We start from the raw sequence: 71,072 nt of genomic DNA on the forward strand, positions 1-71,072 counted from the left end.
TTATCTAAATACTAATCTTTATATTTGGCCAATAAACACATGAAATACAGCAAATAATTCTAAGGAAACCTACTCAGGAAGAGCCGCTACAGAGAGATAGCATTGTTTAGGAGCCTAAATGGCTGCTGGTGGTTACTTTCATGCATTAATCTTTTTGAAAAGGAGGCGATCCTGTTCATGAAAAACGTGTCTCCAGTTACTTCATAAGATCAGAATGAAAAATCAGTTTGGTTTTGGCTGTGCTTTCTCAGAACTGTGAAAATGTAATAAAGACACATGAGCTATCTGTCAGAATGCCTGTTTCCCATAGAACTTCTTCTGTCTTTCAAATCTCTCAGACAGTTCTCCTCAGGTATTATGAGAATAATGTAGCACTTGGGGAAAAAGATGCAGCCCAGGAGGCCAGCACTGGAGGCCAGGATGGAGAAGACCTCCACGACCACCATGACCTTGCCCTTGGTGCTGTGGTGCACAGGGAGGAAGGTCAGCCAGACACTGCAGAACACCAGCATGCTGAAGGTCAGGAACTTGGCTTCATTGAAGTGTCAGGCAGATTCCTGGCCAGGAAGGCCACCGAGAAGGTCCCCAGGGGCCAGGGAGGCCAGGTATCCCAGGCCACAGTAGAAGGCAGTGACCGAGCCCTTGTTGCAGGTGATGATGATGTGGCCATGTTCAGAGTGTGTGTCTGAGTCCACAAAGGGAGGAGAGGTGCCCAGCCAGACTCCACAGAGAGTCAGCTGGATCAGGGAGCAGCTGGGAATGATGAAGTTAGGTGCCCCTGACACCAGCAACCGCCTCATCCTTCTCCCTGGGGCAGTGACCTTGAAGGCCAGGATCACAGTGAGAGTTTTGGCCAAGACAGTGGAAACAGCCACAGTGAACACCAGTCCAAATGCTATTGGCTGCAGGGTGCAGGTGGCTGTGTTGGGAGGGCCAATGAAGAGCAGGGAGCAGAGGAAACAGAAGGTGAGGGAGATGAGTAGGATGTAGCTCAGAGCCTGGCTTTTGGCCTTGATTACTGGAGTGTCCCTGTGCCTCACAAATACCCCAAGAACAGCACCTGTGAGTGCAGAGTAGCACAGGGCAGTGCAGACCAGAGTCTTCCCCATTGGATCCTCATAGGCCAGAAAGATCACAGCCTTTTTGAGACAGGTAGTTCACTCAGTGTTGGCATCCTGGTGACCTGGACACTTCACACAGTGGTGCATTTTTGCTGAGAAATGCAGAATGTCATCAGTCTGGGTGAGTAATTATCAGTATTCACAAATCCACTCGAAGGAGTGCATTGGACAAACTTATTTGAATTTCCATTTTTTCTGTGGACAGTGACTTAATGAGTGCTTGTAGGAAATGATGGCAAACCAGCACTTCTTACCTTCTTCATGGTCATGGAGACTAAAATATTATTTCTTCCTACATTTCTTGCATATTCATAAGATCACCTTTTTCTTTCATGCATTATTGAATTTAGGGTACAAAAATATAATCACTTAAACTGTGTGATTCATAAAAGCACAGATATAACCCTCACAGCTCTGGAGCCCAGGAAGTCAAGATGAAGGTGCAGTCACTCCCTGTCTGTGAAGGCTGTCTTTGTGCCTCAGATAGGGAGCCCTGCTGCTGTGTCTCCCAACACAATGGGAGCAAATCCTCTAAACATTTTTTTAATAATGACATTAACTCTGCTAATGAACATGGAGTCATGATGACCTATTGCCCTATGAGTTCATACCATCAAACTGAGGGCCAAGTTTAAACACAGGAATTTTGGAAGGAACCTAAACACCTGCATAGCTAAACTGTACCTCTGAAAGCTGTGACCTGGTTAATCTAAGCAAGGGGCAAGTATTTACAGAGAAACCACCATGAGTAAGATAATTCGCCAAGTCCCAAGGTTACAGAGATGACAAGAAGTCTTCAAGGCCATAGGGAGCTCATCCTCCCACCCCATAAGTAACAACCCCACCAGGGATCATGTGTGAATTTTTGCTATAACTGAATTGAATCCGCACATTAATTTGGATAGCATCCTTTCCAGTTTTGAGTCTTCCCACCTGTGAGCATGCCTTGCTGGCCCAGTCATTCCAGACTTACTTACTTTTTCAAAAGATGATCTATAAATCTGTGAGTGGAAATCTTTCACATGTTTTCATCAAATTCATATCTGGATCCCACATAATTTTCAGGTATTTTCAACATCATCTCCTTAAATTCATTTTCCAAAAACTATGTTACTCCTAAGTAGCAATTATAATTGTGAATGCTAACCCAGCATTGGGCCACCACTGGCCTTTTCCCAGGGTACTGAGTTGTGTGGGTTTCACATTCATGCAGGGACATGCTCTGACGATGTGCCTCCATCACTTATTCCCAGGCCCGGTCCGTCTGACTCCTTTGCCTGGCAGTGCTCCTGGGGCAGGGCCTACTGTGGTTAGCGAGCTGTGCACTGGTGGATCCATGTCCTCTGGCCCCAGACCTCACCTCTGCACAGCATCTGCTCTAGTGTTGTGTGAAGGCCCGGCAGAGATGGAAGAAGCCTCCTCCTCCATGGGCAGCAAGTGTCCTTGTTTGCATGAGATGAATGAGTGTTGAATTTCATCATGTTTGCAGGTATTGAAACCATAATCTCTCTCTCTCTCTCCCTCTCTCTCTCTCTCTCTCTTTTCTTTGTATAAACCATTTGGGATTGTGATGCAGCATCTTTATAAAATACAGCTGCATTTAGTTTTTTATGTAAATTCTTTCTCTTGTCATGATCTTGTCAGTCCAGGGACCGCAGTCAAGCTATTAGGAGGAGTAGATGGAACTTTCCCATGTTTCCCAGCCTTTGACTGTAGGGAACATTCCTGAAGCTAATTTGTCAGTGGTTGCTGACACCATGGTCTAAATAAATTGATCTGGATAGAGAAACTGAAGGAATGGTGAAGACTCGCCATGGATTGAGGCCTTTGCAGTGACTGAGGCTGAGCTAGGAGCTGAGGGGAAACCTCGCTCAGCAGGCATCACAGCAAGCTGTGGTGTGACCTCATCCTGCTGCTCACCTCACGCTGTGTGCTGGAGCTTGCCTTCCCCCAGTCCTTTGTCTCAGACTGGGCCAAATCACGTAGGGATACTTGGATTGTTTACATTAGTATGACGTATAGCTTACCTATAGGTTGGTTGTGTTGTGTTTTAACAAGCATCTTAACCTGACTGGATAACGTGCCTATGTATGTCTTGTACTATCCTAAATAAAATTAGTACTGTGCCTTCTGAGCCTGGTCTCCAATGTCTGTTTACTGGTATGCATTGTTCATCCTCACTCTCAGTGGGACACCGTCTCCAATAACAACATTTGATTTTAACAATAACAACATCTATTTTACTAACACTTTCTAACCGTAATTACAAACGGGATTCACTGTGATGTTTCCAGAGAAGCATGGAGGGTGTGGATGATGCCCACCCACCCATCTCATCTTCCAGCCCCCACCCAGCACCCTTTCCTGTAGTTAAACTCTGTCCCACTTTGGGAACAGGTCTTCTTTTATTTTCCACACATAAGAGTCAACCCATGGTACTTGTCTTTCTGTGTCTGGCTTATTTTGCTTGATTCCATCCTCCAGTTCCATCCATTTCCCTGAAAATGATGAGACTTGACTTTGCTCTGGTTGAGCGATGACCGTGTGGTGGTGGGTGCTGTAGTTGGGTCCATTCTCTTGATGGGCACATTGGCTGGCTCCACATCATGGGTATTGTGAGCAGGCCAGAGCACAGTGTGCAGTTCCCACCTAACATACTAACTTTATCTTCTCAGTCCTGGATTCTTGGTATTTCTGTTGTTATTCTTTGGTGGAACCTCTTTACTGCTCCCATGGAGGCTGTACTCATTTATATTCCCACCAGTGGTGTAGAGTTCCTTCTCCTCCATGACCTCCTCCACATTTGTTGTGATTGGGTTTCATTAGTTTGTGTTCATTAGTGCATTTCAATGATACACAGCAGGCTGGTTCACTGTGACAATTCAGGATGCACCCAGAGATCAGAGTGTTCACTCATTCCCAGTCCTCCCCTTCCCACTCCTCCCTTGCTCTGGCAGCATATACACTAAAATGTGTTGTTTTGATAACAGGCCTTCTACCTGGGCATGATGGCATCTTGTTAAATTTGTGAATTGCAGTTACCTGTGGAGTCTGACCAAAGAGGTATCATGTCCTTCTGAATGTCTGTTGAAACACACTGATCAATCTGTAGGTCAAACTTAAAATTTGTGGGAATATCAAATCTATGGATTTGATTTCTTTAACAAATATGGGTAACTCAGAATTTTTAGTTCATCTTGGGACCTTTTAATAATTATTATTTGCCTGGGAATCTCTGCATTGTATCTGATATTTCAGAGGTATTAACATGAACTTATTTAGAACTTATTTTCATCATATAACAATTTTTGTAGCTCAGTATAAATAACCCTCTTTCAGTTTGCATTTTTCTCTTCTATCTCAGTAGTGATTTGTCCATTTTCTTTTGCTAAAATTGACTTTGGATTTGTTGGTCTTTTATTTTCTTAAATTGATCATTTCCTCTCTTCTGTTCTCTTAGTGTTTAGTTTGCTGCCCTTTCTCTAAGTTTGCAATGTACTCTGAGGATATAAAACTGTCACTCTTTTTCATGTAAATGTGCATAATAAATCTTATCTCTATTATCTATCTATCTACCTACTTATCATCTGAATACCTACCTGCAGGATATTTCTTTGTAAGAATACCTTTAGTTGAACCCCACCAGATATAAGAGGTAGCACTGTAAATTTGAGATATTTGTATTTCTGTATGATATTTTCTGCAACCCATGGGGATGGTTTTGATGTGTATTTTTAAATCTTGAAGCATGTAGGAGTTGCAGTTGGAGGGAGATGTTCTTGTCATTGGTTTTATTGGGATTCTGTTGTTGTTTCTTAGATGAGGTCTCAACAGTTGCTAAGTTGCTGAGGCTGGCCCTGAGATTGCAGTCCTTCTTACACAGCTTCCTGAGACACTGAGGTTATATTTATGCACCACTGCACCCAGCTGCAGCTGTGTTCTTTATATGTGCACCTAGAACATACACCGGAACCTACTGTATATCCAGTATGAACAAATATAGATCCTTTATTAAAATCATCCTTATGCTGGACTATATTGTTAGATTCAGTGTATTTTAAATAAATTGAATTCAACCTACTATGTTGTGAAGCCAAACTACATTACAATCACAAAAAGAAAATGACAAAATCCCAAATCTAGATGTGATTTACTACCACAAATAGGAGTGACTCCAAGATAATAGCTGTTGTATACAAAAACCTTCAATCGTGGTCTACCAGGGCTGGGGATATAGCTCAGTTGGTGGAGTGCATGTCTTGGAAGCACAAGGCCCTGGGTTCAATCCTGAGCACCACAAAACAAAGAAACAAAAATTAGTGGTCGGAACTCGGACAGCTGGGAGCACCGTAAAGGAGGCCGCTCGGCACAGCGCTGGGACTCGGAGCAACCACTGAGGCTCAGGCGGCTGCCCAGGGGAGGAGTGGCGAGGAGAGCTGTGTGGACTCAGGACACCGGAGCCTGCCCTGAGGAGGAGGAGGAGGAGCATGGCCACTTGGATTTGGAGTGACTACACCAGAGCTACAGGCGGTTGCCAGAGGAGAAGCCGTGCGGCGAGCTGTTTGAACTCAGAACGACGCTTCTGAACCCTGGGGCCTGCCCTGAGGATGAGGAGAAAGAAAAGGAGCACGGCCGCTTGGATTCGGGGTGACTACACCAGAGCTACAGGCGGTTGCCAGAGAAGGGGCTGCGTGGCGAGCTGTTTGGACTCTGACCACTTCTGAACCCCGGGACCTGCCCGGAGGAGTAGGAGGAGGAGGAGGAGGAGCTCGGCAGGTCCTTTGGACTCGCAGTGACTGCATTAGCGCTCCAGGCGGCTGCTCAGAGGAGAAGGCGAGTGGTGAGTTGTTTGGTCTTGAAGTGACAGCTCCTGAACACAGGGGGGCTGCCTGGAGGAGAAGCGTGGTGGGACGCTTGGTCTTGAGTGGCCGCACCAGAGCTCCGGGCGGTTGCCCAGAGGACACGTGCAGCGGGTCACGTGGATTCAGAGCCACTCAGAGGGACCGCTCCTGAACACCCGGGGGGTTGTCTGGAGAAGGAGGAGGAACGGGGAGGGTCACTTCGACTCGGAGTGATTGATTGCCCAGGGCTACGGGTGGTTGGTGGGAGGAGGAGGCACGAAGTGAGTTTCTTGGACTCCTAGTGACCGCACCGGAATACTGGGCGGCTGTCTGGAGGAAGAGGCCTGTGGCGGGTGTCTGGGACTCAGAGCGATTGTTCGGGGCCACAGGTGGCTGCTCAGAGGAGGGGCCACATAGCCAGGCGATTAGGTGCAGAGCAGGGTCCCAGGATCTAGGAGGCTTATGGGTGGTAGAGCCGCACAGAGACAGGCTTAGGGCGGAGCGAAGGTTCCAGGCCTGTGGGAAAATTCTCTGAGGAGGGGCAGTCTAAGGAGATTCATCTGCGAAGGGTGAGGCTCCCAGGCCCAGGAGGTAGGGCCGGGCCCCTGGGAACTTTGCAGAGGAAGGCAGCCCAGCCCAGGCGGTAGCTGTAAATTGAGGGGAACCTCTAGGAGGGAACTGACCAGCGAGACCTCCCCACCGGGTGAGTCTTCCCTGCTGGGTGAGGTTTCCCCACAAGGACGGTAAAACCAGAGACACAGGCCCAAACAGGCCTTGCCTCAGCCCACAGCCTAGGTCCCCTTTGGATGACCATTGGTCAACAAGTGGAGGCACCTCTGCCCACTAGCAGGGATTATACCCCACCTGAAGGCCACCACTCCTAGAGAGGCAGCTTCCTTGTGGAGCACCGCATTATCAACTTCCTCCAAGACTTCAGCCTACTGAAGGCTAAGGGGGGATATATATAGAAATCTTCAGGGACATTGTAAGTCAATAGAGGAAATCTGCAATATCTCAGCGGTCCACTGATACCTGAACAATATGAGAAAACAAGGAAAGAAAATGCTGCAAACAAATCTAGATGTTACATCAATAAAACCCAATGACAGCATGGCAGAAGAAATGACAGAAAAGGAGTTCAGAATGTACATAATTAAAATGATCAGAGAAGCAAACGATGAGATGAAAGAGCAAATGCAAGCATTGAATGATCGCACCAATCGACAGTTAAAAGAGCAAATACAGGAAGCAAAAGATCATTTCAATAAAGAGTTAGAGATATTGAAAAAAAACCAAACAGAAATCCTTGCCATGAAGGAAACAATAAACCAAATTAAGAACTCCATAGAAAGCATATCCAATAGGATAGAACACCTGGAAGACAGAACCTCAGACATTGAAGACAAAATATTTAACCTTGAAAACAAAGTTGAACAAACAGAGAAGATGGTAAGAAATCATGAACAGAATCTACAAGAATTATGGGATATCATGAAAAGGCCAAATTTAAGAATTATTGGGATTGAGAAAGGCCTAGAGAAACAAGGCAAAGGAATGAACAATCTATTCAATGAAATAATATCAGAAAATTTCCCAAATCTGAAGAATGAAATGGAAAATCAAGTTCAAGAGGCTTATAGGACTCCAAATACACAAAATGACAACAGACCCACACCAAGGCACATTATAATGAAAATACCTAACATACAAAATAAAGACAGAATTTTAAAGGCTGTGAGAGAAAAGAACCAAATTACATTCAGGGGGAAACCAATACGCATATCAGCAGATTTTTCAATCCAGACCCTAAAAGCTAGAAGGTCCTGGAACAACATTGTTCAAGCCCTGAAAGAAAATGGATGCCAACCAAGAATCTTATACCCAGCAAAACTTACCTTCAAATTTGACGATGAAATAAAATCCTTCCATGATAAACAAAAGCTAAAAGAATTTACAAAAAGAAAGCCAGCATTACAGAACATTCTCAACAAAATATTCCATGAGGAAGAGATGAAAAACAAAGAAGCAAATCAGCAAAGGGAGGAATTATCCTAAAGGAATTGTCAAATAAAGGAGGAAACAAGTTGTGTCAAACAAATAAATAAACAAAATTTTAAAAATGAACGAAATGACCGGGAAACCAAATCATTTCTCTATAATAACCCTGAATGTTAATGGCCTGAATTCATCAATCAAAAGACATAGACTGGCAGACTGGATTAAAAAGAAAGATCCAACAATATGTTGCCTGCAAGAGACTCACCTCATAGAAAGAGATACCCATAGACTAAAGGTGAAAGGATGGGGAAAAACATACCATGCACATGGACTCAGCAAAAAAGCTGGAGTATCCATCCTCATTTCCGATAATGCGGACTTCAAGCCAAAGTTAGTCAGAAGGGATAAAGAAGGTCATTTCATACTGCTTAAGGGAAACATAAATCAGCAAGATATAACAATCATAAACATCTATGCCCCAAACAGTGGCTCATCTATGTATGTCAAACAAATCCTTCTCAATTTCAGAAACCAAATAGACCACAACACAATAATACTAGGTGATTTTAACACGCCTCTCTCACCACTGGACAGATCTTCCAGACAAAAATTGAACAAAGAAACCATAGATCTCAATAACACAATCAATAATTTAGACTTAACGGACATTTACAGAATATACCATCCAACCAAGAGCGAATACACTTTCTTCTCAGCAGCACATGGATCCTTCTCTAAAATAGACCATATATTATGCCACAAAGCTAATGTTTGCAAATACAAGAAGATAGAGACACTACCATGTATTCTATCAGATCATAATGGATTGAAGTTAGATATAAATGAAAGAGTAAAACACAGAAACTATTCCAACATCTGGAGATTAAACAATATGCTATTATATGATGAATGGATAACAGAAGATATTAGGAAGGAAATTCAAAAATTCTTAGAGGTAAATGAGAACAAAGAAACATCATATCAAAATCTCTGGGACACTATGAAAGCAGTACTTAGAGGGAAATTGATTTCATGGAGCGCATTTAATAAAAGAAGTAAAACTCAACAAATAAACAACCTAACACTACAGCTCAAAGCCCTAGAAAAAGAAGAACAGAAGAGCACCAAAAGTAGTAGAAGACAGGAAATAGTTAAACTCAGAGCTGAAATCAATGAAATTGAAACAAAAGAAACAATACAAAAAATTGACAAAATAAATAGTTGGTTCTTTGAAAAAATAAACAAAATTGATAAACCTTTAGCCACACTAACAAAGAGAAGACGAGAGAAAACCCAAATCACTAAAATTCGGAATGAACAAGGAAATATCACAACAGACAGGATTGAAATACAAAACATAATTAGAAGCTATTTTGAAAATCTATACTCCAACAAAATAGAAAATTTCGAAGACATCAACAGGTTTCTAGAGTCATATGAATTGCCTAAACTGAACGAGGAGGACATAAACAATTTAAATAGACCAATTTCAAGTACTGAAATAGAAGAAGTCATCAAAAGCCTACCAACAAAGAAATATCCGGGACCAGATGGGTTCTCAGCCGAGTTCTACAAAACCTTTAAAGAAGAGCTCATTCCAATACTTCTCAAAGTATTCCATAAAATAGAAGAGGAGGGAACCCTCCCAAACTCATTCTATGAAACCAATATCACACTGATACCTAAACCAGACAGAGACTCAGCAAGGAAAGAAAATTTCAGACCAGTATCCTTAATGAACATCGACGCAAAAATTCTCAACAAAATTTTAGCAAATCGCATACAAAAACATATTGAAAAGATAGTGCACCATGATCAAGTGGGTTTCATCCCAGGGATGCAAGGTTGGTTCAACATCAGGAAATCAATAAACGTAATTCACCATATTAATAGACTTAAAGTCAAGAATCACATGATTATTTCAATAGATGCAGAAAAAGCATTTGATAAAATACAGCACCCCTTCATGCTCAAAACACTAGAAAAAATAGGGATAGTGGGAACATTCCTTAACATTGTAAAGGCCATTTATGCTAAGCCCATGGCTAATATCATTCTAAATGGTGAAAAACTGAAAGCATTCCCCCTAAAAACTGGAACAAGGCAGGGATGCCCTCTTTCACCACTTCTATTCAACATCGTTCTTGAGACTCTGGCCAGAGCAATTAGACAAACCAAAGAAATTAAAGGGATACGAATTGGAAAAGAAGAACTCAAACTATCCCTGTTCGCTGATGACATGATTATATATTTAGAGGAACCCGAAAATTCCACCAGAAAACTCTTAGAACTCATAAGTGATTTCAGTAAAGTAGCAGGTTACAGGATCAATGCCCATAAATCCAACGCATTTTTATACATAAGTGATGAATCTTCAGAAAGAGAAATTAGGAAAACTACCCCATTCACAATAGCCTCAAAAAAAATAAAATACTTGGGAATCAATCTCACAAAAGAGGTGAAAGACCTTTACAATGAGAACTATATAACACTAAAGAAAGAAATTAAAGAACACCTTAGAAGATGGAAAGATCTTCCATGTTCTTGGATAGGAAGAATTAATATTGTCAAAATGGCCATACTACCTAAAGTGCTATACAAATTCAATGCAATTCCAATTAAAATCCCAATGACGTACCTTACAGAAATAGAGCAAGCAATTATGAAATTCATCTGGAAGAATAAGAAACCCAGAATAGCTAAAGCAATCCTTAGCAGGAAGAGTGAAACAGGGGGTATTGCAATACCAGATCTTCAACTCTACTACAAAGCAATAGTAACAAAAACGGCATGGTATTGGTACCAAAATAGAAAGGTAGATCAATGGTACAGAATAGAGGACATGGACACAAACCCAAATAAATACAATTTTCTCATACTAGACAAAGGGGCCAAAAATATGCAATGGAGAAAAGATAGCCTCTTCAACAAATGGTGCTGGGAGAATTGGAAATCCATATGCAACAGAATGAAACTAAACCCATATCTCTCACCATGCACGAAACTAAACTCAAAATGGATTAAGGACCTCGGAATCAGACCAGAGACCCTGTAGATTATAGAAGAAAAAGTAGGTCCAAATCTTCACCTTGTTGGTCTAGGACCAGACTTCCTTAACAGGACTCCCATAGCACAAGAAATAAAAGCTAGAATCAACCACTGGGATAGATTCAAACTAAAAAGCTTTCTCTCAGCAAAGGAAACTATCAGCAATGCGAAGAAAGAGCCTACAGAGTGGGAGAATATCTTTGCCAATCATACTTCAGATAGAGCACTAATCTCCAGAATCTATAAAGAACTCAAAAAACTCTACTCCAAGAATTCAAATAATCCAGTCAACAAATGGGCTAAGGAAATGAATAGACACTTCACAGAAGAAGATCTACAAGCAATCAACAAACATATGGAAAAATGTTCAACATCTCTAGTAATAAGAGAAATGCAAATCAAAACCACCCTAAGATTCCATCTGACCCCAATTAGAATGGCGATTATCAAGAATACGAGCAACAACAGGTGTTGGCGAGGATGTGGGGAGAAAGGTACACTCATACACTGCTGGTGGGGCTTCAAATTAGTGCAGCCACTCTGGAAAGCAGTGTGGAGATTCTTAGAAAACTTGGAATGGACCCTCCATTTGACCCAGCTATCCCACTCCTTGGCCTATACCCAAAGGACTTAAAATCAGCATACTACAGAGATACAGCCACATCAATGTTCATAGCTGCTCAATTCACAATAGCCAGACTGTGGAACCAACCTAGATGCCCTTCAATTGATGAGTGGATAAAGAAACTGTGGTATATATATACAATGGAATATTACTCAGCCATAAAGAATGATAAAATTATGGCATTTGCAGGCAAATGGATGAAATTGGAGAATATCATGCTAAGTGAGATAAGCCAATCTCAAAAAGCCAAAGGACGAATGATATCACTAATAAGTGGAGGATGACACATAATGGGGGGGAGGGACGGGTTAGTGTTAGGGTTAGAGTTAGGGTTAGGGAGGGGGGCAAGTATGGAGGAAGGAAGTACTGTATAGAGGGTAAAGAGGGGTGGGAGGGGTGGGGGGAAGGGAAAAAATAACAGAATGAATCAAACAACATTACTCTATGTAAATTTATGATTACACAAATGGTATGCCTTTACGCCATGTACAAACAGAGAAACAACATGTATCCCATTTGTTTACAATAAAAAAAAATTAGTGGTCTACCAACCCTTTTTATATCACCTCTGAACACCTACACCCACCTTCTTTGTTTACAAATAACACTGAACATTTTTGGTTAGGTTCCCTGAACAGTACATGAAGTGGTAATTGTCCAGATTTAGCCATTACTAGAAATTCTACTAATAATCAAAACCACCATTTGGCCATCTGATACACTGATTATACTACCACATTCAAAGTTTCCCTGCACCTTCCTAGAGCATGTAGATGGCACTACTGAATTCATCCTGGGAGTCTCTATGCAGACTGATCCACTAGGTTGGATTCTCATTCTTATATGTCATTTTTCCTACTCATTGCAAACTAGAGAACAGGAAATCCCTGAGGGAGTGCATGCATCACAGCATGGTACGCACTGCAGAAATACACATTCCTCATTCAGAAGCAGGCTTCCTGAGCATCTGCTTTGCATAAGAACCGTGGTAGGCACAGGGTAATTAAGGAGGGCTCCTCTATGCCTTCAAAGTGCTAGTTGGAAACCTCATGTAGTTTGAAGGAAGATGAAAAGTAGACACATAGATTATAATTGGTTACACATCGAGATGGAGAGGAAGCTGAGGTTACTTTAAGGCTGTCAACGGGACTTCCAGTGACAGTACTGTCTGTAGTGGGCCTAGAATAAGGAATCAAAGAGTGTAGTTCAAGGCACAAGGAGTGCTATTGCAAAGAGCATTATTAACGATTAGCACACTGAATCATCAACTTAAGAAAGAAAGAATTCTTTCTCTGCTATTATGCCCCAGAACCTTTCCACTCCCCTGCATGGGTGGGGGATACAGGAGAACTCAGAAATTTCTCCCTAAGACATGCACTCACTTGTCTGGTTGGAAATCTCATCCTCTGGGCAGGGGGTACAGTCAAAACAACAGGCAGCCTTTCCCTCCTGGGGGCACTTCCTGAACCCAGGTCTACAACTGGCCTTGCAGACTGAGTAGGGGGTCTAGGAAAATCAGATATGTGTTGGCAACAGTGGACTTTGACCCCATCCCACAATAACTGTAATGCTTTTGAGTATTGGACCACTAAAGAACAAATTTCACATATACCTACACAAAGTTAATTGATGAGATGCCAACTACACTGCAAATGTGATACTTATGAACACTTAGATACCTATGGTTGAATGCACCTGTTTGCTTACCACCCATCAGAAATTCACTATGAAAATCAGAGGAGCATGCCAGTGGGTTGTTAAATAGCCAAAGCTCATTTTTCAGTAAGCTCTGCAGAGCCACAAACCTCACCACCACAACATGTTTATTCATGCAATGCAAAGAATTATGATGGGTCCAACACACCTGTCTATTTCCTGTGGCTCACTCTATTCCATCCTCAGATAGAGACAGCTGTTGACCGTGTAGTAAATATGGGTGAAACGTTCCTACTTTCACCTTAAGTCCCAGGCCTTCTGGAAAATTCCAAAGGTTGAGAATGTCATACTCAGTGTCCAATTGCCCTTTCTGATTCACACTCACTTGGTCTCCTATAGGAGTGTTAAATTTGATGTTCTTCAGGAAGGGGTACAACTGAAAGAGAAGCATGAAGTTATGATGATGTTTAGAACAGAAAAATCTGAATTAGTGAAAACTCCAAGTTTACTTTAATCCCTTTTTGAAGTAAAAGTTTCTTATAGGCACATGATGGAGTGAAAGCATATAAAGAATTGATATATTATAAAATTATGAAACATGAATCAACCTTAGGAGAAAATATCCAACTTCATGGACACATGATCAGTCTGTTGGCAAGCTCTCCAGATAAACCTCAACACCCATTTCCTCTCCTTGTTCTCTGAGCACCTGTCACTCAGGTCAGACCACAGTGTCTACCATGGCTGCAAAATTGCATGAGATGACTCAAACAAACCATCTATTGTGCTCAACATCCCTCAGGCAGTTCAAGAGCTAGTTCTCTGCTTTTCAGTTAAGGACTTCCTGGAAGGAGTGGTTTCTCCTGTTGAGAGCAGAGGGAGTGTGGGATCCTGAGGTGCTCTCTCCCTGCACACTGATGATCTTCATTCCTGGTTCCTTTCCCCCTTCCCACTGACATCGGGTTCTTGATTGACACCCAGGCAAAGATTAAGCAGCTGGCAGTGAAAACAGTGCAGAAGAGCTTGTGTTTGGGGAGAGGATCCTGCACTGCTTGGCTTGAGGCACTGTGGAACCCTTCAAGTCAGGAAGCCACCTTGGTGAAGTTCACACCACCCAATGGGAGACATTACCTGCCAGGGGGAGAACACTGGTCTTTCCCACTCTTTACCGGTTGCACATCCTCTTGTTGAAGAAGCATCTCATGGAGGGTGTGGGTCACCTAATACACAGCATTGTATATATTGTAACTGCCTTCCTTCACGGCCATGTTAAAATGGTAGAGAGGTAACCATGCCAAGGAACCTTCGGAAGAACAGTTCCTCAATGATTTACAGTCAGACTTTGAGACTGAGCAGTTAAAATGCATCCATCACTGTTGGGGGCGCTTGCCAGCAACCCCCCCAACATTACTCTCTCCAAGATGGCGCCTGGCATGGTGCCACAATGAGGCTGCAGCACAATGCTAATAAACAGGAAGCGCATCTGATTGGCAGTTGATTCCTTTCCTGGTCCGTGCTGAGCTCGTGACCAGTGCATGCACACATCTCCTTAGCCTGGAGCCCACACATCTTTCACATGAACACTCACGTGCACTTACTCTGATTGGCTTATGCTTTGCTTCTGCTTATCAGTTTGTTTTACTAAAAAGATATATATGAAAGTGAACAAAGAATAGAGAGGCCCTTACTACGTGTGTGTGTGTGTGTGTGTGTGTGTGTGTGTGTGTGTGTGTCTGTATGTGTGTGTGTTTCTTTTTTGCTGCTGGACGACGAATAGTGGTGCCAAAACCCAGAAACTCAGAGAAACAAAGCAGGAGATAAATCAGGTAAAATTATAAAAGAAAAATTCTGGCCAGGTTAAGTTCACAGGATTTGCGACGAGATTTAAGTTCGCAGGAATTTGTGACGAGATAAAGTTCGCAGAATTTGCGATGAGATTAAGTTTACAGGAGTTGCGACTAGATAAAGTTCACAGAAATTTGTGACTGAGACTTGTGTTTATTGTAAAGTTAATGTGTGTGCTTTCACTTTTGCTATTGCTATTAAGGTGATTTATTTTTGTGTGCTGATAGATTTACGTAGCTGTATTTTAAAATGGGTACTGAAATGTCATGGGCACAAATGGAGGGGCTTTTGAGGGATCTCCTTAAAGCTAATGGGATGCCCCTAAAAACAAAAACAGCAAGACTCTTTTTAAAAACAATAGAAGAAATAGCAGCATGGTTTTTACATGAAGGGCTGTTAAACATTCCTCAGTGGGATCATTTGGGAGAAGATTTAAAGGCGGCTGATAAGTCCATTACCACCGGGAACATTAGCCATCTGGACTTTAATTAGAGGGTGCTTAACAACTCTACAGCCGCACTGTAGAGAGGCCCTTAGAGAAGGGGAGGAGGCTCTGGAGGAAATAAAAGAGAAACAATCCAAGGCATCAGAAAGAGGAACTATAGAGAAAGAGGAAGAATCAGAGAAAGGGGAGGATTCAGATGAGGATGAGGACCTTAAAGAATTAACAAAAAACCTTGCTATCAAGGAATCAATGGGGAAAGATTTAGTAGAAAAAAGAAAAACTCTTATTAAACCCACACCTCATGCTCCCCCGCCTTACAATCCTCAATATTGTGGGTGTATGCCAGTGTGTCATTATGCAAAAACTATATCAAATGAATGGGATACTCTGTGACAAGGGGCAGTTTTCCCAGTTTTTGAAGACCAAAATACCCATAGATATCATCAACCACTGGGTTTTTAAATTATAAAACAACTTAAGGAGGCCATTATGTTATATGGCCCCCAAGCAGCTTTTACTCTCTCATTGGTAGAATCTGTAGGAGGAATGAATCTTACCCCAGATGACTGGGGCAATGTAGCAAGAGCTACACTGTCAGGAGGACAATACTTAGTATGGGAAACAGCATGGCAAGAATATTCCACTGACACTGCCCGTCGTAATGTTGCGGCAGGTAATCCAGCATGGAATTTAGAAATGCTTATGGGAACAGGACAGTTTACAGGACAGCAGGCACAGCTTAATTATGATCCTGCAGTATATATGCAAATTGCTGCAGCAGCTACTAAAGCATGGAGAACTATTCAAGGAAGTGGGGATTTACAGGGGCAGCTTTCAAAAGTCCTACAAGGAACAAATGAGCCGTATGCTGATTTTGTAGTGCGACTGCTGCAAAGAGCAGGTCGCATATTTGGGGATGTGGACCAAGCCATGCCTTTAATAAAACAATTGGCCTATGAACAAGCTAACAGGTGGTGTAAGGAGGCTATTCGCCCCTGGAAAAGTAAGGATTTGAGTACTTATATTAAAGTATGTAGAGATATTAATGAAAATGTTATACAGGGCCAAGTTATGGCAGCAGCTATAACTCAGGGATTACAATCTACATTTAAAGGGGGAGGACCTATGGGGCCTTGCTTTTATTGTAAACGGCAAGGACATTTTAAAAAGGATTGTCCCCAATTAAGATATTCCAGTCGGCCCCCTATGAGGCAAAAACCACAACTATGCCCTAGATGTAAAAAAGGTAACCACTGAGCATCTGAGTATAGATCCATAATAGATGTAGATGGACATCCCCTTCCCCAACAAGGCCAGACAAAAAACGGAAATCAGGGCCCATCTCCCGGGGGCCCAACACAAATGTACGGGGTGATTCAAAAATTGGCCAGGACTCATTATCCTCTAACAAGCCAAGAAGGGCCACAAAAGGAAGCGCAGGATTGGACCTCTGTGCCACCACCAGAGCAATATTAACTCCTGAGATGGGAGTACAACCTATTCCTACAGATTTAAAAGGCCCTCTACCCCCTAAGACAGTGGGAATTCTATTGGGAAGAAGCTCTAGTGCACTTAAAGGACTTATAGTTGTCCCTGGAGTTATTGATCCAGATTTTACAGGAGAAATTAAAGTTCTTGCATCCTCCCCACAAGGAATAATTTCTGTAACACCTGGGGACTGCATTGCCCAACTCCTGATTGTCCCCAGCTGCCATAATAATTATCCGTCTGCCACGACAATTAGTGGAGACACAGGCCTAGGATCCACTGGGGTCGATTCAGCTTGTCTTACTATGGATGTAAAACAAAGACCTATGATGAATCTGTCAATTAAAAACAAAAAATTCTCTGGACTCCTTGATACAGGAGCTGATACCAGTGTTATTACTTTTAAAGATTGCCCAAAAGACTGGCCTCTAGATGAAACAGAACAAATATTAAGGGGACTAGGCATTGCTACAAGTCCAAAAAGAAGTAGTGCCCTATTATCCTGGAAAAATTCAGAAGGCCAACAGGGAACATTTCAACCTTATGTTTTAAAACACCTGCTTGTCAATTTATGGGGCAGGGATGTTCTTACACAAATGGAATTAAAACTTACGACAGAAGGTCATTATGGATCTGAAGTTCAGGCTATTATGCTAAAACAGGAACATATATGGGGTAAGGGGCTTGGTCGCCATAATCAGAGAATTATTCAACCCATTAACATCCAAAGTAATCAAGGTCACAAGGGCCTGGGTTTTTCTTAGGGGCCACTGAACAACAAAAGATTAAAATAACTTGGAAATCTGATTCACCAGTTTGGGCCCCTCAGTGGCCCCTTACTCAGGAAAAGCTCAAAGCGGCCCAAGAATTGGTGCAGGAACAATTAGCAGCAGGACACATTAAATCCTCTACCTCTCCATGGAATACTCCTATTTTTGTTATCAAAAAGAAATCAGGGAAATGGCGACTTCTACATGATCTTAAAGCTATTAATGCTACAATGCAGCCCATGGGTCCAGTTCAGTTGGGCCTTCCAGTTCTCACAGCCTTACCTAAAGACTGGCCTACTTTAATTGTAGATATCAAAGATTGTTTTTTCTCTATTCCATTACATCCTACTGATCGTGAGAGGTTTGCATTTACTCTTCCATCCTTAAACCATCGTGGACCTGATCAATGGTTTGAATGGGTAGTATTGCCACAGGGTATGGCTAATAGTCCTACTATGTGTCAGATCTATGTTGACCAAGCTTTAAAACCAATTCATCAATTGTATTCTAAATTAATTATTTATCATTACATGGATGATATATTGGTATGTCATCCTGAAGAAAATGAATTAAAGAATGTCTATTCTCAGATGGTGAACAATTTAAATCCTGGGGGCTTATTATTGCTCCAGAAAAAGTACAATTTGGAAATACTCAGGAATTTTTGGAAACTTTGTTAAATAGAACTATAGTTAAACCCCTAAAAACTGTCATTAGAATAGATCATCTAAAAACTTTAAATGACTTTCAAAAACTGTTAGGAGATATAAATTGGATCCGACCTTACCTACATCTCTCTACTGGGGAGTTACTTCCTCTACTTAATATCCTTCAAGGAGATCCTCATCCGACATCTCCCAGGATACTTACTCCTGAGGCATGCCAAGTTCTTAAGCTAGTACAACAAAAACTTGACCTAGCACAGGTAGACAGGATTGATCCAAAAAAGCCATTATAATTTATTGTTATTCCAGATAGAAAATCACCTACTGGAGTATTCTGGCAAGAAGGGCCTTTATTTGGGGTTCATTTAGTTTGCTCCCCTACTAAAACATTGTTACCTTATCCTGAAGCCATAGCTCAACTAATATTAAAGGCACTAAAATCTTCTATTAATGTATTTGGATTTCATCCAATTACCATTATAACTCCTTATAACAAAAACCAGCTTTCATGGCTTTATAATTCCTCAGATTCATGGACTATTATTAAATGTTCCACCCAAGCTATATTTGATAACCATTTTCCAAAGCATCCCTGTCTTCAATTTTGTATCAATAATCATGTAATTTTTCCAAAAGTTACTAGAAATCAGCCTATTCCGATGGCTCCTGTGGTATTCACTGATGGCTCTAAGACAGGGACCGGAGCTATTAGTTACCAGGGTAAAGTTCAAACTTTTATTTTCCCAGTCACCTCTGCTCAACATACTGAAATTCTCGTTGTTATCAAGGCTTTTATATTGTTCTCTGACACCCCAATTAACATATATTCAGACAGTCTTTATGTGGTTCAAGCTCTTTCTAATCTGGAATGTGCAGGACTTATTACTCTCACCTCTGCGGTCTCTGGTCCTTTACGGACTTTACAACATTTGATATGGGATCACAGAGACCCCTTCTTTATTGGACATCTCAGAGCCCATACTAATCTGCCTGGACCCTTAACTGAGGGAAATAGATTAGCAGATACGGCTACTAGAGATATACATATTTTTTTCTGCGCTGGAATTTGCTCAAAAGTTCCATCAACAGTTTCATGTTAATTCCACCACTCTAAAACTCAAGTTCAACATTATTAAAGATGCTGCCCATGCTATTGTTAAATCTTGTGGCCAATGTGCAGTCCTCCATCATCCACCCTCTATAGGCGTTAATCCAAAAAGATTACCTAATCATTTCTGGCAAATGGATGTTACTCGTATCCCAGAATTTGGTCATCTTAAATTTGTTCATGTGTCTGTGGACACTCACTCAGGAATTATATTTGCATCTCTCCATAAAGGAGAAAAAACTAGAGATGTGATCACCCATTCTCCTCAGGCCTTCTCTAATTGGGGTGTACCTAAACAAATCAAAACTGATAATGGCCCAGTGTATACCTCAACTTCTTTTAAACTATTCCTTACAAAATTTGACATCACCCTTACTACAGGAATACCTTATAATCCTCAAGATCAAGGCATTGTTGAACATGCCCATCTCACCCTCAAAAATACACTTTATAAACAAAAGGGGGTAATTGGGGACACCATCCAGTCACCAAAGGACAAACTTTCTGTTTCCCTCTTTATTATAAAATTTTTTTTGTTTGGGTCGTTCTTTTATTTTTTCTGTTCCCCCCTACCCCTCCCACACCTCTTTTCCCTCTATTCAGTCCTTCCTTCCTCCATTCTTGCCCCCCTTCCTAACCCTAACTCAAACCCTAACCCTAACCCCTCCCTCCCCCATTATGTGTCCTCATCCACTTATTAGCGATATCATTCGACCTTTGCTTTTTTGAGATTGGCTTATCTCACTTAGCGTGATATTCTCCAATTTCATCCATTTGCCTGCAAATGCCATAATTTTATCATTCTTTATGGCTGAATAATATTCCATTGTATATATATACCACAGTTTCTTTATCCATTCATCAATTGAAGGACATCTAGGTTGGTTCCACAATCTGGCTATTGTGAATTGAGCAGCTATGAACATTGATGTGGCTGTATCTCTGTAGTATGCTGATTTTAAGTCCTTTGGGTATAGGCCAAGGAGTGGAATAGCTGGGTCAAATGGTGGTTTCATTCCAAGTTTTCTAAGGAATCTCCACACTGCTTTCCAGAGTGGCTGCACTAATTTGCAGCCCCACCAGCAATGTATGAGTGTACCTTTTTCCCCACATCCTCGCCAACACCTGTTGTTGCTTGTATTCTTGATAATCACCATTCTAATTGGGGTAAGAAGGAATCTTAGGGTGGTTTTGATTTGCATTTCTCTTATTACTACAGATGTGGAACATATTTCCATATGATTGTTGACTGCTTGTAGATCTTCTTCTGTGAAGTGTCTATTCATTTCCTTAGCCCATTTGTCGACTGGATTATTTGTATTCTTGGTGTAGAGTTTTTTGAGTTCTTTATAGATTCTGGAGATTAGTGTTCTATCTGAAGTATGATTGGCAAAGATATTCTCCCACTCTGAAGGCTCTTTCTTCGCATTGCTGATAGTTTCCTTTGCTGAGAGAAAGCTTTTTAGTTTGAATCTATCCCAGTTATTGATTCTTGCTTTTATTTCTTGTGCTATGGGAGTCCTGTTGAGGAAGTCTGGTCCTAAGCTGACATGTTGAAGATCTGGACCTACTTTTTCTTATATAATTTGCAGGGTCTCTGGTCTGATTCCAAGGTCCTTAATCCATTTTGAATTTAGTTTTGTGCATGGTGAGAGATATGGGTTTAGTTTCATTCTGTTGCATATGGATTTCCAAGTCTCCCAGCACCATTTGTTGAAGAGGCTATCTTTTCTCCATTGCATATTTTGGGCCCCTTTGTCTAGTATGAGAAAATTGTATTTATGTGGGTTTGTGTCCGTGTCCTCTATTCTGTACCATTGATCTACCTTTCTATTTTGGTACCAAAACCATGCCCTTTTTGTTACTATTGCTTTGTAGTACAGTTGAAGATCTGGTATTGCAATACCCCCTGTTTCACTCTTCCTGCTAAGGATTGCTTTAGCTAATCTGGGTTTCTTATTCTTACAGATGAATTTCATAATTGATTGCTCTATTTCTGTAAGGTATGTCATTGGGATTTTAATTGGAATTGTATTGAATCTGTATAGCACTTTAGGTAGTATGGCCATTTTGACAATATTAATTGTGGCTATCCAAGAACATGGGAGATCTTTCCATCTTCTAAGGTTTTCTTTAATTTCTTTCTTTAGTGTACTGTAGTTCTCATTGTAGAGGTTTTCACCTCTTTGGTGAGATTGATTCCCAAGTATTTTATTTTTTTCAAGGCTATTGTGAATGGGGCAGTTTTCCTAATTATTCTTTCCAAAGATTCATCACTTATGTATAAAAATGCATTCGATTTATGTGCATTGATTTTACATCCTGCTACTTTACTGAATTCACTTATGAGTTCTAAAAGTTTTCTGGTGGAATTTCCTGGTTTCTCTAAATATATAATCATATCATCAGGAAATAGGGATAGTTTGAGTTCTTCTTTTCCTATTCATATCCCTTTAATTTCTTTGGTATGTCTAATTGCTCTGGCTAGAATTTCAAGGACGATATTGAATAAAAGTGGTGAAAGAGGGCATCCCTGCCTTGTTCCAGATTTTAGGGGGAATGCTTTCAGTTTTTCACCATTTAGAATGATATTAGCCATGGGCTTAGCATAAATGGCCTTTACAATGTTAAGGAATGTTCCCACTATCCCTATTTTTTCTAGTGTTTTGAGCATGAAGGGGTGCTGTATTTTATCAAGTGCTTTTTCTGCATCTATTGAAATAATCATGTGATTCTTGACTTTAAGTCTATTGATATGGTGAACGACATTTATTGATTTCCTGATGTTGAAACAACCTTGCATCCCTGGAATGAAACCCACTTCATCATGGTGCACTATCTTTTTAATATGTTTTTGTATGCGATTTGCTAAAATTTTGTTGAGAATTTTTGCGTTGATGTTCATTGAGGATATTGGTCTGAAATTTTCTTTCCTCGATGTGTCTCTGTCTGGTTTAGGTATCAGTGTGATATTGGCTTCTTAGAATGAGTTTGGGAGGGTTCCCTCCTCTTCTGTTTTATGGAATACTTTGAGAAGTATTGGAATAAGCTCTTCTTTAAAGGTTTTGTAGAACTCGGCTGAGAACCCTTCTGGTCCTGGACTTTTCTTTGTTGGTAGGCTTTTGATGACCTCTTCTATTTCAGTACTTGAAATTGGTCAATTTAAATTGTGTATATCCTCCTCGTTCAGTTTAGGCAATTCATATGACTCTAGAAACCTGTTGATGTCTTCAAAATTTTCTATTTTGTTGGAGTATAGATTTTCAAAATAGCTTCTACTTATGTTTGTATTTCAATCATGTCTGTTGTGATATTTCCTTGTTCATTCTGAATTTTAGTGATTTGGGTTTTTTCTCGTCTTCTCTTTGCTAGTGTGGCTAAAGGTTTATCAATTTTGTTTATTTTTTCAAATAACCAACTATTTATTTGGTCAATTTTTTTGTATTGTTTCTTTTGTTTCAATTTCATTGATTTCAGCTCTGAGTTTAACTATTTCCTGTCTTCTACTACTTTTGGTGCTGGTCTGTTCTTCTTTTTCTAGGGCTTTGAGCTGTAGTGTTAGGTCGTTTATTTGTTGAGTTTTACTTCTTTTATTAAATGTACTCCATGAAATAAATTTCCCTCTAAGTACTGCTTTCATAGTGTCCCAGAGATTTTGATATGATGTTTCTTTGTTCTCATTTACCTCTAAGAATTTTTGAATTTCCTTCCTAATATCTTCTGTTATCCATTCATCATATAATAGCATATTGTTTCATCTCCAGGTGTTGGAATAGTTTCTGTTTTTTACTCTTTCATTTATTTCTAACTTCAATCCATTATGATCTGATAGAATACATGGTAGTGTCTCTATCTTCTTGTATTTGCTAACATTAGCTTTGTGGCATAATATATGGTCTATTTTAGAGAAGGATCCATGTGCTGCTGAGAAGAAAGTGTATTCGCTCTTGGTTGGATGGTATATTCTGTAAATGTCCGTTAAGTCTAAATCATTGATTGTGTTATTGAGATCTATGGTTTCTTTGTTCAATTTTTGTTTGGAAGATCTGTCCAGTGGTGAGAGAGGTGTGTTAAAATCACCTAGTATTATTGTGTTATGGTCTATTTGGTTTCTGAAATTGAGAAGGATTTGTTTGACATACATGAATGAGCCACTGTTTGGGGCATAGTTGTTGATGATTGTTATATCTTGCTGATTTATGCTTCCCTTAAGCAGTATGAAATGACCTTCTTTATCCCTTCTGACTAACTTTGGCTTGAAGTCCACATTATCTGAAATGAGGATGGATACTCCAGCTTTTTTGCTGAGTCCATGTGCATGGTATGTTTTTCCCCATCCTTTCACCTTTAGTCTATGAGTATCTTTTTCTATGAGGTGAGTCTCTTGCAGGCAACATATTATTGGATCTTTCTTTTTAATCCAATCTGCCACTCTGTGTCTTTTGTTTGATGAATTCAGGCCATTAACATTCAGGGTTATTATTGAGATATGATTTGGTTTTCCAGTCATTTGGTTCATTTTTTAAATTTTATTTATTTATGTATTTATTTATTTATTTATTTGACATGACTTGTTTCCTCCTTTATTTGACAATTCCTTTAGGATAATTCCTCCCTTTGCTGCTTTGCTTCTTTGTTTTTCATCTCTTCCTCAAGGAATATTTTGCTAATAATGTTCTGTAATGCTAGCTTTCTTTTTGTAAATTCTTTTAGCTTTTGATTATCATGGAAGGATTTTTATTTCATCGTCAAATTTGAAGGAAAGTTTTGCTGGGTATAAGATTCTTGGTTGGCATGCATTTTCTTTCAGAGCTTGAAAAATGTTCTTCCAGGCCCTTCTAGCTTTTAGGGTCTGGATTGAAAAATCTGCTGATATCTGTATTTGTTTCCCCCTGAATGTAATTTGGTTCTTTTCTCTCACAGCCTTTAAAATTCTGTCTTTATTTTGTATGTTAGGTATTTTCATTATAATGTGCCTTGGTGTGGTTCTGTTGTAATTATGTGTATTTGGAGTCCTATAAGCCTCTTGAACTTGATTTTCCATTTCATTCTTCAGATTTGGGAAATTTTCTGATATTATTTCATTGAATTGATTGTTCATTCCTTTGGCTTGTTTCTCTAGGCCTTCCTCAATCCCAATAATTCTTAAATTTGGCCTTTTCATGATATCCCATAGTTCTCGTAGATTCTGTTCATGATTTCTTACCATCTTCTCTTTTTGTTCAACTTTGTTTTCAAGGTTAAATATTTTGTCTTCAATGTCTGAGGTTCTGTCTTCCAGGTGTTCTATCCTACTGGATATGCTTTCTATGGAGTTCTTAATTTGGTTTATTGTTTCCTTCATGTCAAGGATTTCTGTTTCATTTTTTTTCAATATCTCTAACTCTTTATTGAAATGATCTTTTGCTTCCTGTATTTGCTCTTTTAACTGTCGATTGGTGTGATCATTCAGTGCCTGCATTTGCTCTTTCATCTCAATCTTTGCTTCCCTGATCATTTTAATTATGTACATTCTGAACTCCTTTTCTGTCATTCTTCTGCCATGCTGTCATTGGGTTTTATTGATGTAACATCTAGATTTGTTTGGGGCATTTTCTTCCCTTTTCTCATATTGTTCAAGTATCAGTGGACCGCTGAGATATTGCAGATTTCCTCTATTGACTTATAATGTCCTGAAGATTCTAGTATATCCCCTCTTAGCCTCAGTAGGCTGAAGTCTTGGAGGAAGTTGATAGCGTGGTGCTCCCCAAGGAAGCTGCCTCTCTAGGAGTGGTGGCCTTCAGGTGGGGTATATTCCTTCTAGTGGGCAGAGGTACCTCCACTTGTGACCAATGGTCATCCAAAGGGGAACTAGGCTGCGGGCTGAGGCAAGGCCTGTTTGGGCCTGTGTCTCTAATTTTACCGTCCTTGTGGAAAACCTCACCCGGCAGGGAAGACTCACCTGGTGGGGAGGTCTCGCTGGTCAGTTCCCCTCCTAGAGGTTCCCCTATCTACAGCTACCGCCTGGGCTGGGCTGCCTTCCTCTGCAATGTTCCCAGGGGCCCGGCCCTACCTCCTGGGCCTGGGAGCCTCACACTTTGCAGACAAGTCTCCTTAGGCTGCCTCTCCTTAGAGAATCTGCCCACAGTCCTGGAACCTTTGCTCTGCCTCTTAGCGTGTCTCTGTGCGGCTCTTCCACCAAGAAGCCTCCTAGGTCCCGGGACCCTGCTCTGCACCTAATCGCCTGGCTATGCGGCCCCTCCTCTGAGCCACCACCTGGAGTCCCGTACAATCGCTCCAAGTCCCAGTGACCCACCGCATGCTTCTTCCTCCAGACAGCCGCCCGGTGTTCCGGAGCGGTCACTATGAGTACACGCAACTCACTGCATGCCTCCCCCTCCACCAACCGCCCGTAGCCCTGGGCAGTCACTCCGAGTCCAAGTGACCCACCCTGTTTCTCTCCTCCTCCAGGGTAGCCCCCCCAGATGTTCAGGAGCAGTCACTCTGAGTCGCTCTGAGTCACTCTGAGTCCATGTGACCCAGTGCATGCCTCCTCCGGGCAACCGCCAGGAGCTCTGGTGTGGCCACTTGAGACCAAGTGACCCACCATGCTCCTCCTCCAGGCAGCCCCCCGGTGTTCAGGAGTGGTCGCTTTGAGTCCAAACAACTCACCACTCGCCTCCTCCTCTGAGCAGCCGCCTGGAGCTCCAACACAGTCACTGCGAGTCCAAGCACAACCCACTGCACTCCTCCTCCTCCTCCTCCTCCAGGAAGCCCCCCGGTGTTCAGGAAAGGTCGCTTTGAGTCCAAACAGCTCGCCACACAGCTCCTCCTCTGGCATCTGCCCGTAGCTGTGGTATAGTCACTCCAAATCCAAGCGGCCATGCTCCTCCTCCTCCTCCTCCGGGCAGGCCCCAGTGTTCAGGAGTGGTTGTTCTGAGTCCAAACAGCTCGCCGAGCAGCTCCTCCTCTGGCAACTGCCTGTAGCTCTGGTGCAGTTGCTCTGAGTCCAAGCGCCTCACCACGCTGCTCCTCCTCCTCCTCCTCCTCCTCTAGGCAGGCCCCGGTGTTCAGGGATGGTTGCTCTGAGTCCAAACAGCTCTCCTCACAGCCCCTCATCTGGGCGGCCACCTGGAGCCCCAGTGGTTGCTCTGAGTCCCAGCGCTGTGCTGAGCGGCCTCCTCTACACTGCTCCCAGTTGTCCGAGTTCACTGCTCCAGCGGGGAGAGGGGTGTCTTGCCGGGCAGTTCTACTTCACAAAGTTCTCTGTGTTCCGGGATTCCTCCCCAATGGGAGAGACTCACCGGCTGCTTTGAGTTGGTCCCAAGTCTCTTAATATCTCCTCTTTTGAATCCTGAGTCCTGGAGCAACATGAAATGCAGCCACCCTCTAGTCCGCCATCTTGAAAACCCTATTATAAATTTTTTAACCTTGGATAACAAGGGTCTCTCTGCTGCAGAGCGGCATGCTAACCCCGTAAAAAGCAACAGGCCACCATAAGATGGAAAGATGTTCTTGATGGACAATGGCATGGCCCGGATCCAGTTCTTTACTGAAGACGAGGCTCTGTTTGTGTTTTCCCACAGGATAAGCCAACACCTATCCGGGTGCCTGAAAGACTGGTGCGAGTGATAACGACTATACCACAAACGGAAGAAGTAAGGACAGAAGATGAAAAGTCATCAAAGACATGTGCTCATTTTGACCTGCCTCATCGGTATGGTGACTAGTCAACAGTTTTGGGGGCTATTAAAGACATTCCCCTACCCACTCCCTCTAACTAGCACTTCCTCAGTGTACCCAGCCATATTTTCTACCAATGATTCAGCAGGATTGCCCTGTGTTCCTTATGATAAAACACAAGCAGCTGTGAATTGGACGTTTGTCTTTGAGTTATCAGGAACTCTGTGTTTTCAGATTCCTGGTTACTTACATAATGCTTGCATTTACCTAGCTAATTATACTGATGGACACTTAATCAGCAAAGATACTAGAACCCATCACAAATGCCCTCCTTTTCACAAGAAAAGGTATAAGTGATGGATGGGGAGAAGGAACCATGTTACAAGGTATTGCACCAAGATTGGACTATAATAAAACTTGTTATCAAATAAATTTTCCTTTTAGATGTGAAGATAGGCCACCTCAATGGCCACCTATTTGGCAGTCCTGTGTAGATTGGTATTATCCAAAGTGCCTCACCCAAAGATCATTTTCTTACCAAGGACCAGGAACAGAACAAAATAAAACTTGGCATGGAACTAATTTTACAACAACAAATTATGATACCCTAACTGGTCCTTCTAATCCTTTTACTTTGTGGACAGTGTGCGGATCATTAGCCTGTTTCAATATTGTCCCCATGGCATTTCTTTTAGGGGGACAAGTGAGATACTCCAATTATTATATAATTATACTTATTATAGTAATGGCAATACAACATGGCAGGATAATGTAAAAGTGAACTGGAATAATCAAGATGGAAAAAATCATACCTATCCACCTCCCCTGTGTGCATGTCCCCACCTTTTATGTTTCTTCTCACATCCAATGTAACCAACTCTTCAACACTAAATTTTTCAGATTATTCTTGTGTTTTAGCTCAATGTTGGAATGCATCTACCCATACCCTGGTGGTGATTTTACGAGTACCAAGATACCTGCCTGTTCCAGCGGATGTCAGTTCCCTCTCTGATACTCTCCTAAATAGACAAAAAGAGATTTTGGCATAACAGCTGCAATTATTACAACAATAGTTGCATCAGCTGCTGCTGCTGCAACTGTTGCTGCTGCCCTTGCCACTACAGTTCCTACAGCTCAAGCTTTAAATACACTCTCTTCTGCTACTTCAGAAGCATTACTTACTCAAGATCAGATAAGTACCGACTTATGTAAAGGAATTCTGTTATTAAACCAAAGGATAGATCTACTCCAAGAACAATTAGATATTGTAGAACAAATCATTTCTATGGGGTACTTTTATCATTCTATTGCCCTCTGTATTACTACAGTTCCTTATAACAATTTATCTCTTGCTGTTAATATTCTAAACAGCTATCTTCTCTATTATTGGGTACTTGGACCCATAAATTTGACAATTTAACCACACAATTACAATACAAAATCACTACAATTAATCGCACCAAAGTAGACATCACAACTCTGGCATTTACTGTTCATACACTATCCAACCAGGTTCTAGGATGGGTCCGACAAAATTGGCTACAGATGGCTATCTTAAGAGTGATATTTTTAATAGCAAGTATTTGGATTTACAACAAGATTAGACAAACCTGCCAATTACAAAGACATCATGCTACTGTGATTAAACAGGCATTTGCAGCTCTAACTGCAGAAAATACTCCCCACATATGGCTTAATATGCTGGATCGGTAGTCAAAGACGGGTAAGATTCGTGGGAACTCATACCAACCTAAGACAGGGTCCTGATGCCTGGAGGTCAGGATTCCGATGAGGGGTAAGGATGATGTTCGCCATGGACAACCTAAGACAGGCATAATCCCAAGCCATGTAATTAAATAAATAAGAGGGAGGGCTTAATATGCTGGATTGGTAGTCAAGAACGGGTAAGATTCGTGGGAACACATACCAACCTAAGACAGGGTCCTGATGCCTGGAGGTCAGGATTCCGATGAGGGGTAAGGATGCTGTTCGCCATGAACAACCCAAGACAGACACGGTCCCAAGCCATGTAATTAAATAAATAAGGGGGAGATGTTGGGGGCATTTGCCGGCACCCTTCCCAACATTACTCTCTCCAAGATGGCGCCTGGCATGGTGCCACAATGAGGCTGCAGCACAATGCTAATAAACAGGAAGCACGTCTGATTGGCAGTTGATTCCTTTCCTGGTCCGTGCTGAGCTCGTGACCAGTGCATGCACCCATCTCCTTAGCCTGGAGCCCACACATCTTTCACATGAACACTCATGTGCACTTACTCTGATTGGCTTATGCTTTGCTTCTGCTTATCAGTTTGTTTTACTAAAAAGATATATATGAAAGCAAACAAAGAATAAAGAGAGAGACCCTTACTACGTGTGTGTGTGTGTGTGTGTGTGTGTGTGTGTGTGTGTGTGTGTGTGTGTGTTTTATCGCTGCTGGAAGATGATACACCACAAACTAGCAAGGTATGTGTCCTCTGGGTATTTGGACAGATTAGCTGTCTGGATAAAATGTTCAAAACCTGAAATCTCCCCATGGTGATGAGAAAAAATGAGTGTGCCATGGAATGGGTCCAGGATGAAATGGTTCTCACCTGACGTGACATCCAACTGAGAGGTGGTGACCCAGATTTTTCAAGTGTCCAAACAGTCTGAAGTTCCAAAGCTCATGCCCAGGGCAGAGTCCACATCACCAAAAATGAGTGTGACAATTGCTGTTGAGTCATTTACTGGTTAGAATACACATAAGGCTTTTTAGGTGTAATGACACACTGGAGGGGGATCATATTCACAAAGGCTAGCCGGTTCCACTCCTGTCCATCTCTACTCTCAGTTTGTGAGAAATAAAATGCCTTTCTCATCTTCTGAGATCACCAGCCCACCCAGTTCCAGCTGAAATGAACCATCAAGGACACCATGCCAAGCCAGAGATGTGTCCTTGGGAGCCATCTGGGATAGAGAAGGAAACTAGCCAGGGTCACCAGGATGGTTCAAAAGGCCCAAAGGTGAGCTGAGGGGGAAGAACATGTGGTGGTCATGTGAGGAAGAGGGTGGCACCAAGGGCACCCTCTCAGCACTGAAACGTGCTCTACAATAGGTTGAAATGGATTGAAACTGACAATTTGCTTGTCCTGTTTTTTCTAATCACCTCCAAAACCCACATCCCTCCAAGGGTACTGATAGTGTCACAATTCTGGGAAAACACTTTGTCCTATTTTCTCTTCTCTATTCCAAAGAAAACACATGTGGATACACCCAGCAGACTCTGAGTCCTTATCATTTGAAAACACTTTGACAGGCATACATTACTCTTCTCCTTTCGCTGTTCTATTGTACCCTGACAAAGGCACCAAAGGCACCCACCCTCACCTGTGGGAAATTTGTCAGAGCTCCAAACAGTGTTCCAACTTGGCGAAGATGTCCATGCTGTTCCCATAAGTAATGCCTCAGATTTGCTTTCTTTCCTACAGGTATAATTAGAAATGGCCATTCCCAGCCCTGTGACCCAAATGAGGGTGCTCTTCATGGTCAATCGATGATTGTGCACAACACTATGAAATTCATATCCCAGAGACATGTTGGGTAAAAGATGAAGGTTCCTCTTGATCTCCTCAATGGCACAATCCAATGCCAGGACATACTGGTAATTCTTGGGTTGCAACCTGCACAGATGGCAGAGGGGTCTTTAGGGATAAGACTTCAACCATGATTATCCTTAAATCAAATGCAACATCTTGTTTGAATGGAATACTTGTTTCCCTCAAAATTCCTATGTTGAAACTATTCCCCCAAAGTGATGATGTTAAAAAATGAGATCTTTGGATGTTAACTAGGATTAAATATGGTCATGGGGGCAAATCTCTCAGAAGTGGGATTAGTGCCATTTTGAAAGCCCAGAGAGAGCTTGCTTCATCTCTGCAGGAAGAGAACACAGTGAAAAGACTGTCTGCCATCATGAACTTGGAAGGAGGACCTACCAGGTGACAAATCTGGCATGCACAAGTCTAGAAATTCCTGTCCTCCACAGATGTGAAAAATAAATATTTGTTCATTAAGCCACAACAAACTCAAATGGTTTGCTGTTACAGCCACTTGAACTGCCTGAGTCTATGACCTAATTAAAAATGAATGCCCACTCTAGTCAATCTTTACCTACAGGTGGCTTCTGTGAGGCCTTTAGCTTTGTAGCTAAAGCAAATAACAGAACTTCTACTCTTCCTCCTCCTCCTCTTTATTTCTATCTGAGGTCACAAAATATTAAAATGATATAATACATAAGATAACAATTAGTATTTCTTTGTGATTGATTACAATTTTATTGTACTATCAATGGGTCATTTGACTTGTAAATTGAGTTTTGTCATTTCTCCCCATATTGGATTTCATCATAGCCCCTGGGTTTAATTTGTCTAGAGCATATTTGTAGCTCCTGTCATTTCTTGACCAGGCATTGTTCCACACAGTTTTTATTAAGCATTTCTCCTTAAACAGGATATATGTAAATTTGTGATTTTCCTGTCCTGTTTTGGAATCTGGACCTAACTGAAGAAGTGATCATTTGCACTTCTGTGATTATGAATGTGCTCACTTTGCTCTCATTGTCTGTTCTTGATTTGTTTTTCTAGAACTTCTTTCTTCTACCTGAATGCCCACCGCTGGCATGCTCTCTGAAGTGGGCAGGCACCTCCTCTGTGCAGTTCAGGGCCCTGGACCTTGCATCTATCCCTAGGGAACCACTTTTTTGGGTCTCCTGTATTTTATTCCTCATTTTCTCTTCCACATCTACTTTTTTTCATGTTTTCTAGTCCTTGACTTTCTGTACTGCTCACATTTCCTTCAGAAGTAGAATTTAGTCCTCTCTATTCCTGTGTCCTATATCACCCATTGGTTCATGTTTTAGTATCTACAAGGTTCCGTGCTATTCTCCGAATAGATCATTTTTTAAAGTTCTAGGATTCCTCATTTTTCTGTTATTCCATCTTTTATTTTTGTGATTGGTTTATACAGACCGTTTATATTTTGAATTCAGTACATCCAACACTGAGAATCTGGAGCTCAAATCCTACTGTTTCTCTACTTTAAGTACCATCTGTATTGTCACCATTAACAATGCCTCATTTCCTTGGGTGCTCATGAATTTTGTGAACTCATCCTTATAAATCTTTGACTTATGGAAAACTTGGCTTCTTTATCTAGGACCTTTTCCTCCCAGAAGAATGTCATTGTCTTCTGCTCCCTGACATGTGAGGTGACACCAAGTTGGATATTTTTTTTCTTTCTATGACCTCAAGTTAACCTGAGAGTCCCAATTTCAGTTTCTCCAAGTTGCTTGTGACCTAAAGAAAACTCTTCTAATTGTTGGATTATCATTTAAACATGATTTTACCTTTGGTCACATGCATGTCTCTGTCCTAGGAGATTTCTTTGATGAACTCATGATAGCTCATGAATGCAATTAAAATTGTACTTTATGAATGATCTTTCCACTTTATAGTGGCTTGGCTTCTCGGCAATGAATGTCTGCCCTCTGATTTCTTTCCTTTCATATAAATGTATTTATTGGGTAGGGAAAATAAATTTTCAAACCACGTTGGTGTCCTTGGATTTCATTAAAGAAAAGAGCAAAGATATTCTCAAAACTGTGATGCATAACTCATATTTGTAAAATGACAAAAAAGAATTTATAAAACCACCAGGAGAGAGAGATATATCCATGGTTCAGCCATAGATTCTGATTCAGTAGCTCATCATATGAGCAGGAACTATTGAAATCTAGTTGGTGAAACCACACACTAGAAAAATCCTCATTAAATACTGAAATTAACTATATTAATTACACTTGCATAGCTGTGACCAAAATACCTGACAAGAGCAATGTAGAGGAACAAAAGTGTATTTTGGGTTTGTGGTTCCAGAGGTAAAGTCCATGGTCAGCTGGTTCCAATGATCTGGGCCTCAGTTGAGGGCAGAAGTACAGCTTCTTAACCTCATGACAGACAGGAAGGGTGGGTGAGCACGTCAGGGACAATTCTAAATCCCAGGTTCATGCCCCCATGACCTACTTCCTCCAGTCACTCTCCCTGCCAATAATTACCACCCAGTACAGGAGTCCTTCCAAACTATTGATCCATCATGTGGACCAGTCCACTGATCAGGACACTCTCTCATAATCTGATCATTTCAGCTCTGAACATTGCTCCATTGTCTAACATTAACCTTCTGGGGACATCACACATCCACACCATGACACCATCAATTAGAAAGTAGTAACATGGAGCTCAAGAGACAGAGAGGGAGGGGGAAGAATGACGTGAATGAAAATGCCTGATTCAAAAGAAAACTTCTTAGCATTATATGTCTCGAATAGTAAAAAAAAAATGGTAATAGTACAAGCATGTGAATTAAGTCTTAACTAAAAGTTAAGTAAACAAGGAATAAAATAAATTTGAAATAGTTGAGGAGAGGAGACTGGAGATTGAAACAGAATAAGAAAAATATCAAATACGACTAAAGAAAAAACAATTAGCTGGTCTGGTTCTTTATAAAGAATAAAATAATTGACATTACTCAGATAAGTGTAATGAAGAAAAATACTCTAGGGAAAGCAAATCCTGACAACTTTAGGTAAGGAAATTTATAAATGAAGGCATGCAAGCAATTGTAAATCCATTCCTTTGACTTCAGGGAAAGGACTGTGAAATTTTAAAATAAAAATGTAGTCCACTAAACTCACGCAAATAAAAAATAAAGAGAGAAAAATATGCAAGTAAGAGCTATGTGGGTTCCACAGAGGTTTTAAGAAAAGTATTCAAATTCAGAGCAAGACTATATGGATTTCATATAAGTTATTCACAGAACATAGGAATAGATAATCAGACTTCTAAGAAACTCTTAAATAAAACAAAAAACAGAAAAAAATGAAATGTGGGTTATTGATGGAACTCATGAGTTTGCTACCAACATCCAAATTTAAGTTAGAACAAATGTTTTCCTGCATAGAGCTTAGATAATCTTTCTAAGTCCTCACAGTTAATATCTATTCCCAAAGAAAAAAATTGCATTATGTTCATTGAAGTATAAAAAATATTTTATAAAAGTATAAACTATTTCTGAGCAACTATTTCTGAGTAACCATATTAGTTCTGTTAGAGACTTTTTTTAATATTGTGTTAAAAAAAAAAAAAAAACACTAAAACAGTAACCCCATCCTAACTCATCAACTTTGAGAGGTATGTGAGGTTGATGGATATGATAATTAGCTTGATATAATCATTCCATGTCAAAACCACATGCCAAAGTGTTACCCTGCACCCCATAAATGCATATAATTTTGCCAATTAAAAGTAAAATTAAATGATAAAACTAAAACTCTTTCAAATGAATACCCATAGCAAGTGTGGTGAGGCTGGAGCTCCCAAGGGTGTTGGGCATGTAAGGACACACCCCTCCAGCATTGCTCTGACGGACAGGCACTCTGCCACCCCACACCTGAGCCAATGCTATGAACACTGGCATCGGCACTGTTGGCTCTGTGACCTCCTGTTGCTGGAATGGAATAAGGATGAGGAAAAATCTGTGTCACTCACATTCCCATGAAATCAGACAATCCTGTTAGCAATAGAATCATCTATTGGGTTTCCTAAGCTGTTAGATGACAGGCAAATGAGGATAGAACAGCAACAGGCTGCAGTGTTTGTTCACCTGGGAAATGTCTGGAAAATATGAGAGGGAAGAGAACTAAGAAAGACACTCAGAGGTCAACCAAGGACAAAAAGACTGTGTGGTTGTCAATGGCTATTAGAACAGGCAGTCAATGCTGATGGGAACACATATGTAGAAACAAGAAAAATCACACTGAATTCTTGGATAAAAATATAAAATTCTACTAAAATCCTAAAAACATTTAAAACCATGTTGCAAGACATCACTATTCTCCAAAAAGTACTACAAAAGGTACATCTGGGCAAGAGGTTTCGAAAAGTGTTTTACAAAGTAACAGCATATTTTCCTTAGTCTAAGTGGTAGACTGAGTCAGAAATCTTTATCCTATGTACTTGTATGATTACACAAATGGTATGAATCTACATCACGCAAAAACATAGAGATGAAAAGATGTACCCTGCGATGGGCTGACAGATCTGACTCCATGAGAATGTTATAGGCCAGACTCTAAGGGAAATAACTAAACAGACTGCATTTTGCTCTGAGACTCCATGTTATGTAGGAAATAAGCTTCTCCCATGGGAACACCCCGCCTCTGTACCCATCATCAGTTACTTGGTGCGACATGTTTAATAATATACAATGGCAACTCCTGTGTAGTAAAAACTTGCTCTCTTTAAATTTCCTATTGCTCCTAAACCATGTACCATGTGAACAGTGACTGTGTGGATGTTAGTAACCATTCTTTAGTTTGTACCTAGGTAAGGGTCATTTTGACCCACTTCCCCCTCTGTCGATGATCTCATGATGTTAGTTTGTAAAATCATAGCAACAGACACTTATGATTAATGTGATTTTTGGTATAAGAACCCCTACAACCCTGTGGTCAGGGCTGTTCTCCCAGTAGCCATTCTTTGGGGCATTGTGTGAGACAGTCAGCCGGCCGGCTTAATAAAGACTCTCAAATTTGGACTTCTCAGTGGTGATCAGTCTGTTATTAAGTTTCATCCCATAACATAACCCATTTGTGTACAATGAATCAATGCAGTCTGTAAAAAATTAAAAAATAATTTTTAAAAACGTTACAGCAAAATTTCCTTAGTCTTCTGGTAACATGAAAATTTTCAGCTCCAGCAATTAGAGAAATGCAAATCAAGACTACTTAAGATTTTGCTCACTCTAATCAGAATGGTAACTATCAATACAAGAAACAATGAATGTTGGCAAGGATGTGAGGAAAAAGGTACACTCACACATTGCTGGTGGGAATGCAGGTGCAACCATTATGGAAAGCAGTATGGACATTCCTCAGAAAACGTAGAACAGAACCACCATTGACCCAGTCATCCCACTCATCAGTTTATACCTAAAGGACTTAAAATCAGCATTCTACAGTGACACAGCCACATTGATGTTTATAGCAGCTCAACTCACAATAGCTAAACTATGGAACCAACCTAGATGCCCTTCAACAGATGAATGGATAAAGAAAATTTGGGGTATATAATTTTATATATAATTTGTGGTATATACATAATTATGGATGATGGAATATTACTCAGTTTGAAGAAGAATAATGTTATGGAATTTGCTGGTAAATGCATGTGGTAGAGAATATCATGCTAAGCAAAATAAGCCAATCCCAAAAAACAAAGGTCAAGTGTTTTCTCTGTTGTGCAGATGCTAATGCACAATAAGGTGGGGGTCAGAACTAGGGAAGAATAGAGTTACTCTGGGTAGAGGGTGGTGTGGAGAGGGAAAGGGGAATGGGGGTAGGAATGCTAGTAGTGTGTACCTCATGTATATATATGACTGCTTGACAAATGTGACCCTACAATATGTACAATCAGAAAAATGAGAAATTACATTCCATTTATATATGATTTATCAAAATGCATAAATGCATTTGACTGTAATGTATAACTAATTAAAAGATATAAAAAATTATTTTAAAAATTATTGAAATTTTAGTAAAAGGAATTAAGAATAATAAGGGAAGAATATGAAAAATAACATCAATAGCTATAACACTTTGAAAGGATGTAAGGTATCAGAAAACATAGCTGCATCAATAGAAAGAATTGGTACATAGAGAGATGACCTGGGTTTATGCATAAGTGCTTCATGCAACAGAAAGGTGGATTAGGTAAATGAGAAATAAATTACTCAGTGATGAAAATAAATGATTATGTTGTACAAAGTTGTTTATATGCTCATATTAATACAAAATAAAACTCGCAGGCTTTCAATTGTTCTTGAACACAAATAAAGTACTAAAATTAACTTTTGTCTATTAAATTGTAGATTGTTTCAAATGCATAAAGAATAAAACAAAAAATGATGAGATTTCACTCTATCTGAAAACTCACGTTCTTTTACTTAAATATGCCACACTCAAAAGTGTTTAACACAAGGAGCACCATGAAAATTTCTACAATAATTGACAACCAAATATATCTTTCCCACAAAAAGAAAAATGTTCTTTTAAACACGAAAGGTCTGTACTTTAATAGAATAGTAAAGAGCAATTCTTTCAAGAATATATTCTTAACAGTATATATTAATATGATTGACTTCACTATAGACTATAACGGTGATCAATGAGAAAACATTTGTACACATCAAATCAAGCCAGAAACATTTTAATTAAGTGTGAAAGAAATAGTACCCCCTGCACAGCTGCAGAAAATGTCAAGGATGTTTCTAGAGTGTGCTTAGCCAAAGAGCCTCAGGATATTTTCAAACATGGCTTGCACCAAAAAAATGATAATGACCCAAGATGAGAGCATTCAATACATATCGCCCTATGATATACCTATATCACACATCATTTTGTACTCTTTAAAAGATAAAATATAAATGGTCGATGTACAACAAAATAAAACAAAATATCGATAGTCTTGTTCCCAAATGTGGGCAGCTTGCATTGGCACACCTGGCACTCCCTGATCTGATTGAGGACCCGGGAAATCCATCCTTTCAGCAGCCTCCCCCTACTCACTGGAGCACCAGCCAGAACACCCTGAAATTCGGCGTCATATGTTTATTAACGAGAGCATGGGCTACAGAACAGACACGGATAATACCCACGTCTAAAGAGGGGCCTGTGTCCAACTGAAGCAGGATCCCATTGGAGGCATAAGACTCCATGAATCTCATTCAAGACCTGATTTCCAGCTCCTGGAGGTAGGGGGCACATCTGGCATGAAATCATGATGTGCAGATTATTCCAAAGAAAAACTAAAAATCTACAGGAAGAAGTCTGCCCGAGAGCATGGGGAATGAATACCAGTGGCCCCTGTAGGTGTTAGGAATTATATGCTGGGGAAGAAACTAAACCAGACACCAAAGCTCTGTGGAAGTGACCATGTGTGGCAGTGTCTTAATGCTCAACCCAGGCCAGGGTCTTGGGCTGCTTTTCTAAGGGACGTCACTGGGGCCCATGTCCTAGCAGCTCTTCAGAGTGAAAGAGATGATGGACCAAGGGTGGAGACTGCTGTCTCTCTCATCTGCCAGACATGAAAAGGGGAAGCTAACAGGAAGAAAATCAAAATCCTCTCTTACCCCTTTGAAAGGGGGAAAGTACTCAGCAAGAAAAGAAAATATCCGGTGGGTCTTGGATGGTGGGTTGGGAAAAACAGGACAAGGGAGTGTGTCTCCCTCCTTCCAGACTCCTCGGCATTACTCATTCCGATAATCACACAGAAAACATATGAATGAAAACAGCACTTACCACAGGGAAATAAATTCAACTCTCCCTGTCAATTCTCTGTCCAGCGTGTGTTGAAATGTGAAAAGGGGAAAGAACCCACCAATCACCATGACTCATCCTTGTGTACATTGTTGTTACTTCTCAAGCATCTGGGAATGCCTAATGTGCAGAAAAGGAAGGGGAGCTTCAGGACCCATCAAGGCAAAAGTCAAGACAAACATCTTAGAAGCATCTGCAAAACCCTGAGGCCAGCAGAGGGACCTACAGAACCAGGGAGGTCAGACAGCAGGACATACACCCAGGGGCAAGTGAGCAACTGCCTCTCTGAGGGCTCCTTTGCAGTGGGCCAGAGAGGCCAGATTCCTGCTGTGACTCCTTGCTTCCCTACCTCCACCACTTCCCTGGAGGAACCTGGGACACTTTCTGTCCAGCAGCTCTGCATCAGAGGTCCTCACTCAGGAAAAAGCACAGGTTGGAAAACATGTGTGAGTGTCATCTTCTCCACCGCAGGTGCTAAGATTTCATCCAGGACCGAGAGACAAGGCCCAGGGACAAATTCCTCTTGAGAGCACACTTGGTCCCAAGCCTGGGTCGAGGACACTGCACCACCTGCAGTTGAAATGATGAAAGTGGTTTCCCCAGAGGAGGTAAAGCAAGATGTGAGGTGAAAGGTCACAGAGGGTACATGCCAGGCAGGGTTCATCAGAAACACTCAGGCGTGAGAGGATCCAAGATGGTGAACTAGAGGGTGAATGCATCTCCCATCACTCCAGAATACAGGATTCAAGAAGGGGAGGTACTGAGAGATTCAGACTAACATATAGCTGCAGGGTGAGTCTCTCCCACCGGGTGAAACTCAGCCCTGGGTGGCAGGCCCAGACAGGGGCAGCTTCAGGGACCAGGACAGGGCAGCCAGAGACTTCCCCAAGCAGCCCTGCTCCCTCCAGCAACAGGCTCTTTCCACAGCCAGCTTCTTGGAGCAGGCTGCCCAGTGAGAGCCTTTCTGCACAGAGACAACTCCAAGCCCCGGACCCAGCAGCAGGCCCTGGCCTGCAGGTGGCTTCTGGGACCAGGGGAGGGCAGCCAGAGATTTCCCCAAGCAGCCCTGCTCCCTCTGGTGGCAGGCAGGCAGGCTAGGGGCAGCTTTCTTAAGAAGCACAGCATCATCAAGTTCCTCAAAGACTTCAGGCTACTGAAGGCTGGGAGGTGACATACTGGAAATCTACAGGGACACTATAAGCCAATAGAGGAAAACTGCAATATCTCAGAGTCCCACCGATATCTGACCAACACGAGAAAACAAGGGAAGAAAATGTCCCAAACAAACCTAGATAATATATCATTAAAACTCAATGACAGCACAGCAGAAGAAATGTCAGAAAGGGAGTTCAGAATGTACATAATAAAAACAATCAGAGAAGCAAATGAGGGGATGAAAGAGCAAATGCAGGCATTAAAAGATTGCACCATCGACAGTTAAAAGAGCAAATACAGGAAGCAAATGATCATTTCAATAAAGAGTTAGAGATAATGAAAAAAAAAACAAACAGAAAACCTTGAAACGAAGGAAACAATAAACCAAGTTAAAAACTCCATTGAAAGCATAACCAATAGGATAGAACACCTGGAAGACAGAACCTCAGACATTGAACACAAAATATATAATCTTGAAAACAAAGTTGAACAAACAGAGAAGATGGTAAGAAATCATGAACAGAATCTACAAGAATTATGGGATACCATGAAAAGACCAAATTTAAGAATTATTGGGATTGAGGAAGGCTCAATTGATCCAAAAAAGCCATTATAATTTATTGTTATTCCAGATAGAAAATCACCTACTGGAGTATTCTGGCAAGAAGGGCCTTTATTTGGGGTTCATTTAGTTTGCTCCCCTACTAAAACATTGTTACCTTATCCTGAAGCCATAGCTCAACTAATATTAAAGGCACTAAAATCTTCTATTAATGTATTTGGATTTCATCCAATTACCATTATAACTCCTTATAACAAAAACCAGCTTTCATGGCTTTATAATTCCTCAGATTCATGGACTATTATTAAATGTTCCACCCAAGCTATATTTGATAACCATTTTCCAAAGCATCCCTGTCTTCAATTTTGTATCAATAATCATGTAATTTTTCCAAAAGTTACTAGAATCAGCCTATTCCGATGGCTCCTGTGGTATTCACTGATGGCTCTAAGACAGGGACCGGAGCTATTAGTTACCAGGGTAAAGTTCAAACTTTATTTTCCCAGTCACCTCTGCTCAACATACTGAAATTCTCGTTGTTATCAAGGCTTTTAATTGTTCTCTGACACCCCAATTAACATATATTCAGACAGTCTTTATGTGGTTCAAGCTCTTTCTAATCTGGAATGTGCAGGACTTATTACTCTCACCTCTGCGGTCTCCGGTCCTTTACGGACTTTACAACAATTGATATGGGATCACAGAGACCCCTTCTTTATTGGACATCTCAGAGCCCATACTAATCTGCCTGGACCCTTAACTGAGGGAAATAGATTAGCAGATACGGCTACTAGAGATATACATATTTTTTCTGCGCTGGAATTGCTCAAAAGTTCCATCAACAGTTTCATGTTAATTCCACCACTCTAAAACTCAAGTTCAACATTATAAAGATGCTGCCCATGCTATTGTTAAATCTTGTGGCCAATGTGCAGTCCTCCATCATCCACCCTCTATAGGCGTTAATCCAAAAAGATTACCTAATCATTTCTGGCAAATGGATGTTACTCGTATCCCAGAATTTGGTCATCTTAAATTTGTTCATGTGTCTGTGGACACTCACTCAGGAATTATATTTGCATCTCTCCATAAAGGAGAAAAAAACTAGAGATGTGATCACCCATTCTCCTCAGGCCTTCTCTAATTGGGGTGTACCTAAACAAATCAAAACTGATAATGGCCCAGTGTATACCTCAACTTCTTTTAAACTATTCCTTACAAAATTTGACATCACCCTTACTACAGGAATACCTTATAATCCTCAAGATCAAGGCATTGTTGAACATGCCCATCTCACCCTCAAAAATACACTTTATAAACAAAAGGGGGTAATTGGGGACACCATCCGTCACCAAAGGACAAACTTTCTGTTTCCCTCTTTATTATAAATTTTTTTTGTTTGGGTCGTTCTTTTATTTTTTCTGTTCCCCCCTACCCCTCCCACACCTCTTTTCCCTCTATTCAGTCCTTCCTTCCTCCATTCTTGCCCCCCTTCCTAACCCTAACTCAAACCCTAACCCTAACCCCTCCCTCCCCCATTATGTGTCCTCATCCACTTATTAGCGATATCATTCGACCTTTGCTTTTTGAGATTGGCTTATCTCACTTAGTGTGATATTCTCCAATTTCATCCATTTGCCTGCAAATGCCATAATTTTATCATTCTTTATGGCTGAATAATATTCCATTGTATATATACCACAGTTTCTTTATCCATTCATCAATTGAAGGACATCTAGGTTGGTTCCACAATCTGGCTATTGTGAATTGAGCAGCTATGAACATTGATGTGGCTGTATCTCTGTAGTATGCTGATTTTAAGTCCTTTGGGTATAGGCCAAGGAGTGGAATAGCTGGGTCAAATGGTGGTTTCATTCCAAGTTTTCTAAGGAATCTCCACACTGCTTTCCAGAGTGGCTGCACTAATTTGCAGCCCCACCAGCAATGTATGAGTGTACCTTTTCCCCACATCCTCGCCAACACCTGTTGTTGCTTGTATTCTTGATAATCACCATTCTAATTGGGGTAAGAAGGAATCTTAGGGTGGTTTTGATTTGCATTTCTCTTATTACTAGAGATGTGAACATATTTCCATATGATTGTTGACTGCTTGTAGATCTTCTTCTGTGAAGTGTCTATTCATTTCCTTAGCCCATTTGTCGACTGGATTATTTGTATTCTTGGTGTAGAGTTTTTTGAGTTCTTTATAGATTCTGGAGATTAGTGTTCTATCTGAAGTATGATTGGCAAAGATATTCTCCCACTCTGAAGGCTCTTTCTTCGCATTGCTGATAGTTTCCTTTGCTGAGAGAAAGCTTTTTAGTTTGAATCTATCCCAGTTATTGATTCTTGCTTTTATTTCTTGTGCTATGGGAGTCCTGTTGAGGAAGTCTGGTCCTAAGCCGACATGTTGAAGATCTGGACCTACTTTTTCTTATATAATTTGCAGGGTCTCTGGTCTGATTCCAAGGTCCTTAATCCATTTTGAATTTAGTTTTGTGCATGGTGAGAGATATGGGTTTAGTTTCATTCTGTTGCATATGGATTTCCAAGTCTCCCAGCACCATTTGTTGAAGAGGCTATCTTTTCTCCATTGCATATTTTGGGCCCCTTTGTCTAGTATGAGAAAATTGTATTTATGTGGGTTTGTGTCCGTGTCCTCTATTCTGTACCATTGATCTACCTTTCTATTTTGGTACCAAAACCATGCCCTTTTTGTTACTATTGCTTTGTAGTACAGTTGAAGATCTGGTATTGCAATACCCCTGTTTCACTCTTCCTGCTAAGGATTGCTTTAGCTAATCTGGGTTTCTTATTCTTACAGATGAATTTCATAATTGATTGCTCTATTTCTGTAAGGTATGTCATTGGGATTTTAATTGGAATTGTATTGAATCTGTATAGCACTTTAGGTAGTATGGCCATTTTGACAATATTAATTCTGGCTATCCAAGAACATGGGAGATCTTTCCATCTTCTAAGGTTTTCTTTAATTTCTTTCTTTAGTGTACTGTAGTTCTCATTGTAGAGGTTTTCACCTCTTTGGTGAGATTGATTCCCAAGTATTTTATTTTTTTCAAGGCTATTGTGAATGGGGCAGTTTTCCTAATTATTCTTTCCAAAGATTCATCACTTATGTATAAAAATGCATTCGATTTATGTGCATTGATTTTACATCCTGCTACTTTACTGAATTCACTTATGAGTTCTAAAAGTTTTCTGGTGGAATTTCCTGGTTTCTCTAAATATATAATCATATCATCAGGAAATAGGGATAGTTTGAGTTCTTCTTTTCCTATTCATATCCCTTTAATTTCTTTGGTATGTCTAATTGCTCTGGCTAGAATTTCAAGGACGATATTGAATAAAAGTGGTGAAAGAGGGCATCCCTGCCTTGTTCCAGATTTTAGGGGGAATGCTTTCAGTTTTTCACCATTTAGAATGATATTAGCCATGGGCTTAGCATAAATGGCCTTTACAATGTTAAGGAATGTTCCCACTATCCCTATTTTTTCTAGTGTTTTGAGCATGAAGGGGTGCTGTATTTTATCAAGTGCTTTTTCTGCATCTATTGAAATAATCATGTGATTCTTGACTTTAAGTCTATTGATATGGTGAACGACATTTATTGATTTCCTGATGTTGAAACAACCTTGCATCCCTGGAATGAAACCCACTTCATCATGGTGCACTATCTTTTTAATATGTTTTTGTATGCGATTTGCTAAAATTTTGTTGAGAATTTTTGCGTTGATGTTCATTGAGGATATTGGTCTGAAATTTTCTTTCCTCGATGTGTCTCTGTCTGGTTTAGGTATCAGTGTGATATTGGCTTCTTAGAATGAGTTTGGGAGGGTTCCCTCCTCTTCTGTTTTATGGAATACTTTGAGAAGTATTGGAATAAGCTCTTCTTTAAAGGTTTTGTAGAACTCGGCTGAGAACCCTTCTGGTCCTGGACTTTTCTTTGTTGGTAGGCTTTTGATGACCTCTTCTATTTCAGTACTTGAAATTGGTCAATTTAAATTGTGTATATCCTCCTCGTTCAGTTTAGGCAATTCATATGACTCTAGAAACCTGTTGATGTCTTCAAAATTTTCTATTTTGTTGGAGTATAGATTTTCAAAATAGCTTCTACTTATGTTTGTATTTCAATCATGTCTGTTGTGATATTTCCTTGTTCATTCTGAATTTTAGTGATTTGGGTTTTTTCTCGTCTTCTCTTTGCTAGTGTGGCTAAAGGTTTATCAATTTTGTTTATTTTTTCAAATAACCAACTATTTATTTGGTCAATTTTTTGTATTGTTTTTTGTTTCAATTTCATTGATTTCAGCTCTGAGTTTAACTATTTCCTGTCTTCTACTACTTTTGGTGCTGGTCTTCTTTTTCTAGGGCTTTGAGCTGTAGTGTTAGGTCGTTTATTTGTTGAGTTTTACTTCTTTTATTAAATGTACTCCATGAAATAAATTTCCCTCTAAGTACTGCTTTCATAGTGTCCCAGAGATTTTGATATGATGTTTCTTTGTTCTCATTTACCTCTAAGAATTTTTGAATTTCCTTCCTAATATCTTCTGTTATCCATTCATCATATAATAGCATATTGTTTCATCTCCAGGTGTTGAAATAGTTTCTGTTTTTTACTGTTTTATTTATTTCTATCTTTAATCCATTATGTTCTGATAGAATACAAGGCAGTGTCTCTATCTTCTTGTATTTGCTAACATTAGCTTTGTGGCATAATATATGGTCTATTTTAGAGAAGGATCCATGTGCTGCTGAGAAGAAAGTGTATTCGCTCTTGGTTGGATGGTATATTCTGTAAATGTCCGTTAAGTCTAAATCATTGATTGTGTTATTGAGGTCTATACTTTCTTTGTTCAATTTTGTTTGGAAGATCTGTCCAGAGGTGAGAGAGGTGTGTTAAAATCACCTAGTATTTTTGTGTTATGGTCTATTTGTTTTCCAAAATTGCGAAGGATTTGGTTGACATACATGAATGAACCACTGTTTGGGGCATTGATGTTTATGATTTTTATATCTTTCTGATTTATGCTTCCCTTAAGCAGTATGAAATGTACTTCTTTATCCCTACTGACTAAGTTTGGCTTGAAGTCCACATTATCTGAAATGAGGATGGATACTCCAGCTTTTTTGCTGAGTCCATGTGCATGGTATGTTTTTCCCCATCCTTTCACCTTTAGTCTATGAGTATCTTTTTCTATGAGGTGAGTCTCTTGCAGGCAACATATTATTGGATCTTTCTTTTTAATCCAATCTGCCAGTCTGTGTCTTTGTTTGATGAATTCAGGCCATTAACATTCAGGGTTATTATTGAGATATGATTTGGTTTTCCAGTCATTTGGTTCATTTTTTAAATTTTATTTATTTATGTATTTATTTATTTATTTATTTGACATGACTTGTTTCCTCCTTTATTTGACAATTCCTTTAGGATAATTCCTCCCTTTGCTGCTTTGCTTCTTTGTTTTTCATCTCTTCCTCAAGGAATATTTTGCTAATAATGTTCTGTAATGCTAGCTTTCTTTTTGTAAATTCTTTTAGCTTTTGATTATCATGGAAGGATTTTATTTCATCGTCAAATTTGAAGGAAAGTTTTGCTGGGTATAAGATTCTTGGTTGGCATGCATTTTCTTTCAGAGCTTGAAAAATGTTCTTCCAGGCCCTTCTAGCTTTTAGGGTCTGGATTGAAAAATCTGCTGATATCTGTATTTGTTTCCCCCTGAATGTAATTTGGTTCTTTTCTCTCACAGCCTTTAAAATTCTGTCTTTATTTTGTATGTTAGGTATTTTCATTATAATGTGCCTTGGTGTGGTTCTGTTGTAATTATGTGTATTTGGAGTCCTATAAGCCTCTTGAACTTGATTTTCCATTTCATTCTTCAGATTTGGGAAATTTTCTGATATTATTTCATTGAATTGATTGTTCATTCCTTTGGCTTGTTTCTCTAGGCCTTCCTCAATCCCAATAATTCTTAAATTTGGCCTTTTCATGATATCCCATAGTTCTCGTAGATTCTGTTCATGATTTCTTACCATTTCTTTTTTGTTCAACTTTGTTTTCAAGGTTAAATATTTTGTCTTCAATGTCTGAGGTTCTGTCTTCCAGGTGTTCTATCCTACTGGATATGCTTTCTATGGAGTTCTTAATTTGGTTTATTGTTTCCTTCATGTCAAGGATTTCTGTTTCATTTTTTTCAATATCTCTAACTCTTTATTGAAATGATCTTTTGCTTCCTGTATTTGCTCTTTTAACTGTCGATTGGTGTGATCATTCAGTGCCTGCATTTGCTCTTTCATCTCAATCTTTGCTTCCCTGATCATTTTAATTATGTACATTCTGAACTCCTTTTCTGTCATTCTTCTGCCATGCTGTCATTGGGTTTTATTGATGTAACATCTAGATTTGTTTGGGGCATTTTCTTCCCTTTTCTCATATTGTTCAAGTATCAGTGGACCGCTGAGATATTGCAGATTTCCTCTATTGACTTATAATGTCCCTGAAGATTTCTAGTATATCCCCTCTTAGCCTTCAGTAGGCTGAAGTCTTGGAGGAAGTTGATAGCGTGGTGCTCCCCAAGGAAGCTGCCTCTCTAGGAGTGGTGGCCTTCAGGTGGGGTATATTCCTTCTAGTGGGCAGAGGTACCTCCACTTGTTGACCAATGGTCATCCAAAGGGGAACTAGGCTGCGGGCTGAGGCAAGGCCTGTTTGGGCCTGTGTCTCTAATTTTACCGTCCTTGTGGGAAAACCTCACCCGGCAGGGAAGACTCACCTGGTGGGGAGGTCTCGCTGGTCAGTTCCCCTCCTAGAGGTTCCCCTATCTACAGCTACCGCCTGGGCTGGGCTGCCTTCCTCTGCAATGTTCCCAGGGGCCCGGCCCTACCTCCTGGGCCTGGGAGCCTCACACTTTGCAGACAAGCTCCTTGGCTGCCTCTCCTTAGAGAATCTGCCCACAGTCCTGGAACCTTTGCTCTGCCTCTTAGCGTGTCTCTGTGCGGCTCTTCCACCAAGAAGCCTCCTAGGTCCCGGGACCCTGCTCTGCACCTAATCGCCTGGCTATGCGGCCCCTCCTCTGAGCCACCACCTGGAGTCCCGTACAATCGCTCCAAGTCCCAGTGACCCACCGCATGCTTCTTCCTCCAGACAGCCGCCCGGTGTTCCGGAGCGGTCACTATGAGTACACGCAACTCACTGCATGCCTCCCCCTCCACCAACCGCCCGTAGCCCTGGGCAGTCACTCCGAGTCCAAGTGACCCACCCTGTTTCTCCTCCTCCTCCAGGTAGCCCCCCAGATGTTCAGGAGCAGTCACTCTGAGTCGCTCTGAGTCACTCTGAGTCCATGTGACCCAGTGCATGCCTCCTCCGGGCAACCGCCAGGAGCTCTGGTGTGGCCACTTGAGACCAAGTGACCCACCATGCTCCTCCTCCAGGCAGCCCCCCGGTGTTCAGGAGTGGTCGCTTTGAGTCCAAACAACTCACCACCGCCGCCTCCTCCTCTGAGCAGCCGCCTGGAGCTCCAACACAGTCACTGCGAGTCCAAGCACAACCCACTGCACTCCTCCTCCTCCTCCTCCTCCAGCCCCCCGGTGTTCAGGAAAGGTCGCTTTGAGTCCAAACAGCTCGCCACACAGCTCCTCCTCTGGCATCTGCCCGTAGCTGTGGTATAGTCACTCCGTATCCAAGCGGCCATGCTCCTCCTCCTCCTCCTCCGGGCAGGCCCAGTGTTCAGAGGTGGTCGCTCTGAGTCCAGCTTGCCGAGCAGCTCCTCCTCTGGCAACTGCCTGTAGCTCTGGTGCAGTTGCTCTGAGTCCAAGCGCCTCACCACGCTGCTCCTCCTCCTCCTCCTCCTCCTCTAGGCAGGCCCCGGTGTTCAGGGATGGTTGCTCTGAGTCCAAACAGCTCTCCTCACAGCCCCTCATCTGGGCGGCCACCTGGAGCCCCAGTGGTTGCTCTGAGTCCCAGCGCTGTGCTGAGCGGCCTCCTCTACACTGCTCCCAGTTGTCCGAGTTCACTGCTCCAGCGGGGAGAGGGGTGTCTTGCCGGGCAGTTCTACTTCACAAAGTTCTCTGTGTTCCGGGATTCCTCCCCAATGGGAGAGACTCACCGGCTGCTTTGAGTTGGTCCCAAGTCTCTTAATATCTCCTCTTTTGAATCCTGAGTCCTGGAGCAACATGAAATGCAGCCACCCTCTAGTCCGCCATCTTGAAAACCCTATTATAAATTTTTTAACCTTGGATAACAAGGGTCTCTCTGCTGCAGAGCGGCATGCTAACCCCGTAAAAAGCAACAGGGCCACCATAAGATGGAAAGATGTTCTTGATGGACAATGGCATGGCCCGGATCCAGTTCTTTACTGAAGACGAGGCTCTGTTTGTGTTTTCCCACAGGATAAGCCAACACCTATCCGGGTGCCTGAAAGACTGGTGCGAGTGATAACGACTATACCACAAACGGAAGAAGTAAGGACAGAAGATGAAAAGTCATCAAAGACATGTGCTCATTTTGACCTGCCTCATCGGTATGGTGACTAGTCACAGTTTTGGGGGCTATTAAAGACATTCCCCTACCCACTCCCTCTAACTAGCACTTCTCAGTGTACCCAGCCATATTTTCTACCAATGATTCAGCAGGAGTGCCCTGTGTTCCTTATGATAAAACACAAGCAGCTGTGAATTGGACGTTTGTCTTGAGTTATCAGGAACTCTGTGTTTTCAGATTCCTGGTTACTTACATAATGCTTGGCATTTACCTAGCTAATTATACTGATGGACACTTATCAGCAAAGATACTAGAAACCCCATCACAAATGCCCTCCTTTTCACAAGAAAAAGGTATAAGTGATGGATGGGGAGAAGGAACCATGTTACAAGGTATTGCACCAAGATTGGACTATAATAAAACTTGTTATCAAATAATTTTCCTTTAGATGTGAAGATAGGCCACCTCAATGGCCACCTATTTGGCAGGTCCTGTGTAGATTGGTATTATCCAAAGTGCCCTCACCCAAAGATCATTTTCTTACCAAGGACCAGGAACAGAACAAAATAAACAACTTGGCATGGAACTAATTTTACAACAACAAATTATGATACCCTAACTGGTCCTTCTAATCCTTTTACTTTGTGGACAGTGTGCGGATCATTAGCCTGTTTCAATATTGTCCCCATGGCATTTCTTTTAGGGGGACAAGTGAGATACTCCAATATTATATAATTATACTTATTATAGTAATGGCAATACAACATGGCAGGATAATGTAAAAAGTGAACTGGAATAATCAAGATGGAAAAAATCATACCTATCCACCTCCCCTGTGTGCATGTCCCCACCTTTTATGTTTCTTCTCACATCCAATGTAACCAACTCTTCAACACTAAATTTTTCAGATTATTCTTGTGTTTTAGCTCAATGTTGGAATGCATCTACCCATACCCTGGTGGTGATTTTACGAGTACCAAGATACCTGCCTGTTCCAGCGGATGTCAGTTCCCTCTCTGATACTCTCCTAAATAGACAAAAAGAGATTTTGGCATAACAGCTGCAATTATTACAACAATAGTTGCATCAGCTGCTGCTGCTGCAACTGTGCTGCTGCTGCCCTTGCCACTACAGTTCCTACAGCTCAAGCTTTAAATACACTCTCTTCTGCTACTTCAGAAGCATTACTTACCTCAAGATCAGATAAGTACCGACTTATGTAAAGGAATTCTGTTATTAAACCAAAGGATAGATCTACTCCAAGAACAATTAGATATTGTAGAACAAATCATTTCTATGGGGTACTTTTATCATTCTATTGCCCTCTGTATTACTACAGTTCCTTATAACAATTTATCTCTTGCTGTTAATATTCTAAACAGCTATCTTCTCTATTATTGGGTACTTGGACCCATAAATTTGACAATTTAACCACACAATTACAATACAAAATCACTACAATTAATCGCACCAAAGTAGACATCACAACTCTGGCATTACTGTTCATACACTATCCAACCAGGTTCTAGGATGGGGTCCGACAAAATTGGCTACAGATGGCTATCTTAAGAGTGATATTTTAATAGCAAGTATTTGGATTTACAACAAGATTAGACAAACCTGCCAATTACAAAGACATCATGCTACTGTGATTAAACAGGCATTTGCAGCTCTAACTGCAGAAAATACTCCCCACATATGGCTTAATATGCTGGATCGGTAGTCAAAGACGGTAAGATTCGTGGGAACTCATACCAACCTAAGACAGGGTCCTGATGCCTGGAGGTCAGGATTCGATGAGGGGTAAGGATGATGTTCGCCATGGACAACCTAAGACAGGCATAATCCCAAGCCATGTAATTAAATAATAAGAGGGAGGGCTTAATATGCTGGATTGGTAGTCAAGAACGGGTAAGATTCGTGGGAACACATACCAAACCTAAGACAGGGTCCTGATGCCTGGAGGTCAGGATTCCGATGAGGGTAAGGATGCTGTTCGCCATGAACAACCCAAGACAGACACGGTCCCAAGCCATGTAATTAAATAAATAAGGGGGAGATGTTGGGGGCATTGCCGGCACCCTTCCCACCATTACTCTCTCCAAGATGGCGCCTGGCATGGTGCCACAATGAGGCTGCAGCACAATGCTAATAAACAGGAAGCACGTCTGATTGGCAGTTGATTCCTTTCCTGGTCCGTGCTGAGCTCGTGACCAGTGCATGCACCCATCTCCTTAGCCTGGAGCCCACACATCTTTCACATGAACACTCATGTGCACTTACTCTGATTGGCTTATGCCTTTGCTTCTGCTTATCAGTTTGTTTTACTAAAAGATATATATGAAAGCAAACAAAGAATAAAGAGAGAGACCCTTACTACGTGTGTGTGTGTGTGTGTTGTGTGTGTGTGTGTGGTGTGTGTGTGTGTTTTATCGCTGCTGGAAGATGATACACCACAACTAGCAAGGTATGTGTCCTCTGGGTATTTGGACAGATTAGCTGTCTGGATAAAATGTTCAAAACCTGAAATCTCCCCATGGTGATGAGAAAAAATGAGTGTGCCATGGAATGGGTCCAGGATGAAATGGTTCTCACCTGACGTGACATCCAACTGAGAGGTGGTGACCCAGATTTTTCAAGTGTCCAAACAGTCTGAAGTTCCAAAGCTCATGCCCAGGGCAGAGTCCACATCACCAAAAATGATGTTGACAATTGCTGTTGAAGTCATTTACTGGTTATAATACACATAAGGCCTTTTTAGGTGTAATGACACACTGGAGGGGATCATATTCACAAAGGCTATGCAGGTTCCACTCCTGTCCATCTCTACTCTCAAGTTTGTGAGAAATAAAATGCCTTTCTCATCTTCTGAGATCACCAGCCCCACCCAGTTCCAGCTGAAATGAACCATCAAGGACACCATGCCAAAGGCCAGAGATGTGTCCTTGGGAGCCATCTGATAGAGAAGGAAACTAGCCAGGGTCACCAGGATGGTTCAAAAGGCCCAAAGGTGAGCTGAGGGGGAAGAACATGGTGGTCATGTGAGGAAGAGGGTTGGCACCAGGCACCCTCTCAGCACTGAAACGTGCTCTACAATAGGTTGAAATGGTGAAACTGAAAATTTGCTTGTCCTGTTTTTCTAATCACCTCCAAAAACCACATCCTCCAAGGGTACTGATAGTGTCACAATTCTGGGAAACACTTTGTCCTATTTTCTCTTCTCTATTCCAAAGAAAACACATGTGGATACCCCAGCAGACTCTGAGTCCTTATCATTTGAAACACTTTGACAGGCATACACTTACTCTTCTCCTTTCGCTGTCTATTGTACCCTGACAAAGGCACCAAAGGCACCCACCCTCACCTGTGGAAATTTGTAGAGCTCCAACAGTGTTCCAACTTGGGCAGAAGATGTCCATGCTGTTCCCATAAGTAATGCCTCAGATTTGCTTTCTTTCCTACAGGTATAATTAGAAATGGCCATTCCCAGCCCTGTGACCCAAATGAGGGTGCTCTTCATGGTCAATCGATGATTGTGCACAACACTATGAAATTCATATCCCAGAGACATGTTGGGTAAAAGATGAAGGTTCCTCTTGATCTCCTCAATGGCACAATCCAATGCCAGACATACTGGTAATATCTTGGGTTGCAACCTGCACAGATGGCAGAGGGGTCTTTAGGGATAAGACTTCAACCATGATTATCCTTAAATCAAATGCAACATCTTGTTTGAATGGAATACTTGTTTCCCTCAAAATTCCCTATGTTGAAACTATTCCCCCAAAGTGATGATGTTAAAAAATGAGATCTTTGGATGTTAACTAGGATTAAATATGGTCATGGGGGCAAATCTCTCAGAAGTGGGATTAGTGCCATTTTGAAAAGCCCAGAGAGAGCTTGCTTCATCTCTGCAGGAAGAGAACACAGTGAAAAGACTGTCTGCCATCATGAACTTGGAAGGAGGACCTACCAGGTGACAAATCTGGCATGCACAAGTCTAGAAATTCCTGTCCTCCACAGAGTGTGAAAATAAATATTTGTTCAGTAAGCCACAACAAACTCAAATGGTTTGCTGTTACAGCCACTTGAACTGCCTGAGTCTATGACCTAATTAAAAATGAATGCCCACCTCTAGTCAATCTTTACCTACAGGTGGCTTCTGTGAGGCCTTTAGCTTTGTAGCTAAAGCAAATAACAGAACTTCTACTCTTCCTCCTCCTCCTCTTTATTTCTATCTGAGGTCACAAAATATTAAAATGATATAATACATAAGATAACAATTAGTATTTCTTTGTGATTGATTACAATTTTATTGTACTATCAATGGGTCATTTGACTTGTAAATTGAGTTTTGTCATTTCCTCCCCATATTGGATTTCATCATAGCCCCTGGGTTTTAATTTGTCTAGAGCATATTTGTAGCTCCTGTCATTTCTTGACCAGGCATTGTTCCACACAGTTTTTATTAAGCATTTCTCCTTAAACAGGATATATGTAAATTTGTGATTTTCCTGTCCTGTTTTGGAATCTGGACCTAACTGAAGAAGTGATCATTTGCACTTCTGTGATTATGAATGTGCTCACTTTGCTCTCATTGTCTGTTCTTGATTTGTTTTTCTAGAACTTCTTTCTTCTACCTGAATGCCCACCGCTGGGCATGCTCTCTGAAGTGGGCAGGCACCTCCTCTGTGCAGTTCAGGGCCCTGGACCTTGCATCTATCCCTAGGGAACCACTTTTTTGGGTCTCCTGTATTTTATTCCTCATTTCTCTTCCACATCTACTTTTTTTCATGTTTTCTAGTCCTTGACTTTCTGTACTGCTCACATTCCTTCAGAAGTAGAATTTAGTCCTCTCTATTCCTGTGTCCTATATCACCCATTGGTTCATGTTTTAGTATCTACAAGGTTCCGTGCTATTCTCCGAATAGATCATTTTTTAAAGTTCTAGGATTCCTCATTTTTCTGTTATTCCATCTTTTATTTTTGTGATTGGTTTATACAGACCGTTTATATTTTGAATTCAGTACATCCAACACTGAGAATCTGGAGCTCAAATCCTACTGTTTCTCTACTTTAAGTACCATCTGTATTGTCACCATTAACAATGCCTCATTTCCTTGGGTGCTCATGAATTTGTGAACTCATCCTTATAAATCTTTGACTTATGGAAAACTTGGCTTCTTTATCTAGGACCTTTTCCTCCCAGAAGAATGTCATTGTCTTCTGCTCCCTGACATGTGAGGTGACACCAAGTTGGATATTTTTTTTCTTTCTATGACCTCAAGTTACCTGAGAGTCCCAATTTCAGTTTCTCCAAGTTGCTTGTGACCTAAAGAAAACTCTTCTAATTGTTGGATTATCATTTAAACATGATTTTACCTTTGGTCACATGCATGTCTCTGTCCTAGGAGATTTCTTTGATGAACTCATGATAGCTCATGAATGCAATTAAAATTGTACTTTATGAATGATCTTTCCACTTTATAGTGGCTTGGCTTCTCGGCAATGAATGTCTGCCCCTCTGATTCTTTCCTTTCATATAAATGTATTTATTGGGTAGGGAAAATAAATTTCAAACCACGTTGGTGTCCTTGGATTTCATTAAAGAAAAGAGCAAAGATATTCTCAAAACTGTGATGCATAACTCATATTTGTAAAATGACAAAAAAGAATTTATAAAACCACCAGGAGAGAGAGATATATCCATGTTCAGCCATAGATTCTGATTCAGTAGCTCCATCATATGAGCAGGAACTATTGAAATCTAGTTGGTGAAACCACACACTAGAAAAATCCTCATTAAATACTGAAATTAACTATATTAATTACACTTGCATAGCTGTGACCAAAATACCTGACAAGAGCAATGTAGAGGAACAAAAGTGTATTTTGGGTTGTGGTTCCAGAGGTAAAGTCCATGGTCAGCTGGTTCCAATGATCTGGGCCTCAGTTGAGGGCAGAAGTACAGCTTCTTAACCTCATGACAGACAGGAAGGGTGGGTGAGCACGTCAGGGACAATTCTAAATCCCAGGTTCATGCCCCCATGACCTACTTCCTCCAGTCACTCTCCCTGCCAATAATTACCACCCAGTACAGGAGTCCTTCCAAACTATTGATCCATCATGTGGACCAGTCCACTGATCAGGACACTCTCTCATAATCTGATCATTTCAGCTCTGAACATTGCTCCATTGTCTAACATTAACCTTCTGGGGACATCACACATCCACACCATGACACCATCAATTAGAAAGTAGTAACATGGAGCTCAAGAGACAGAGAGGGAGGGGGAAGAATGACGTGAATGAAAATGCCTGATTCAAAAGAAAACTTCTTAGCATTATATGTCTCGAATAGTAAAAAAAAAATGGTAATAGTACAAGCATGTGAATTAAGTCTTAACTAAAGTTAAGTAAACAAGGAATAAAAATAAATTTGAAATAGTTGAGGAGAGGAGACTGGAGATTGAAACAGAATAAGAAAAAATATCAAATACGACTAAAAGAAAAACAATTAGCTGGTCTGGTTCTTTATAAAGAATAAAATAATTGACATTACTCAGATAAGTGTAATGAAGAAAAATACTCTAGGGAAAGCAAATCCTGACAACTTTAGGTAAGGAAATTTATAAATGAAGGCATGCAAGCAATTGTAAATCCATTCCTTTGACTTCAGGGAAAGGACTGTGAAATTTTAAAATAAAATGTAGTCCACTAAACTCACGCAAATAAAAATAAAGAGAGAAAAATATGCAAGTAAGAGCTATGTGGGTTCCACAGAGGTTTTAAGAAAAGTATTCAAATTCAGAGCAAGACTATATGGATTTCATATAAGTTATTCACAGAACATAGGAATAGATAATCAGACTTCTAAGAAACTCTTAAATAAAACAAAAAACAGAAAAAAATGAAATGTGGGTTATTGATGGAACTCATGAGTTTGCTACCAACATCCAAATTTAGTTAGAACAAATGTTTCCTGCATAGAGCTTAGATAATCTTTCTAAGTCCTCACAGTTATATCTATTCCCAAAGAAAAAAATTGCATTATGTTCATTGAAGTATAAAAAATATTTTATAAAAGTATAAACTATTCTGAGCAACTATTTCTGAGTAACCATATTAGTTCTGTTAGAGACTTTTTTTAATATTGTTTAAAAAAAAAAAAAAAACACTAAAACAGTAACCCCATCCTAACTCACTCAACTTTGAGAGGTATGTGAGGTTGATGGATATGATAATTAGCTTGATATAATCATTCCATGTCAAAACCACATGCCAAAGTGTTACCCTGCACCCCATAAATGCATATAATTTTTGCCAATTAAAAGTAAAATTAAATGATAAAACTAAAACTCTTTCAAATGAATACCCATAGCAAGTGTGGTGAGGGCTGGAGCTCCCAAGGGTGTTGGGCATGTAAGGACACACCCCCTCCAGCATTGCTCTGACGGACAGGCACTCTGCCACCCCACACCTGAGCCAATGCTATGAACACTGGCATCGGCACTGTTGGCATCTGTGACCTCCTGTTGCTGGAATGGAATAAGGATGAGGAAAAATCTGTGTCACTCACATTCCCATGAAATCAGACAATCCTGTTAGCAATAGAATCATCTATTGGGTTTCCTAAGCTGTTAGATGACAGGCAAATGAGGATAGAACAGCAACAGGCTGCAGTGTTGTTCACCTGGAAATGTCTGGAAAATATGAGAGGGAAGAGAACTAAGAAAGACACTCAGAGGTCAACCAAGGACAAAAAGACTGTGTGGTTGTCAATGGCTATTAGAACAGGCAGTCAATGCTGATGGGAACACATATGTAGAAACAAGAAAAATCACACTGAATTCTTGGATAAAAATATAAAATTCTACTAAAAATCCTAAAAACATTTAAAACCATGTTGCAAGACATCACTATTCTCCAAAAAGTACTACAAAAGGTACATCTGGGCAAGAGGTTTCGAAAAGTGTTTTACAAAGTAACAGCATATTTTCCTTAGTCTAAGTGGTAGACTGAGTCAGAAATCTTTATCCTATGTACTTGTATGATTACACAAATGGTATGAATCTACATCACGCAAAAACATAGAGATGAAAAGATGTACCCTGCGATGGGCTGACAGATCTGACTCCATGAGAATGTTATAGGCCAGACTCTAAGGGAAATAACTAAACAGACTGCATTTTGCTCTGAGACTCCATGTTATGTAGGAAATAAGCTTCTCCCATGGGAACACCCCGCCTCTGTACCCATCATCAGTTACTTGGTGCGACATGTTTAATAATATACAATGGCAACTCCTGTGTAGTAAAAACTTGCTCTCTTTAAATTTCCTATTGCTCCTAAACCATGTACCATGTGAACAGTGACTGTGTGGATGTTAGTAACCATTCTTTAGTTTGTACCTAGGTAAGGGTCATTTGACCCACTTCCCCCTCTGTCGATGATCTCATGATGTTAGTTTGTAAAATCATAGCAACAGACACTTATGATTAATGTGATTTTTGGTATAAGAACCCCTACAACCCTGTGGTCAGGGCTGTTCTCCCAGTAGCCATTCTTTGGGGCATTGTGTGAGACAGTCAGCCGGCCGGCTTAATAAAGACTCTCAAATTTGGACTTCTCAGTGGTGATCAGTCTGTTATTAAGTTTCATCCCATAACATAACCCATTTGTGTACAATGAATCAATGCAGTCTGTAAAAAATTAAAAAATAATTTTTAAAAACGTTACAGCAAAATTTCCTTAGTCTTCTGGTAACATGAAAATTTTCAGCTCCAGCAATTAGAGAAATGCAAATCAAGACTACTTAAGATTTTGCTCACTCTAATCAGAATGGAACTATCAATACAAGAAACAATGAAATGTTGGCAAGGATGTGAGGAAAAAGGTACACTCCACATTGCTGGTGGGAATGCAGGTGCAACCTTATGGAAAGCAGTATGGACATTCCTCAGAAAACGTAGAACAGAACCACCATTGACCCAGTCATCCCACTCATCAGTTTATACCTAAAGGACTTAAAATCAGCATTCTACAGTGACACAGCCACATTGATGTTTATAGCAGCTCAACTCACAATAGCTAAACTATGGAACCAACCTAGATGCCCTTCACAGATGAATGGATAAAGAAAATTGGGGTATATAATTTTATATAATTTGTGGTATATACATAATTATGGATGATGGATATTACTCAGTTTGAAGAAGAATAATGTTATGGAATTTGCTGGTAAATGCATGTGGTAGAGAATATCCATGCTAAGCAAAATAGCCAATCCCAAAAACAAAGGTCAAGTGTTTTCCTCTGTTGTGCAGATGCTAATGCACAATAAGTGTGGGGGTCAGAACTAGGAAGAACTAGAGTTACTCTGGGTAGAGTGTGGTGTGGAGAGGGAAAGGGGAATGGGGGTAGGAATGCTAGTAGTGTGTACCTCATGTATATATATGATGCTTGACAAATGTGACCCTACAATATGTACAATCAGAAAATGAGAAATTACATTCCATTTAATATGATTTATCAAAATGCATAAATGCATTTGACTGTAATGTATAACTAATTAAAAGATATAAAAATTATTTAAAAATTATTGAAATTTTTAGTAAAAGGAATTAAGAATATAAGGGAAGAATATGAAAAATAACATCAATAGCTATAACACTTTTGAAGGATGTAAAGGTATCAGAAAACATAGCTGCATCAATAGAAAGAATTGGTACATAGAGAGATGACCTGGGTTTAGCATAAGTGCTTCATGCAACAGAAAGGTGGATTAGGTAAATGAGAAATAAATTACTCAGTGATGAAAATAAATGATTATGTTGTACAAAGTTGTTTATATGCTCATATTAATACAAAATAAAACTCGCAGGCTTTCAATTGTTCTTGAACACAAATAAAGTACTAAAATTAACTTTTGTCTATTAAATTGTAGATTGTTTTCAAATGCATAAAGAATAAACAAAAAATGATGAGATTTCACTCTATCTGAAAACTCACGTTCTTTTACTTAAATATGCCACACTCAAAAGTGTTTAACACAAGGAGCACCATGAAATTTCTACAATAATTGACAACCAAATATATCTTTCCCACAAAAAGAAAAATGTTCTTTTAAACACGAAAGGTCTGTACTTTAATAGAATAGTAAAGAGCAATTCTTTCAAGAATATATTCTTAACAGTATATATTAATATGATTGACTTCACTATAGACTATAACGGTGATCAATGAGAAAACATTTGTACACATCAAATCAAGCCAGAAACATTTTAATTAAGTGTGAAAGAAAATAGTACCCCTGCACAGCTGCAGAAAATGTCAAGGATGTTTCTAGAGTGTGCTTAGCAAAGAGCCTCAGGATATTTTCAAACATGGCTTGCACCAAAAAAATGATAATGACCCAAGATGAGAGCATTCAATACATATCGCCCTATGATATACCTATATCACACATCATTTTGTACTCTTTAAAAGATAAAATATAAATGGTCGATGTACAACAAAATAAAACAAAATATCGATAGTCTTGTTCCCAAATGTGGGCAGCTTGCATTGGCACACCTGGCACTCCCTGATCTGATTGAGGACCCGGGAAATCCATCCTTTCAGCAGCCTCCCCCTACTCACTGGAGCACCAGCCAGAACACCCTGAAATTCGGCGTCATATGTTTATTAACGAGAGCATGGGCTACAGAACAGACACGGATAATACCCACGTCTAAAGAGGGGCCTGTGTCCAACTGAAGCAGGATCCCATTGGAGGCATAAGACTCCATGAATCTCATTCAAGACCTGATTTCCAGCTCCTGGAGGTAGGGGGCACATCTGGCATGAAATCATGATGTGCAGATTATTCCAAAGAAAAACTAAAAATCTACAGGAAGAAGTCTGCCCGAGAGCATGGGGAATGAATACCAGTGGCCCCTGTAGGTGTTAGGAATTATATGCTGGGGAAGAAACTAAACCAGACCCAAAGCTCTGTGGAAGTGACCATGTGTGGCAGTGTCTTAATGCTCAACCCAGGCCAGGGCTTGGGCTGCTTTTCTAAGGGACGTCACTGGGGCCCATGTCCTAGCAGCTCTTCAGAGTGAAAGAGATGATGGACCAAGGTGGAGACTGCTGTCTCTCTCATCTGCCAGACATGAAAAGGGGAAGCTAACAGGAAGAAAATCAAAATCCTCTCTTACCCCTTTGAAAGGGGGAAAGTACTCAGCAAGAAAAGAAAATATCCCGGTGGGTCTTGGATGGTGGGTTGGGAAAAACAGGACAAGGGAGTGTGTCTCCCTCCTTCCAGACTCCTCGGCATTACTCATTCCGATAATCACACAGAAAACATATGAATGAAAACAGCACTTACCACAGGGAATAAATCAACTCTCCTGTCAATTCTCTGTCCAGCGTGTGTTGAAATGTGAAAAGGGGAAAGAACCCACCAATCACCATGACTCCATCCTTGTGTACATTGTTGTTACTTCTCAAGCATCTGGGAATGCCTAATGTGCAGAAAAGGAAGGGGAGCTTCAGGACCATCAAGGCAAAAGTCAAGACAAACATCTTAGAAGCATCTGCAAAACCCTGAGGCCAGCAGAGGGACCTACAGAACCAGGGAGGTCAGACAGCAGGACATACACCCAGGGGCAAGTGAGCAACTGCCTCTCTGAGGGCTCCTTTGCAGTGGGCCAGAGAGGCCAGATTCCTGCTGTGACTCCTTGCTTCCCTACCTCCACCACTTCCCTGGAGGAACCTGGGACACTTTCTGTCCAGCAGCTCTGCATCAGAGGTCCTCACTCAGGAAAAAGCACAGGTTGGAAAACATGTGTGAGTGTCATCTTCTCCACCGCAGGTGCTAAGATTTCATCCAGGACCGAGAGACAAGGCCCAGGGACAAATTCCTCTTGAGCACACTTGGTCCCAAGCCTGGGTCGAGGACACTGCACCACCTGCAGTTGAAATGATGAAAGTGGATTTCCCCAGAGGAGGTAAAGCAAGATGTGAGGTGAAAGGTCACAGAGGGTACATGCCAGGCAGGGTTCATCAGAAACACTCAGGCGTGAGAGGATCCAAGATGGTGAACTAGAGGGTGAATGCATCTCCCATCACTCCAGAATACAGGATTCAAGAAGGGGAGGTACTGAGAGATTCAGACTAACATATAGCTGCAGGGTGAGTCTCTCCCACCGGGTGAAACTCAGCCCTGGGTGGCAGGCCCAGACAGGGGCAGCTTCAGGGACCAGGACAGGGCAGCCAGAGACTTCCCCAAGCAGCCCTGCTCCCTCCAGCAACAGGCTCTTTCCACAGCCAGCTTCTTGGAGCAGGCTGCCCAGTGAGAGCCTTTCTGCACAGAGACAACTCCAAGCCCCGGACCCAGCAGCAGGCCCTGGCCTGCAGGTGGCTTCTGGGACCAGGGGAGGGCAGCCAGAGATTTCCCCAAGCAGCCCTGCTCCCTCTGGTGGCAGGCAGGCAGGCTAGGGGCAGCTTTCTTAAGAAGCACAGCATCATCAAGTTCCTCAAAGACTTCAGGCTACTGAAGGCTGGGAGGTGACATACTGGAAATCTACAGGGACACTATAAGCCAATAGAGGAAAACTGCAATATCTCAGAGTCCCACCGATATCTGACCAACACGAGAAAACAAGGGAAGAAAATGTCCCAAACAAACCTAGATAATATATCATTAAAACTCAATGACAGCACAGCAGAAGAAATGTCAGAAAGGGAGTTCAGAATGTACATAATTAAAACAATCAGAGAAGCAAATGAGGGGATGAAAGAGCAAATGCAGGCATTAAAAGATTGCACCAATCGACAGTTAAAAGAGCAAATACAGGAAGCAAATGATCATTTCAATAAAGAGTTAGAGATAATGAAAAAAAAAACAAACAGAAAACCTTGAAACGAAGGAAACAATAAACCAAGTTAAAAACTCCATTGAAAGCATAACCAATAGGATAGAACACCTGGAAGACAGAACCTCAGACATTGAACACAAAATATATAATCTTGAAAACAAAGTTGAACAAACAGAGAAGATGGTAAGAAATCATGAACAGAATCTACAAGAATTATGGGATACCATGAAAAGACCAAATTTAAGAATTATTGGGATTGAGGAAGGCTCAGAGAAACAAACCAAAGGAATGAACAATCTATTCAATGAAATAATATCAGATAATTTCACAAATCTGAAGAATGAAATGGAAAACCAGGTACAAGAGGCTTATAGGACTCCAAATATACAAAATTACAACAGACCCACACCAAGGCACATTATTATGAAAATACCTAATATACAAAATAAAGACAGAATTTTAAAGGCCAGAAGAGAAAAGAATCAAATTACACTCAGGGGAAAACCAATAAGAATATCAGCAGATTTTTCAATCCAGACCCTAAAAGCTAGAAGGGCCTGGAACAACATTTAACAAGCCCTGAAAGAAAATGGATACCAACCAAGAATCTTATACCCAGCAAAACTTACTTTCAGGTTTGACAACATAATAAAATCCTTCCATGATACACAAAAGCTAAAAAAACTTACAAAAAGAAGGCTAGCATTAGAGAACACTCTCAGCAAAATAATCCGTGAGGAAGAGATGAAAAACAATGACGCAAATCAGCAACAGGAGGAACTAGCCTAAAAAATAGCCGAATAAAGGAGAACCCAAATCATGTCAAAAAACAAAAATGAGTCAAATGACTGGGAATACAAATCATATCACAATAATAACCCTGAATGTTAATGGCCTGAACTCATCAATCAAAAGACATACACTGGCAGAATGGATTAAAAAGAAAAATCCAACAATTTGCTGCCTACAAGAGACTCATCTCATAGAAAGAAATACCCATAGACTAAAGGTGAAAGGATGGGAAAAAATATACCGTGCACATGGACACAGCAAAAAAGTGGGAGTATCCATCCTCATTTCAGATAATATGGACTTCAAGTCAAACTAGTCAGAAGGGATAAAGAAGTACATTACATACTGCTAAAGGGAAGCATAAATCATCAAGACATAACAATCATAAATATCTATGCCCCGAACATTGGCTCATCCACGTACATCAAACAAATCCTTCTCAATTCCAGAAATCAAATAGACCACAACACAATAATACTAGGCAATTTTAACACACCTCTCTCACCAATGGATAGATCTTGCAGACAAAAATTGAGTAAAGAAACCATAGATCTCAATAACACAATCAACAATTTAGACTTAACAGACATATAAAGAATATACCATCCAACAAAGAATGAATACACTTTCTTCTCAGCAGCACATGGATCCTTCTCTAAAATAGACCATATTTTATGCCACAAAGCAACTGTTAGCAAGTACAAGAAGACAGAGATAGTACCTTGTATTCTATCAGATCATAATAGATTGAAATTAGAAATAAATGACAGAATAAAAAACAGAAACTTCTCCAATACTTGGAGATTAAATAATACACTATTATATGATGAATGGATAACAGAAGACATCAGGAGGGAAATTTAAAAATTCTTAGAAGTAAACAAGAATAAAGACACATCATATCAAAATCTCTGGGACACTATGAAAGCAGTACTTAGAGGAACATTTATTTCATGGGGCGCATTCAACAAAAGAAGTAGAAATCAACAAATAAACGACTTAACACTACAGCTCAAACCCTAGAAGAAGAAGAGCAGACCAACACCAAAAGTAGTAGAAGACAGGAAATAGTTAATTTCAGAGCCTAAATCAACAAAATTGAGACAAAAGAAAAATTAGGAAAAATTAACAAAATAAATAGTTGGTTCTTTGAAAAAATAAACAAAATTGATAAATCCTGAGCCACACTAACAAAGAGAAAGAGGGAGAAAACTCAAATTACTAAAATTCGAATGAACAAGGAAATATCACAACAGACACGAGTGAAATACAAAACATAATTAAAAGATATTTTGAAAATCTATACTCCAACAAAATAGAAAATTTTGAAGACGTCAACAGGCTTCTAGAGACATATGAATTGCCTAAACTGAACGAGGAGGACATAAACAATTTAAATAGACCAATTTCAAGTACTGAAATAGAAGAAGTCATCAAAAGCCTACCAATAAAGAAAAGTCCGGGACCAGATGGGTTCTCAGCCGAGTTCTACAAAACCTTTAAAGAAGAGCTCATTCCAATACTCCTCAAAGTATTCCATGAAATAGAAGGGAGAGAACACTCCCAAACTCATTCTAAGAAGCCAATATCACCCTGATACCTAAACCAGACAGAGACTCATCAAGGAAAGAAAATTTCAGATCAATATCCTTAATGAACATCGACGCAAAAATTCTCAACAAAATTTTAGCTAATCGCATACAAAAATATATTAAAAAGATAGTGCACCACGATCAAGTGAGTTTTATCCCAGGGATGCAAGGTTGGTTCAACATCCGGAAATCAATAAATGTCATTCACCATATCAACACACTTAAAGTTAAGAATCACATGATTATTTCGATAGATGCAGAAAAAGCATTTGATAAAATACAGCATCCCTTCATGCTCAAACACCAGAAAAAATAGGGATAGTGGGAATATTCCTTCACATTGTAAAGGCCATTTATGCTAAGCCCATGGCCAATATTATTCTAAATGGTGAAAAACTGAAGGCATTCCCCCTAAAAACTGGAACAAGACAGGGATGCCCTTTTTCACAACTTCTATTCAACATCATCCTTGAAACTCTAGCCAGAGCAATTAGACAAACCAAAGAAATTAAAGAGATACAAATAGGAAAAAAAGAACTCAAACTATCCCAGTTCCCTGAACAGAGGAACCTGAAAATTCCAGTAGAAAACTTTTAGAACTCATAAGTGATTAAATAAAGTACCAGGTTACAAGATCAATGCTCATAAATCCAATGCATTTTTATATATAAATGATGAATCTTCAAGAAGAGAAGTTAGGAAAAGTACCCCATTCACAATAGCCTTGAAAAAAATAAAATACTTGGGAATCAATCTAACAAAAGAGGTGAAAGACCTCTACAATGAGAACTACAGAACACTAAAGAAAGAAATTAAAGAACACCTTATAAGATGGAAAAATCTCCCATGTTCTTGGATAGGCAGAATTAATATTGTCAAAATGGCCATACTACCAAAAGTGCTATACAGATTCAATGCAACTCCAATTAAAATCCCAATGATGTGCCTTACAGAAATAGAGCAAGCAATTATGAAATTCATCTGTAAGAATAAGAAACCCAGAATAGCTAAAGCAATTCTTAGCAGAAAGAGTGAAGCAAGGGGTATCACAATACCAGATCTTCAACTCTACTACAAAGCAATAGTAACCAAAACAGCATGGTATTGGTACCAAAATAGACGGGTAGATCAATGATACAGAATAGAGGACACAGACACAAACCCAAATAAATACAATTTTCTCATACTAGACAAAGGTGCCAAAAATATGCAATGGAGAAAAGATAGCCTCTTCAACAAATGGTGCTGGGAAAACTGGAAATACTTATGCAACAGAATGAAATTAAACCCCTATTCTCACCCTGCACAAAACTCAACTCAAAGTGGATCAAGGACCTCAGAATCAGACCAGAGAACCTGCAGAGTATAGAAGAAAAAGTAGATCCACATCTTCAACATGTCGGCTTAGAATCAGACTTCCTTAACAGGACTCTCATAGCACAAGAAATAATAGCAAGAATCAACAACTGGGATAGATCCAAACTAAAAAGCTTTCTCTCAGCAAAGGAAACTGTCAGTAATGTGAAGAGAGAGCCAACAGAGTGGGAGAAAATCTTTGCCACTCATACTACAGATAGAGCGCTAATTTCCAGAACATATAAAGAACTCAAAAAACTCTACACCAAGAATGCAAATAATCCAATCAACAAATGGGCTAAGGAAATGAACAGACACTTCACAGAAGAAGATGTACAAGCAATCAACAGATACATGAAAAAATGTTCAACATCTCTAGTAATAAGAGAAATTCAAATCAAACTACCCTAAGATTTCATCTCACCCCAATTAGAATGGCAATTATCAAGAACAAAGCAACAATAGGTGTTAGCGAGGATGTGGGAAAAAAGGTACATTCATACATTTCTGGTGGGGTTGCAAATTAGTGCATCCTCTCTGGAAAGCAGTATGGAGATTCCTCAGAAGGGTTGGAATGGAACCACCATTTGACCCCGCTATCCCACTTTTGGCCTATACACCAAGGACTTAAAATCAGCATACTACAGAGGTACAGCCACATCAATGTTCATTGCTGCTCAATTCACCATAGCCAGATTGTGGAACCAACCTAGATGTCCTTCAATTGATGAATGGATAAAGAAACTGTGGCATATATACAATGGAATATTACTCCACCATAAAGAATGATAAAATTATGGCATTTGCAGGCAAATGGATGAAATTGGAGAATATCATGCTGTGAGATAAGCCAATCTCAAAAAACCAAAGGACGAATGATCTCCCTGATAAGCGGATGGTGACATATAATGGGGGGGGGTGGGAGGGGTTAGCATTAGAGTTAGGGTTAGGTTTAGGGTTACGGTTAAGGAGGGTGGCAAGAATGGAGGAAGAAAGAACTGCATAGAGGGAAAAGAGGGTTGGGAGGGAGGAAGGAAAATAATAACAGAAGGAATCAAACAACATTACCCTATGTAAATTTATGATTATATAAATGGTATGCCTTACTCCATGTACAAACAGAGAAAACACATATATCCCATTTGTTTACAATAAAAAAATGAAAATAAAACAACAAAAAAAGAAACACTCAGGCATCCTGTCCATGATCGGAGGGGCTGCCCCACATGCCCAGTGTCCAGTGCAGTCATGGGACATCCCCTGTGTGGCCCACCATGTCTGCACACCCCTGCCATGTGCAGAACCCCTTGAGGGTGTGTGTTCCTCATTGCCTGTGGAGCCGGTTCTCATACGGAGTCCAGAAGGTCCAAGCCAGGGCCTCAATACCAGGGCAGGAGCTAAGTCTCACATTTGGCCTAATACTTGACTTTCACTCCTCTGTCCAACTTCCCATGAATCAACGTATCACCCTGTGCCTTTGGCTCCTCCATCATGGAGGCTGATGTTAGAACAGGTTGGAGCTGGGAAGCCACCTGCAGTTCATGTACACACTGCCTATTCCACCTCCCAGGAAGAACCTGATTCCTACTGCAGGGCTCTGGGGTCCATAGGCCACTGAGCCAGGATGTGGACTAGTCTGCTCACATGGATGTGGGACCCTAAGGAAGTCATGCCACTCTAGGGCCACGGGCTTGGTCTGAGAGGGACAGTGTGATGGCAGAACCAGGCCTGGTTGTAACATGAAATTGTTACATGAAATTGTAGACATTGGTGCGGGGAGCAGGGTCAGTCCCTCCCCTTCTGGCAGCCTTTCTTCAGGACACCTCATTAACTATAGGCCTCTACCACTTGGATTGACTCCTTCCCTGGGATTCTGATTTCTCCCCTCTGAAGTGTAAACGCCCCTGTTCCTTCTTTGGACACAAGGCTAGATATTATGGAGGCCATGAGAAGAGCCAGTTTCTCCCCTCATCTCACTTTTCCCACTGGAAACCCTGCACAGGGCCTTCATCAGGTACACTAGAAATTTTGTGGCACCAGATAGCCTGTAACTGTTGTGAGAATCTGGGGAGGCAGCTCAGAATTTGGAGTCCCGTCTCCTTTGGATGCACCAGTGTAACAATTAAGTGTGAGTTTTCCATTCTCCAGTGCTGCTGCTTCCTGTGCTTCTGACAACAGTTGGTCCCACAAGTTGTCATGAGGCACACACGTGATTTGCCATTTCTAACACTATCTTGTACAATCATTACCCAAGTCCTAGTCCTGGGGTCAGGGTTTTTGGAGACTGGAAAAATGAATGAATGCAAACACAATCTGCTAGATAGAAGTCGAGTCCAGGGAGAAGGGATAAAAGTCTTCATTCATGGCAGCCAATTGGAATTCCAGTGCACAGGACCAGAGATGTAGCTCAGTAAGAGCAAGCGCCTGGCATGTGCCAAGACCTGGGTTCAACCCCTAGAGTCCAAGTGAGAAAAGAAAAGAAAAATGATTGACATTCACATGTGGAAACCTAAACAAAAGGAAAGGTCAGCAATTGACAGTTGAGTGATGACCTCACTCAGCAAGGAAACAAAACCAGGCAGGCAATCTCTAAATTAATTTACATGATTTAATATATATACACATTTATATAATTACATATACATGTTAATGTACATAATATATATATGTGTGTGTATATGTGTTTATATACATATGTGAATTATTATTATTATATTTTGGTAACAGAGATTGAATGCAGAGGCACTCAACTTCTGACCCACATCTCCAGCCAATGTTATTTTTTGTTTTGAGACAGCTTCTTACTAAGTTGCAGAGACTGGCCTAGAACTTCTGATCCCCTTGCCTCAGCCTTCCAAGCTGCTGGGATTTTAGGCATGTACCCCCACACTCAGATAGTCATATTCAAATTATTTTTTAAAAAGTATAGGAAATATATTATGAGAATAAAATGGGTAAAGAGAAAGCAAACCTAACTCAAATGGACTAAAATTACCAGTTTATACTTTAAAAGATTGAAATCAAAAGACATACAATTTGAAAGAAAGAATAAAATTTCATAGAAAAAAATATGAGGTTCGGGACTGAACACTGGATTTAGAGAAATAGCAAATTGGAGGGAATAGGAAGAAATTTTCAAAGAACATATCAAAGAGTGAGAAAGACATGAAAAACTTGAGGAAATGAGAAAAACAGAAGTTACGTTGAGTGGCTCCAAGCACTTAAAGAAGTTGCTGAAGGAAAAAGCAATAAAAGACAGAGAATCAAAAAGCAAATATTTAATGAAAGATAATGTTTCATATCTAGAGCTCTTCTTAGTGTCTGTTTGTTGTTGTTTAATTTCTCATTTCATTTTTTTTATTTAATTTTTTTGGTTTTTGTCAGAAGTATTATTGTGTATGTTTATGTGGTTCAGTGTGAAAATTTGACATATGCATACAACCAGAATGGTCAGCATTTCCGTCTCCTTAGTCACTCCTCATGCGTTTGTGCTGGGAACCTTTCCCCTCCCCTTCTCTAGTTCTCTGTGACATATGCCCAGTGTTGTAAGCTGCAGTCACCTGCTGGGCTGAGGAACACTGGTTCTGAGTCTGCTGACCTAACTAGATTTTTGTCTCATTACCCACCTTCCTTTCTGCCTTCTTCCCACCTTCCAGACTGTACTGACCACTGTGTCACTCTGTACTTCTCAGAAATCGGCATTTTTAGCTTCCTCCCGTGAACATGTGGTGTTTGCCTTTCTGTTCCTGGCTTATTTCACTGAGTACAATGTCATCCAGTGTCATTCATGATACCACAAATGACTCACTTTTATTCTTTTTTATGGCCAAATAATATTCCAGTATATCTACCACATTCTATTATCTATTTATCTGTCCCTGGATACCTCACTTGATTCCTGTCTTGACTTGGAGGATAGTTTTCAATCAACATTGGAGTGCAGGTGTCTCTTTGAGACAAGGGTTCATTTCCTTTGGGTAAATGCCCAGTAGTAGGATGGATGGATCCTATGGTATTTCTATTCTACTCGCTGGGGGCACTCATGTTGTGTTTTCCATAATGGCTGTACTAACATACATTCCCACCAACCAGGGACAGGGTTTTCTTTGCCTTCGTCAACGTTGCTTAATTCTTGCCTTTTTGTTAATGGTCATTTAAACTGGAGCCTTGATATCAATGTGATATCTCATTGTGGATTTCATTTTTGTTTCCCTGATGATTAGGAATGTTGATCACTTTTTCATATTCTCATTGTCTCTTTCTATATCTTATTTTGAGAAATGTCTTTCAGACCACTTACCCATGTTAGTCAGATTATTAGTATTTTGGCTGTTCAGTTCTTTTAGTTTCTTGTGTATCATGGATATCAATTCCTTGTCAGATGAACAATGGTGAATATTTTCTCCCTTCTGCAGGTGGTCTCTTTACTGTTAATTGCTCACTTTGATGTGCAGGATCTTGTTAGTTTGCTTTCATACCACTCTTCTGGTTTTGCATTTTTATTTTGCATCCATTTATCATGTGCAACGTCGCATTTTGATGTATATATGGGATTGACTTCCAGATGAAGCCCATGTGTCCACTTCTAGTTTGGCATTAAAGAACTTCAACACCTGGCCCCAGGTTTGCGTCCCTTCTCTTATATGATCCTAACACCTTTAGCGCAACTGTATTGCCTATTCCTGATTCTTAACCTGGGAATTAGAGAATCATCCTTTTTGTCTAATATTTCACTTCTATATACCCTAATAGGTGTAAATAGAGACATTAATTTTTACTCAAATTTTCCCTTATATCATCACAAAACACACACCTAAAATTTAATACTTCATTAATATGCTCACATATTCAAATAATATACTAATTTTAATGAATGTCTCATATTTTCTCATTTAGTTTTGTTTGTGTTAGGATCAAACTACAGTCTACATATTGCATTGGGGTGACAATTTTGACTGTTTGTTATTATATAACTCATGTATTTTTCTCATTTTTTCTTGTTAATAATTATTTAGAAGAAGTTTGTTTTATGGGAAGAGTTTTGGTTACTTTATGCAATTTTAGTTATTTAAATTTTTCTTTTTTCCAAGTAAAATGTAATGATTGCATATATTTTGGGGGCACAGTAATAACTTCATACTCATGCATAATGTGTGATGGTCACATTAGAATAATTAGCATTTCTGCCTTCTTAGCATTTCTATATGTTGGGAGCATTTGAGCACCTCCTGTCCAGTTGTTCATAAAATACACAGTAGGTGGTTATAAACTGTGGTGGTTGGAGGATCACCCTTGCTCCTCTATGCTAATAGTGTCTACTCTACATCCTGAGGTTGTCTCCATTCCCTTCCCTCCAATTCCTCATGTGAATAAAAACATGTGATAATTGTGCTTCTGAGTCCAATTTACTTCATTTAACACAATCATCTCTGTCATTTCATTTTTATTTTTCAAAATTTATCTGCTTCTTTTTCATGAAACATATTATTTTCTTTCTCTTTTGCTTCCAGCACTAGGGATCAGGCTTACATACACTGGCAGGTGCTCTGCCTGCAGTCCCAGCCCTGGGAGTC

The 71,072-nt window shown here is 40.5% G+C and overlaps 1 pseudogene across 1 annotated transcript; it reads right to left on the reverse strand.

Annotated features, from left to right (window-relative positions):
• Positions 1-281: 281 nt before the first annotated feature.
• On the reverse strand, positions 282-59,686 carry LOC306646487 (vomeronasal type-2 receptor 116-like; annotated as a pseudogene). The gene is made up of 7 exons: positions 59,538-59,686; positions 51,629-51,868; positions 49,851-49,923; positions 13,520-13,725; positions 13,191-13,221; positions 13,016-13,139; positions 282-1,213 (listed from the first exon to the last, which is right to left on the reverse strand). The product of its transcript is annotated as a vomeronasal type-2 receptor 116-like (transcript).
• Between the last annotated feature and the right edge of the window lie 11,386 nt (positions 59,687-71,072).

The sequence above is a fragment of the Sciurus vulgaris genome (genome assembly GCF_902686455.1).
Source record: "Sciurus vulgaris genome assembly, chromosome: 16".
Classification (NCBI taxonomy): Eukaryota; Metazoa; Chordata; class Mammalia; order Rodentia; family Sciuridae; genus Sciurus; species Sciurus vulgaris.